The sequence below is a fragment of the Tenrec ecaudatus genome, chromosome 6 (genome assembly GCF_050624435.1).
Source record: "Tenrec ecaudatus isolate mTenEca1 chromosome 6, mTenEca1.hap1, whole genome shotgun sequence".
NCBI lineage: Eukaryota > Metazoa > Chordata > Mammalia > Afrosoricida > Tenrecidae > Tenrec > Tenrec ecaudatus.
This window is the reverse complement of record NC_134535.1, coordinates 36843927-36916015: the sequence shown is the minus strand read 5'-3', so window position 1 is coordinate 36916015 and position 72089 is coordinate 36843927. Positions and strand designations below refer to the sequence as shown.

The following is a 72089-nucleotide window of genomic DNA, read 5'->3' as shown; positions in this document are numbered from 1 at the left end:
TTTTTATTGTAGAAATATGAAGATCATTCATCAATTTGAGAGGATTAAGAGTGAAAGGGTAGAGTCTAGCCTGTCAATCAGGTGATAGCCAATGAGACCTCTGTGTGGGTATGTCGTTCTCCTGAGGATTCTGGGACCCCTGCTATTCCTCCTTGGAGGTGGGAGACTCTCTCAGCTCACTCCATGTGAGACAACCCTGTGGAGAAGACACATGGAGAGAGATTGACCTCTGGAGAGAGCCAGACCTCTGGAGCCAGAGAAACCACATGGAGACCCCTGCCAGTGCTGAGATGCTTACACCACCATTGGAGCCACAAGACTTCACACCCAATGGCTTATGATCTTCTTGCACTCGGTGTCACTGCATGTGTTTTGTGAGCCTGAGGAGGACTTTATAGATTCGTATCGGACATATAGGCTAATATTGAACTTATGGACTTGATTTGGACTGGGCTGGGACATTTTCTGAATATCCAATTGCTCTTGTCTATAAACCTCTTTCTTAAACACATATGAGTGTCTATGAATTTGTTTCTCTAGTCCACCTGGACTAACACAGGAGGAGATTAATCAGCTTTACCATCCTTCTGGTTTTAAAGGAGCCGTCTCAGAAGCAGGAAGCCGGTATCTCAACCTTGAGATGAGAGCCAGGAGTGGAATGTGTCCTTTGGACCCTGAGATACCTGTGGATTGAAAGTCCTTGATTCAGCAACAGAGAGCCCTGGGAGCAGAGAAAGCAGCCCTGGGAGCAGAGAAAGCAGATGAACAACAACCTCGGAGACCGAGCAGGGAACAGAGTCGTGAGCTTCCTGGCCCATGAGTAAGTAAAGCTGTGTCTGTTTGCGCAGGAGGGCCTCCTGTGGGTGCCCACACACTCGGGCAGCTGATGCTGATGCTTCCAGTGCTCCTCCCCTGCCTTCTTGTGATGTCAGAGGCCAGACACCATCCTGATGTCACACTTTTTACAGACACTTCACCTGTTGAGATGTAGCTTGCACACTTAGTATCTTTACTAAATATAAAACACATTAACGCACTGTTCTCTTTTTAATAGCACATTATGATATATGATTATTTGGCTTTCTCTGTAGGTTGATATTATAATGCAAACTTTCCATATACCAAGAAAGCACTCAAGTTTGCCACCTGCAGATGTTAGAAAAACTAGTCTGTTATACAATCAAGGGATATTTACAGGGCTGTTTAGAGATGCATTATTTTTTTAATTGACCCACATTCTCCAAATCCTGCAAAATGAAATATTGTGATCTAACATTAAAATATAACATGTCACGATATTTTAGTGGTTGTGTAACACATTATCACCAACATAGTGATGTAAACCAAAAACACATTAATTATCTCGGAATTTTTAATTTTCAGGAGTCCCAGAAAGTCTAACTAGGTCCTTTGCTCAAGGTCTCACCAGGTTGTAATCAAGTTATCATTCAGATTAAGTTCTGTACTGAAGGTCCAATTTAGGAAAAATCAGAGTAGACATCAACTCGGGGCGAGTGAATTTTGAAGAGTCAGATTGTTCACGTTATTACAGATTCAATGTTGATTGTGCCTCCCAGAGATTTTCTATGGGGTCTCTGAGCCTGTACATCTTCTCAGGAGCTTTCTTTCCCAAAGCCTGATCATTCCCTTGGGTGTTTAAAGTCCTGGTGAGTTTAAAGTCCTTTCTTTGGGGTTGTCTGAAGGAGGGCCTAACCTTTCTATTGTTATTCACTGGAGAATACCTTAAGTCTTCAGGCCATGGAAAGTCTTAAAATCACAGGCTGCTCTTTAGAGATTGACACAATTGCTTAGAAGCTGCCTATTGTTCTTTACCCCATGGTGTCCTCAGTGTGACTGCTTACTTTATCAAACCAGCAAAGAGAATTTAATCTCCTGATTGCATGTTAGAAAGTGTGATATGTGTGCGTGCCTGTGCGCACAAGTGCGTGTGATGTTCAAAACATACATATAAATGTACTGTCATCATGGACTCAACATTCGTGGCAAGCACTCCCTTTCTGTATTTCATTGGCCAGAAGCCAGTCACAGGCACCACCAGAAGGGTTGCCTGTTTCTATTTGCCACAGATATCAGGTGAATTTTATTTAAAAAAACAAAAGTCCATCCCATTAACTAGTTTTGATTGTATTTTAGAATTTTTTTAATGAGACTATTGGGGTTTTGAAATTCCAACAAGGGATAAAATCATGGCATTAAACTCGGTGGTGCCACGTTGTGGGTGTGTACAACATTCTTTTGTTACGTTGAAACACATATTGCACCCCTGGTGGGTTTTTTTGTGGTTTTTCTTCTTGGTGCATTTCTGTGGTTTGAAGAGAATACATTTCAACACTTGATGGCAGTAGTAGTTCATTTAATATTCAGTCAGCAAGACTTCCCATACACAACACACTGAGTAGATATTTCATTTTTGTATTTAATGGAAAAGAACATTTAAAAACTACTAAGGTTACCAATACCTATCCTATACTTTACTGGAGTGAAATTAAGTGTGCTAATAAGAGTTTGGTATTTTACAATTGATCTTCGAACCTCAGCTAATGAATTTTGAGTACAATTTTTCAGAATGAATTTGGATTTATCTGATATATTTGGAAAGAATATGAAATTTATATTTTACCTAATATAATGATATGGGATACAACTTTTTAAATGTACAGAGCATACATGATCATATGCTTTCATGAACTTGACTTTTTCCAAATATGTGTGCAGTGGCCTGATGGGGTAGTTGGCCTGTGAGTCCCATGGTCAGCAGTTCAAAACCACCTGTAATACTTCGGGAGATAGACTGGGCCTCATAGTCTTATACACAATTACTGTCTCAAAACCCACAGGGGATCACTTAAATCAGTGTTGACTCACTGGCAGTGAATTTGAGTGAGACAACAGTTTAAAACAAACAGTAAAAAAAAAAATCTCTGTCACCTGTTGATCAAGGTGACTAAGTACCTGGTATTCAACCTCTGACTTTTCGAAGGTACAAAAAACAAGACTCTCTGGAGTTGACGCAAATGCGTAGTGTCCTGTAAGACAGAGTAGACAACTTCATCTTTCTCCTGAAGCGTGGATGGTGAGTTAAAGCCACTGGTTTTGTGGTTAAGCATTCAATGCCTCGGCCACTAAGTCACCAGGGCTCTTTAGCACTAAGAAAACCAAGGCCAAACTCATTGCCACCCAGTCGATGCTGACTCAAAGTGACCCTAAAGGGCAGAGTAGAACTGTCTCTGTGAGTGTTTGAAAGCCATGGCTGGTGGATTTGAACTGCAGATCTGGCGAATTGCAGCTTTAATGTGTAACCACAACACCACCAGGGCTCCTACATTAATAGAAAGATTTTTTTTAATTCAGATTTTAAAGGCTAGAAGTTTGAGTTCAGGGGGTTAGCTTTCCCATTCTGCTGGCTCTAGGGGTAGGTCCTTCTTCTTAATCTTCTCCTGATCTAGTTTTTCAGTGCAGGGACCCAGAGTCTGCAGGATAGGCTGAGTTCCTATCTTGTCTTTCTTGGTTGCAGTCTGGTCTGTTTATATCTGCTGCTTTTCTCTCCTATCTATTATAAGATAATTGATTATGAGGACACTTCTCATACATAAGATCAAGGCTGTGACCCAGTAAAGGCATTGCATCAAGCTTAACTTCCTTACCACTGAAGAACTGGTGACATCTGAAAACATCAGGGGTGCTGCTTCCATCATTGTATAATGGATAAGCTACTGGGAAACATGTCCCACCCAAGTTGACACCTACTTTGAATGTACCCAACTCAATCCATGACACCAGCTAACACTATGATAAAAGTTTTATGAAATCCGTAAAACATGCAGCTCCGGGAGAGCAGCTCTGGGACTTGTCTGATCAGAGCACACGGGAGCAGATGAAGGGGGAGGAGGAGACAGTGGAGCACAGCCTGGCCACCAGGACATGAGGATGATGTCCCTGATTAGAGCAGCCAGTCCACAGAGAGGACAACATGGCCGGCCCCACTACGAGACATGATGCCCCTCAGTGACCAATGGCGCTACAGGGGACAGCACCGGAGACACTGTGTGGGAATTGCACCTGACCTGATCCCACCACACCAAGGCAAAGCACTGGGGGAGTGCAGCGGAACAGCAAGGGAATGGAGAAGCAAGGTACCCAGGGAATGCTGAAAGTGGACTTTGGGGCCAGGGCATGGTGCCCCAACAGACTGGACTGGAAAACACTCCTAAAGGCCCACAAACGATCCTTGAACTAACTACAAGCTTTTCTTTCTACATATATATATATAAAAAGAAATCCATAAAACAAGTCTTAATAAACTTAAAGACACCAAATACTATATGAGATCATATACAGAGAAACTTCCATAGTTTAAGCAAGAAAATTGCTGGATCTACTTAAAAGATCAAGACATAGTGTTGAATACCTTTACTGCAACAGCGAGAACTCCTGGGAGGAAATAAAGAAAATATCATTATTCAAAATAGCCACATAAAAGATGAAATATCTAGGAAGAAATCTTACCAGAGAAGCAAAGGACTTATACAAAGATAATCTAAAAGACTTACATAAATAGGGGAAAAAACATGCTCATAGATAGGAAGACATGATAGTGTGAAAGTGTCAATATTATTCAAAGGGCTTTGTAAATATAATGTTTCACACCCCAGTTTCTAACACCATTCTTTAAAGAGACACAGATAAAAACAAAAGCAAATTTTATATGGAGAGGAAAGAGACTCCAGATAAGCAAACCATTACTGAAGATTAGTACTAAGAGGGTGGTCTCTCCCTTCCCAATCTCAAAACCTTCTACACAAAGTGCTCAAAAGCAGCCTGTTACTGATGCAACAGTAGACACGAAGTAATGGAACGGAATTGGAACTGAAAGGTAAATCCATCCACCAACAGACAACTGATATTTGACAAAGGGTCAAAATGCATTAAATTGGGAAAAGATCCCCTGTTTAACAAATGGTGCTGGCAAATTACAATATCCACTGGCAGAAAGTGAAGCAGGATGCATACCTCACACCATATACAAAAATGAACTCAAGATGGATCAAAGGCATAAATATAAAACTGAAAGCTATTAATGCCATCAGTGAAAAATAGGGACAAATTTAGGTGCACTAATACATGGCAAACATACATGAAAGCATCAATGAAAACATAGAAATATGAGGAGCCAAGCTAGATCATTCAGACCTTGTAAAGATTAGCTATCCAAGTGCACCATATATTAAGTTCGGTAAGTGGATGGCAAATAATATATAGGTGTTTCTATTACTAAGCCACTAATTGTATGGTAATTAGGCAGTGATAGAAAAATGATATAGCAGTATAATATGAAATGTAATTCCTGTTTTAGTCTCATTCACAATAATATAGATATGAGGCAGTGCACTAAAATATCAGAAGAGAACCCCTTTCACTTTTAAATGACATTAGTTTGTGGCACTGTATAGTTATTTTAAGTTTCTCAAATTTTGAAACATTCTGACTAATATTTCTCTATAGGACTCATGGCTCGAAATCAGGAATGGTGTGTATCAGGGTCTATCTTCTCATCGCCCTAGTTCAAGGTGTATACTGAGCAAAACACAGAGGTTGACTTATATGAAGAAGAATGTAGCATCAAGAGTGGAGGAAGGCATATTAACAACTGGTGATATGTAGAGGACACGTCTTAATTGCTGAAAGTGAGGAGGACTTGAAGCATTTGCTGATGAAGATTAAGAATTGCAGCCTTCAGTATGGATTACAATTTAAAGAAGACTAAAATCCTCACAACTGGCCCAGTAGGTAGCATTGTTATAAATGGAGAAAAGGTTGAAGTTGTCAATGATTTTTTTCTTGGTTGGATCTATAATCAATACTCATGGAACCAGGAGTCAAGAAATCAAAACACATGTCACATTAGGTAAATATGCTGCACAAGACCTCTTTACAGTATTGAAAAGCAAGAATGTTACTTTGAGGATTAAGGTAAATCAAACTAAGCCAAGGAATTTTCAATGGCCTCATATGCATGTGAAAGTTGTATATTTCATAGGGAAGACTGAAGAAAAATGGATGCATTTGAATTATGGTGCAGGAGAAGAGTATTGAAAGTTCCATGGACTGCTAAAAGGACAAACCAATCTGTCTTGGATGAAGTACTGCCAGAGTGCTCCTTAGAGGCAAAGATGACAAGATGTATATTTACATACTCCTGACATATTGTCAGGAGAGACCAGGACCTGGAGAAGGACTTTGTGCTTGGTAAAACGCAGGGGCAGCAAAAAAAAGGAAGGCCCTCGAGGTGATGGATTGACACTGTGCTGCAACGATGTGCTCAGGCATGGGAACAATTGCAAGGATGGTGCAGGACTGTGTGCAGAGTTTCTCTCTTTTGTGCTTAGGATCACCATGTGTTGGACATGATAGCACCTAACAACAATAACAACATACTACTCAAACAAATTAACATGAGTTTTCATCATTAAGATATATCAGTGTGGCCTGCCGACCTCCACCAGGGGATACTGCGCCCAACTTCTTATCGGGGAATTCCTGCCTGTGTGCCTGGGGGCATAAGGCAGCTGGGCCAACACTTGTCAACATTCCAAGCTGCTGCAAGAACCTCTGCCCAAACTCCACAGCACCAAAGCAGGCAACCCCCCAGCCTTCTGGGGCACTTCCCTGAGAGGGGAGCCACAGGAGGATAAAGTGGTAGGTTAATCCCATAGTAAAATTAGCTGTAGGCAGTTTGAAGAAGCATTCCTACAGGTCTCCCAGAGAGAGCCAGTGCTCTTTGACACCCTGCAAAATGGCACATGACTCCTCTAAAACAATGCAATGCATACAGCCATCAGCCCCAACGACCTCAACAAAAACACAGGAGAAACAAAAGGCAATGGCAGAAGATGTCACAAACATAACGACATGCATAGAAGAAGCAGGCATCAAGCTGCCACAGAAAGAAAAAGCTCCATAAGGGGAGTACTGGGAGCTATAGAGTTTTGCAGAGTGGCAGGATATAAGATCAACAAACAAAAGTCCATCAGACTGTTATACAGATCTGATGAGACCACAGAAGAGGAGATCAAAAAGGTGGTACCCTTTATAATAGTCATACACAAATTGAAATATTTAGGGACTTACCTGACTAAAGGAACAAAAGATCTATATGGGGAAAACCACAGAACATTATTACAAAAAACCAAGAGTGACCTCAACAAATGGAAGAATATTTCGTGCTCATGGATTGGAAGACTCAATATACTCAAAATGTCAGTTCTGCCAAAGGCACTATATGAGCTTAATGCAATCCCAATACAATCACCCTCATCTTTCTTCAAAGAAGTAGACAAATTGATTACTAACTTCATATGGAGAGGGAAGAAGCCCAGAATTAGCGAGAGCTCCTCAAGAAGAAGGACACCATGGGAGGGCGTGCTTTACCTGGTTTTAGCACATACTATACAGTCACAGTTGTCAAAAACGCATGGTATTAGTACAATGACAGATACTCAGACCAATGGAAAAGAACTGAAAACCCAGAAATAGAATCATCAGCGTACAGACAACTAATCATTGATAAGGGCCAAAAAAATATCCAATGGGAAGCAGATGCCCTCCTTAACAAGTGGTTCTTGAAAAAATGGATATTTACCTGCAGAAAAATGAAGCAAGACCCTTATCTCACTCCATGCACAAGAATAAACTCAAGGTGGATCATAGACCTTGAAGTTAAACCCCAAACTATTAGGGCCATCAATGAGAGAATTGGGACCAATTTGAGAACTTTGGCACAGGGAATACATAAGCTATCAGAAATAGGGAAGGACACAAACACAGAAGAGGCACAAATTGACAAATGTGATATACTGAAGATAAAATCCCTGTGTACATCAAAAGAATTCACCAAGAGAGTAATAAGTGAGTCCATGGACTGGGAAAACATCTTTTGCAATGACACATCAGACAAAGGCCTTATTACTAAAATCTACAATACTCTGCTAGCTTCCAAAAAGAAAAAAAAAAGTAATTGCCCACTGAGGGGGTGGGCAAAGGACCTGAACAGAAGTTTCACAGGGGCGGAAATCCGAATGGCCAACAAACATATGAGAAAATGTTCCAGATCTTTAGTCATAAGAGAAATGCAAATTAAAACAATAATAAAGTACCACCTAACACCATCAAAGGTAGCCCAATTCAAAAAATCAGAAAGCAACAAGTGTTGGAGGGGCTGTGGGGAGACAGGAACTCTCATCCACTGCTGGTGGACCTGTAAGTATGTACAGCCACTAAGGAAATCAATCTGGCGATACCTAAAACAGATGGAATTCGAGTTACCACACGACCCAGCAACCCCCCTACTGGGCATATACCCATAAGAGGAAAGAAACAAACCAAGTCTAGACATCTGTGCTCCAATGGTCATTGAGGCACAATTCACAATTGCAAGGACTTGGAAGCAACCCACAATTCCATCAACTGACCAGTGAATTAAAAAGCTGTGGTACATACATACAATGGAGTACTACGCATCACTAAAAAGCAGTGATGCACATATGAAACACATTGTTGTATGGGAAGAACTGGAGGAAACCATGCTAAGCGAAGTAAGCCAAGCACAAAAGGACAAGTACAACATGAGTCCACTGAGATAAGCTTTAAAAAAAGTGCAAAAGGGGCATAGGGCCAAAGCTACTGTATACAAACATTCCTGGGGTGAGGACCAGGCAATATGACAGGCACCAGACCAAATACAGGTATACATAAGGTAAACAACTAAAAAGAAAGTGAGGAAAGGAAAAAATATATAATAAAAAATAAATGGGTAGTGGGGCCAAAGGGCACTAACCCACCCAATGGTAGTGATCATATCTCAACAGGGAAAGAGGGACCAGACTTCAACCCAGTGCTCTAAGATGTGAATGCAACATGTTGGCTTGGAGTAGGGAACTAGTGGAGAGGTCTGGGGGCCGGCCCCAATCCCACCTACTACATGGACACCTGCCCCTCCCCCAAAAAGAATTTATTTCAAAGGACGGCATTGAATCTGCAGCTCTGGGAGAGGGACATATCTGATCAGAGCACATGGGGGCAGATGAAAGGGAAGGAAGAGAGAGTGGGGCACACCCTGGCCCACGAGGCCTTGTGGACGATTTTCCTGATTAGAGCAGCCAGTCCACAGAGAGGACCACATGGCCAGCCCCACTATGAGACATGATGCCCCTCACTGACCCATACCCCTACAGGGGACAACACCAGAGACACAGTGTGGCTATTGCGCCCGATCTAATCCCACCACACAGAGGCAAAACTCTAAGGGGGTGTAACAGAACAGCAAGGGAACAGAGTGGCAAGGTCCTCAGGGAATGCTGAAGGTGGACTTTGGGGTCAGGGTATGGTGCCCCAACAGACTAGACTGGAAAACACTCCTAAAGGCCAACAAACAGTCCTTGAACTAACTACAAGCTTTTCTTTCTTGTGTTTTATTTTTATTATTGGTTTGTTGTTGTTGTTTTGTTTTCTTTTGTTGCTTGATTTTTCTCTGTCTTGTTTTTGTACATGTTATTATCTCTGCAGATCTGTCTAAATAAGATAGGCTGGATGAACAATTTTCAGGAAAAAACAACAGGACCAACAGTTCCTGGGGGACACATGAGAGGGGGAGGTGGGGGGAAAGGTAGTAGTGTTAAAAAACCTAGGGACAAGGAAACAACAAGTGATACAAATAGGTGGTGAGAAAGGTGTAGGCGGCCTGGTAGGACGTGATCAAAGGTAATGTAACCAAGAGGAATTACTGAAGCCCTAATGAAGACAGCATGATAATGGGAAAGGAGGAAAGTAAAAGGAAATAGAGGAAAGAGGTAGGAGGCAAAGAGCTTTTATAGAGGTCTAAATAAAGGCATGAAATATGCAAATATATTTATATATGAGGATGGGGAAATAGATCTATGTGTATATATTTAGAGGTTTAGTATTAAGGTAGCAGAAGGACATTGAGCCTCCACTCAAGTACTCCCTCAATGCAAGAATACTTTCTTCTATTAAATTGGCATTCTATGATGCCCACCTTCCTGACACAACAGCTGAAGACAAAGCGGGTGAATAAGCAAATATGTTGAAGAAAGCTGATGGTGTCTGGCTATCAAAAGATATAGTGTCTGGGGTCTTAAAAGCGTGAAGGTAAACAAGCGGCCATCCAGCTCAGAAGAAACAAAGCCCACATTGTAGAAGCACACCAGCCTGTGAGATCATGAGGTGTCGAAGGGATCAGGTATCAGGCTTCATCAGAACAAGAAATCTTATCGTAGTGAATGAGGAGGGGAGTGCGGAGTAGAGACCCAAAGCCCATTCGTAAGCCACTGGACATCCCTTTACAGAAAGATCTCGGGGCGGAGAGGAGACAGTCAGGGTACAATGTAGCAATGATGAAACATAAACTTCCATCTAGTTCCTAATGCTTCCTCCTCCCCCACTATCATGATCCCAATTCTACCTTACAAATCTGGCTAGACCAGAGGACGTGTACACTGGTACAGGCAGGAACTGGAAACACAGGGAATACAGGGTAGATTATCCCTTCAGGACAAGTGGTGTGACTGGTGATACTGGGAGGGTAGTGGGAGGGTGGGTAGGAAAGGGGGAACTGATTACAAGGATCTACAAGTGACCTCCTCCTTGGAGGAATGCCAACAGAAAACTGGGTGAAGGGAGATGTCGGACAGGACAAGGTATGTGCTTTACACAGTTGATGTATATATGTATTGTGATAAGAGTTTTATGGGCCCCTGATAAAATGATCTAAAAAAAGAAAAATGATGATAGCAACATATATATATATAAAATATATCAGTGTTTCTTTTTTCAATTGAAATAGGTAAATGTTCATACAACTAAAGCAAAAATATATTAGAATATTTGCTATAGAACTTCTTCATATAACTGATTTCTTTAAATGATATTTGGAGAATTATATTGAACACTGGTAAAATATAAAATATTAGACAAAAATATATTTGCATCAAAGATAGAGTTGAAAATGAAAAATTAATTTAGTATTTTTTAAAAGTTGGAAGTGTTTTGCGAAATAATTGTCTTCCTTTGAGACTTTATAACAAATGAAGAAATAGACTAGGCAGTGATGAACGTTTCATATCCTACCATGTTAGTGATACAGTCGATAATTAGGCTATTTCCTCCACTTGGGTGAGATGATGAGGTTGAACATATTAAGGGCGAGTTAGTAACATTTATTAAAATTTAAAACAATACACGAAAGGCTCACTAAAGACATGGGTGCTGTAGCAAAATGTGGCGAAGAAATCAGAAGGTGCCCAGCTATCAAAAAGGATAGTATTTGGGGTCTTAAAATTTTGCATTAAAATAAGCAGCCATCTAAGTGAAGTGGTCAGCTAAGCCTACATAGAAGAAGTAGCACAGCTTGTGTAAGCCAATTGTAAATAATAAAATGCAAGAAGAGGAGGGGATTGTAGAAAGCTTAAATTCTGAGTATTAGGTTTGCTGAAGGGGATTGATGACAGTGAATGTTCAAAATCCATTTGCAGAGTTCCCATGGGAATTAAGTCACCATTGGATTCCCTGGGTCCCTGGACCAGAGATGTGGATAGCCTTCTTCTCAGGCAGAGTGCATCAGAGACTGAATTAATGCAGCTATTGTTGGATTAAACTTTAACATTTTATCATTTGTTTTCCATTTTGGCCCATTTTAAATTTGTTTTCTTTTGTATTGAGGTTTTTTTCCTGTATTTTATTTTGTTATTTTGGGGTATGTATTATTTTCTTCATATGAAATCTAGAATAATGGATAAATCTATAGACATGGTAACTAGATTAATAGTTTCTTAGGGTCATGGAAGAGGAGGTTTGGGGGTGGCGCTAATCACAATATATACAAAAATGAAGAAAATGTCCCAGAGTTGATTGTGGTATTGATTGTACAACTCTTTCTATTACATTCAAACCACTGAATTGTATGGTATGTGATTTACATGCCAAGAAAGCAGTTTCATGTCAAAAAGATTAAAAATGATACTATTTGACCTAAAACACCACATATGTAACTTTATCCGTAAGTATTCTCTAACATGTAGAAAATGGCATTTATGTTCACACAGGATGTTCCTTGCAGTTTTCGTGTAAATATAAAATGTTCACCCATATAATGTACAGATGTGTGGTTTCTGGATCAGGAGAGATGTCTATGCAGATATGGAAATACCACCAAGAAATATTTTTAAGTGAAACAAGCATAGCAGACTGTTTCACATTTAAAATATAGATTTACAAGTATAGATGCATCTATAATGGTAAAATGTATAGGCATGAATCTTATACCTACATATTTGTATTAAAAAGGAGAAAATAATTATGTGTATGTTTATATTAGAAACTCCCTGGGACAAGTAGAAATCACTGATCTAGGAAGTATAATAGGGTCTTAAGCTGGAAAGAAAATCACTTTGTATTCTGTACACCATTGTTGCCTTTCAACTTTACCATGTGCCTGCATTATCATCAAATATTTTTAAAGTATAATAATTACTCCTGGGTCTTTCCTCTAGTGTCACTACCATAACTTCTTTATTTTTCACACTGCTATATTTTTTCTTCTTGGATATGGAAATATGCCAAATAAATAGCTTAGGGATGGATTTTTAAAATGAGGAATATTATCATTCAAAAAACTGAAAGGTTATGTGTATTGTTGAATACGGTTATTTATGTATTGTGATTATAATGAATATTTTCCCAAAAAGGCCATTGGAATTTTCAAATACTTTTATTATTCTTGTCCTTACACTCTTAGGCCAATTAAGAAAAGGGGGGAAAAGCATATGCTTTAGTCAAAAAAAAAGCAGAATAGAAAAAAATATTAAAAAACATTTAAAGCGTCAAAATACCTAAGGTGTTTAAATTCGCATCTCTGATAAATTTAATTTAAAATTACTAGGATAGGAATCCCTAGAATATGCAAGTTACACATGACTCCTGGATCATGCCTACACAATTATGAGTTTGTTTTGACCTTTTTGTACATCGGTAGGTACATTCCTAACCCACCTGGTACTTTCTTAAATTACTAAATTGTCAGCATATCTTAAACTTCTTAATTGTATTGTATGTAATCATAGCATCTTTCAGAAGAGAGTTTGGAAGTATTTTGATGAGTTTTGTTTTTAAAAGCACAGCAATATTTTTTATAGCAGACATGACCATTATTACATTTTTTGAACTTAGACAAGGCTTCCAATTGGCAAACGAGGTAGACACATATATGCTTGCGGAGTTTTGCTGAGATTGATTGGATTTCCATCCAATCGAATGTCTTCTAGTGCCTTACGAATATAAGTCAAATTTTTAATATTGCAGAAGGTATCTTCATGCATCTCCAGAATGTTGTTGTTCTAAAATGGATGAAAATAAAGCATGAGATACAGCATCTTATATACATAAGGCTAATTACACAATCCATTTTGCTGAATTTACATTTTATTATTTTGCTTCCTCGCATAAAACTAAACAAAGTTTAAGAAAACACAGTAAGTGGTTATTGTGAGAGCCCTGAAGTTGTGACTTGCTTGTTCGACTGCTCACTTCAAGGTCAGGAGTTCAAAACCACCAGCCTCTCCTTGGGAGAAAAAGAGGAGGCTTTCTACACCTGTGAAGAGTGACAGTTCTCAGATGCCTCTGAGGCAGTCCCACCCTGTCCTGTAGGGTTGCTATAAGTCAAAATCGATTTGATGGCACGGACAGGTGCAATGGGAATCTGTCAGTTAACATAATTGCTATGCTTTGAATATTAAGGACCCTTTATTTCATTTGGGGAAATATAAGGTAAAAGTTGAAAAAAACTAAATTGAAAGAAAGATTATTTCCTTAAACAATGAGTAACTAACAAAAACAAACCAAAAGCACTTTATGTTCAGAGATAGCAGTTGAACTGAGAACTGAATAAAAAGAAACAGATGTGGAAAACAGACAGATAACATTCTAGACAGAGAACAGCAAGTTCAAAGTTTGGACGAAAGAGTATGGGATTGTAGGGGTGATGAACGGAAGGAGTGAGAGGGCAAACATTAAAGCAATTAAATCATTTCTGTGCTCTCTGTTTTTTTTTTAACTAAAATATCCACTTTATCTTATTTCCTTCCATTTTCTTGGTTTCTTGTGGTGGAAGGTTAGGTTTCAGATTTGAGGGGTTTTGTTTTGTTTTATAATATATACATTTAAAGTTGTTCCTTTTCCTCAAAGTACATCTTTAGTTGCCTTCCATGTATTTTTTATTTATTCCCTTTAAAAATTATCGTTCAGTCATAAACAGGGAGAAAGACAAAGCTTTCAACTCCTGTAAAAGGGTCTCAGTCTTATGGGGTCACTCTGAATCTGAATCCAACTCAAAACCAGTGAGTTTGCTGGTTTTGGAATCACAAACAAGGCCAGAAATTTGCATAGGCATAGAAGAGGCGCCAGAGACAGAAAGACTGGGAGAGTCATGCAGAAACCAGATAAGAGCTAAAAAATAAAGACATTAATAAATATAAAAATATTCAGGAAAAAAACTCACAAAAGAGATAGCTATATAAGATTCATAAATATACAGTGAAAATCATTAGAGGATTAGAAAGGGAAATAATTGGGTGAAAAATAACATAGAAATACACATTTGTATGCTTCACAGAGATAAATACAGGAATATAAGACCTATGATACTGTAAACTCATACTATGTAATGGTTTATACTCATTTTATGTGAAACAAATGTTAATATTCTGCTACAATATTATTTACTTTAGTATGTAATAGATTATTATTTATTATTTATTGATGCTACAGAACAGATGAAATTATTGCAAACATAACAGCTATAGGTCTATCTGAAGTAAAAATTCTTTATATTTATTCAACATAACTTTGATGAAAATTGAAGCATATTTAGAATACTTTATCAATATTTTGAAAATTTGTTTTTACTCATAACTTCAAAAACAAAATAAAATTTCATGAGAATTAAAATAACCCAAGCTCTCAAATATGTTAGTTTAGGGGGAATAATTAGAATGTCTCGATCCAAAGGGATGTCTGTTTGTCATTTATTAGCAGATAGGAATGACCTGAAATTGAATTTCACTCACTACTTCAGATTTAAAATTAATATCTGAACATATTTTCTCTGAAAGTTAAAAGTTATAGCTGACTTTTTCCTTCCTTTTCATTTCATGTCTACTCCTCAAAGCTTTATGCAGCAAGTAGGGGTCGTGTTTTTATTGTTTTTGTTTGTTTTTTAAAAAATAATTGCATTATTGTTTGACAAAAAATTAAAATAAAGGCTAGAGCTGTCAGAAATTGATCAGAATGAGTACAGTCATAAGGACAAAGATAACTTAGACTCAGAGATATCTTGGCGACGATTAAGAGAACGAACCAAGAGCCGAATCAGGCAAACATTTCGCAGTGTGTCGAACATGCGAAGCAGTTGTCAGCCTCCTGGCAAGGTTTGGCCTCCCCTGGAGCACATCTTGCTGGGAAAAAGCTTACCTGGAGATGAAGGGCCCGGAGGTTTTCTGGGAGTGGCAGAGGGATATGGTCCAAGTTGTTATCAGTCAGGTAGAGATGATGGAGGTCATACATTTCCTACAAACATTCCAAACACAGAGATTTATTAGAAATTACTAATAATCCAAGGAACCGGGAGTTGCAGTGGGTTGGGTATTCAACTGCCAACCTTAAGGTCAGTGGTTAGAAGCCATTAGTTGCTCCTCAAGGAGAGGATGAAGCTGTCTGCTGCTATAAAGACTTAAAGTCGTTTTGGAAACCCCAAAGGGCTGCTCTACTCTGTCGTGTAGGGTCACTGTGAGTTGGAATTCCTTGTCAGCAATGGGCTTTGTGGGCTTTTCTTTTTCTTTTTGCTCTTAGTAATACATTCTATTCCCTAAAAATACAACCAGTTTCCAAATAACATGTAACCAGCCAGGTGTTAGTTCATAAAAACAAGGAAAATTGATGGTCTTAATTACTAGATGATCCAAATACTTGATAGCTAGTGAAAATAATCTTTCTTCACCCATTATAACCATTTCAATGTAGGCGAGACCATTGCCTCGTATGGAAGACATTGTATGGGATGATTTTGAAGATTTTTGTCAAGTATTAGAATGCTTTTATTGTTAAAATAGTTTTATTGACATATTTTTCACATATTATACAATTTTAACATTCAATTGTATTAAGGATTGTGTAATCATCACCACATCAATGCCAGAAATATTCTTCTCATACCTTTGTTGTTAGCCCCCTCTCTCCCCCCCATTCACCCCTGCCATGCCCCTAGGTAATTATTAACGCAGTTACTGTCTTTATCAGAAACAAGGACGCAAACAAACAAAATCCAGCAATAATGACTAGGCATTACAGGAAAAATTTCAATCAAAAAAGCAGAAAATATTAAAAATGGAAACAACTTTAAGTTTAAAGTAAAAATGATTAGACTGGATTACAGGGGAGATAAGGTACTACATTTTAACTTAACTCTATCTGCCTAAAATCGACTTTACTGTGCTCAGTCTCACAACAAGGCTGCTCATGTCCCTGGATCCTGTTCAGAGGGGATTCACTGGGTGCCTAGTGCATAGAGGCATGAAAAATGAAAACTGGTGTAACTGCCGCAGATGAAGCAGGGACAGACATTTTAGAGGGAATTTACAGGCAAGTTTGTCAGAATTAGGTTTGAAGGAAGATCCTACAACTGTCTTTTCACAAGAATCCCTGATGCAAAAGAGTGTAGAGTTCTAAGGTAAAATGAGGATGTATAAACTATTGGCCTGAACACAGAGAAGACAAACAGAGTGGAAACAGATTTCTGCTTCTGATGGTCACGGCGGTCCATCGCAATGGGCGATTGAGCACAACTACTGAGGTATTACAGCAACTCAGTCGGTCCTGGGAGGGAAACAATGAAACTCTCTGCTTTCCTTAAAAACAAAAACAAAAGCGAAAACTACCAACACACAAAACACTGACATGGACTAGTGATTGCAAGGTCTGGCTCTGGAACAAACCACTGGCGCTCGAACCCTGACTTTGTCCTTGACTGAGGTGCGATGCATTAATTAATCTCTCGGTGAAGAATCATAATGATCATAATGCCAACCCTAAGGGGTGAGAGTACGGGTCAGAGTTCTTAATGAGCATTGCTTCCCTTAATGCTTGGCCCTCCGAGTCAGTTCTCTGTGTGTTTGCCAGTAGAGAGACCCGACGCGCCTAGGCATGACACATACCTATAAGAATAAAGCGAAATGCCCTTCTTCAAAAAGGCCTCCAGGAGTTTGATAGCATTTTCAGATATGCCTCATTTCATGGTACTGCACCGTATTATACTTCATAGATACAGCTGTTTAAATTCTGTTTTAATTGAAACAATGTGGCGAAGTTACGTGAACAAGTCCAAGGATGGCGGTTTCCCAAAACATGTGTTCCCTTCCTGTCTCCGTGTCATCTTTCGGTAGTTCTCACACTGTTTCAAACTCTCTCCCACTGCCATCACACACTGACTAGACTGCATATCGCTCTGCCTCAGAGAGGGGGCAGGCGCTGTTCCAGACCGTGGCAGTACAATAAGCATCGCAGTGCCGTGAGTCACACACTTTTTGGCTTCCAACCACATGGAAAGCTTATGTTGATGCCACACTGCCCTCTGTCAAGTATGTATGTCGTGGCATTATGAACCCATTTGCACTATTGTAAGACTTACCAAAAGGTGACACGGAGTCAAAAAGTGAGGAGCTCCTATTGGACAAACAACCCCATAGACTTCTCAACCTCGTGGCCCAAATCCTCAATGTGGAGAAACTCCATCTCTGTGGGGTACACTAAAGCCAAGTATGCTTGTTTAGTGGAAGCCTAACTTAAAAGCTCTGGGGAATCAAAACATGTCTGACTCCCTTTTGGATGCACCCACCCTGCTGCTGTGATCTAGAGCCAAACCCAAGATCCCTCCGGGCCGTGCCTGCAAAGTCCCACCTGTTGTAATTGGTGTTCTTTGATGGGGATGGTGGATGCGATCTCTGGGGTGTCCTAGGCATTTCCACCCTCGAAGAGCATGGAAAGATACAAGCTCAAACCTTTTCAGCACCAGATGGCTATCATTGCGATTTCTGACTTTTCCTTTCCACCCAAACCAGAGTAAGACAGGTAGCTAGCCTCTAGGGCAGTGGTTTTCAACCTTCCTCATGCCACGACCCTTTCATACAGTTCCTCACGCTGTGGGCACCCCCAACCATAAAATCATTTTCATTGCTACTTCATAACTATAATGTTGCTATTGTTATGAATCGGGCGATCCCTGTGAAAGGGTCATTGGACCCCCAAAGGGGTCACGACCCACAGGTTGAGGACCGCTGCTCTAGGGAATATTGTAGAGTCCCTACAAATAGAATTTTCCCCCTTAATCTATCAAATGTATTTTTAAGAGCAGCTTGAATAGAATCAAAGTGGCTTATGAAGACTATGAGTGATGATTGTCAGACATGTCCTGAAACGTACTTCCTTCCAATCACAAAACAAAATTCTTCCAAGAAGTAATCTCTTTTCCTTACAAATTAGCTGAGAAGCCTGAAAACGCCCCACCCTTTATCATCCATCACCCTTTAAATCATATAAAGTAGATTTTAAAAGCAGACTTCTTGATAAAAATGAATTATCTAGCTTACACCATTTCCAAGGGTTTCTGATGGGTGGTGGTACGGGTGAAGCATTGAGGCCTGCACACACGGTCAACAGTTCAAACCCACCAACTGCTCCTTAGGAGCAAAGGAGGCAGTCTGCTATGATCAGAGATGTCCAGCCTTGGAGACTTCGGACTGACTTATCCTCTGCCCGATAGGGTCACTTGGAGTCGCAAGTGAAAATGGCAGTCCCCCTGGTAGCCTCCCCTTCTGACTGCACTTCTGCTTTCTCTCTGGGGGCCTGGCTAACCTCAGAATGCACCAGAGTGTACTGTTTCTTTTAAAGGATAATAAAAATGATCACATCGTTTATTTTAGAAGTTAAACATCTTACCCACCTGAGAAACAAATTGAAAACAACAACAAAACATTCCATGACAGTGAATGGAATAAGATGAAATCTTACATTCATATTGATGCTTAAAACTTACTTTAAACGCTTCTTGCTTTATCCCCTTTCTGCCAAGCCTGTTGTTGCTCACATCAATAAATGTCAATGTGGTTGGCAATTCTGGGAGCTGCCGTATTTTATTGTCACGCAGAACAAGCTCTCGAAGTTGAGGCAGCTTTCTGAATGCATCGTCATCAATCTCGGATATTAAATTTGACGTCAGATCAATTCTTTTTAAATCATCTAGGGGTAAAAAAAAGAAAGAAATCATTAAATATTCTTGATTATTGTTTGCTCACATGAAAATAAATATCAATATGAATTTTCTCATATAAAAGCAGGTGTCAATATGAATGGACAGTTAATGAAATAATTATTTTAAATGTTAAAAATTCATTGTTTCCTCCAGACAGCATTCACATTTATGCACTTATAAGAAAGTGCCATGCTAGCAAAGACATTCAAGCACCATTTAAAAATAGCTGGTATCTTCCACACATTCTTTAACTATTTATACTGAGTTTAGTATTTAAGATGTTCTGCTCAGTGATGTTAGAGTGTTATGCTTTATAACAGTTAATGATATAAGCATTAACGAATATATTCAAATGAATAAAATAACTTCTGAGCAGGAATATCCAAATTCACCATATAAATGGACAAAAAGCACAATGTAAGCTTACATTACTCATTGTAAAGCAGTAGCACTTTAATGGAAGTTTGTTCAAGAAAACCAGATTGGAATATGAGGGCGATCTGGCTGTGAGATCTGCCATCCCATTGATGACTGACGTTGATTCGGTTGATCTGGTTGGCCAGGAGGATGTCCCCTTCCTCCCTCATCTCTCCATGGACTTCCCTTCCACAGAAGGAGGACATTCTTTGGCCAAGGGCATAGGAGTAGCTGCGCTCCCCTGCTGGAGCCTCCAAATAAGATCTCAAGAAAGCCAAGTCCCACTAAGTCACTGACATTTGGTACTATGCTCATTTGTACTATCATGATGTGATAATAATACTCAGCCATATAAAATATAATGACTGGTAATGATTTCAAGTTAGGTAATTGAAAATGATAATAACAATATACTTAGTTTCAAAATAAACTAGGTGTTATATTTTCTTATCACTGTTAAAGCAAATTTCTAATTAAGGAAGACATGATTTGTGAATGATATTTTGATTTTTAAGTTTCATTCCAGGACTGACATTGCACACTATAAAAATATAATACAGTGTGCAACAAAAAGGGTTATTAATATTTTCATCCATACTTAGGCTTGCAAAGTCATTTTTGTTGATCTTTTTAATTCTGTTAAAGCGGGAATAGAAATAAGCAGTGTTCCTGGGCAGTGGAGGAATCGCATCAAGTTCATGGTCATCACAGTAGACTGTTGTACTTATGCAAGTACACAGAAGGCAGGTGGGAAAGTCTAAAAGATAGAGATAAATGGTTATAAGTATGTAACAAAACAAATGACAAGGCAGAAAGAAGGTGGACAAGTATGTTTGATACATAAGACTAAAAAAAAAACCCCAAACCTGGAATATTTTTTCCTATTATTTCTAAATGAAATATTTAAATCAAGTATATCCATCAAAGCTCTCCGCGGAGTTATCACTGTCTTTTACTGCTTGAGAAACTATTTTAAATGACTACGTAGCTCTAGGAAGCCTGGTGGAACTGTTGACTAAGTGCTGGGTTGCTAACCACAAGGTCAATGGTTCAAGTTCACAAGGGAAAGCCGGGTCCATCTGCTGCGGGAAGACAGCCAGCCTCAGAAACCTCATATAAGGTTGCTAAGAGTCAGAATTGACTTGTTGGCAGTGGGATGCAGCTGTAGTGTTGCTAATTTTGCATTTACTAGAAGATCTCTTTTTAAGATGTAAATATAAAAGTTGTGGATTGTTTAAAGTTAAAGGCATACATGTGACATTTTAATCAGATCTTTGGTTCTGTTTTAGAACATGACATTTAAAATCTGATTCAAGAAAAAGCTAGTGTGTGACAAATTTTCCATAATATTAATTCACTTAATATATTAACTGTTTCTAGGCACCAGGCTACAAATTGAACATGTGGTGAGCATGAAGATTTACAGCTCTATTTCATAACCTGCCATTGAGACAGCTGCTAACTAAATTACCATGCACACTCGTAAAATGTAAGTTATGACTATGTTAAGTGTGATTAGAATGAAATGAGCACAAAATAGGAATTTGACCTTGTCTGGGAATCATGGACTGGTTCTCTGAACCAGAGGTGATTGATCAATAAGCTGAGATCTGCAGAAAGGTAAGGGGTTAATTATGCAAATGAAGGGACTGGTATGCCAGGCTCTTGAAGGGAGAAATATAAAATATTTAACACTTGTTAATTTCTCTGAGCATTGTAAATGAACATTTCTCACGTGTCATGAAAGTTTAAAATGTAAAGCATTTGATAATTTTTCTATATATTCCTAGCCTTGCTCATTTAGCAATAATTGATCTTGGTAGTCACACCAGTTATAATTTAATTCTAATTTGTCACATGATATAGGCCTTCAAAATATGAGCTTAAAGAATTGTGTTATTATTAGAAGTACATCTCTATTTTTAACATATTAAACATTGTCTGTCTACCTAATTTCGATGGGTTGGAGACTTAAATTACATTTCTAAAAATGTCTGTAGATGGTTCTTGTAAGGAAATTTAAATGAGAATGGCATCTCCATTTTGTTATTTACCATCAGGCTAATTTAGAGACACAAATACAATTTTTTATAAATGTCTTAGCTTTTTAATATTGCCTCCAAACCAACATGACTGAATTATTATTTAGACGAATGCTTTACAAAATATATCTCCTTGAAAGGATTGGGCACTGTGTTTCTCTCGTGCTACGAACTCCCAATAAAGGGTATTGATGACAAATCAGCCAGTTTTTCTTTGTGGATCTGACATTTCTTAAAAATAAATCATGTTTTCAGATTGCTTCATTGTCCCACTTTGGAGGTAGTTCGCTGCCTCATGACTTCCTCATCTTTTTGCTGAGCATCCTCCTGCTCTGTGGGTCATTTTCTAGAATTTCACCACACTGTAACTATGAGGAGAGACTATGAGGCACTCATGAAAGAAAGAGACTGCCAGAGGGCTGGAGGCCTCTCTAAGCCAATGCCCTACCACCTCTGTGATCAGGGGTACCTTGTACAGGATGCTAGTACCAGTCTTTTCTCTCTGTACACAGAGACCAGTGTAGCTCGTACGTATTGCTGTTGGGATTATTCAGAACACTGGCCAGCCTCGCACTCACTGCCACTGAGTCTCTGCCGGCTCATAGCGACCCAAGGGGACAAGGTAGAACTGCCCTGGGGGGTTCCGAGACAGTGACTCTGTACAGCAGGAGAAAGCCCTGTTGTCCCCCTCGAAGTGCTAGGGCTCAGTGGAAATGAAGGAACTTCTCAGTTAGAGACGGATGGGAGTGACCTAGTTACCGTTGGAAAGCATGGAGAGATGACTCTAGTAGATTAAAAGCATACATCTGATTTTAGCGGTCCACACCTTGTCACTTGATCTCCCTTCTGATACACTTTGTGCCTGAGATGGTTTTCAATATTTTCTGTGTGAGGGGAATTGTTTTCCCTTTGCATATTGGGGATTGTCTGTCATTGTGTGTCATTGTTGGTGGCCTTTCTCCTTGTGTTTTTCGATGGTTTTCAGTATATGGAACCCAGGACAGGTGACCCTACGCACCCAACACAAAGAATAAGGGTTCCTGGGGGTCCCCGGGGGGGAGGGGTAAAGGCGAGCTGATATCAAGGAATTCAAGAAGGAAGACAATATTTTGAAACTGATTATGGTAGTCGTTGCCCAACACTGCTTACTATAATTGAACTATGATATCTGGATTAGATCCCAATAAAATGGTTTGGAAAACCAAAGCAAAACAGAGTAGAAGAGGATAATATTGAACAGTGACTTTCTATTCATTCAATTAGTCTTACAGCAACTGCATGGTTTAAGTTCTATTATCTTTATTTTAGAAAATTAATTTAGAATGTTCAAGCATCTTGCAGGAGGCTGTGTATGCAGTAAGTGGAGGAGCAGGGGTGGATTACACGGGAGCTTGGGTTGTTTCCCAGGCTCGGTTGGCCTCCAGTGCCTTTCCTCTCAGTTTGCACACCCGGACCCAACCCCCTGCATGGAACCCATTCTGATCAAGAAGACCTTCATGTCCTGAGAGGGTAGAAGTGATCTCCATAGGCTCCCTCCTGCCCGCCCACGGGCTTGCAAGGAACTGTGGGTCACCAAAGATCCCAAGTCCTCTTCAGTTTCACTTCCCCCCTTTATCCGCCACTCACGTTTTTATTTAGATCCAAGAGGTAAGGAATCTGGTGGGATTTTTTTATAAGACTATAAGGGTTCACTCTGTTTTATTTCTTTAGGTTTTTAAGGTAGCAGTTTTTCTTGATGTAATGTACATGGTAGCAGAGAACTAGAACGTTCCTCCACAGAACTGCTGGGTGGATTTGAACTACCAACTTTGCAGTCAAAGGATGCATGTATTCTTGCCCTGTTTCATCTGATGCTTCCTCATTTTGTTCCTGTGGAGCGTTCAGTTCAGACTTTTCTCCTCATCCCTGTAATAAAGACATATCGAGTCCATGCCAACTCATGGCAACCCTGTAGGGGGAATAGAATTGCCCCCGCAGGGTTCAGAGACGGTAACTCTATCTGGGAATAGAAAGCCCTGCCTGTCTGTATAAAACTGCAGACCCTGTGGCAGATCACAGCCCAAGGTATGACCACGACGCCACCGTTTGCCCTGCACATTTATTTCCACGTCGGATTCTCTGTGCTGGAGGGCAGAAGAGAGGACCTGGGGAAGAGGGGGCATTTTAAAATCAGTTTTTTATCTCCAGGATTTGGACTATTGAAAAGAGCATGGCGATAAGGGGAATTGGGGAGTATGGAGAGCCTCAATACAAACAAAACCCCTGCAGTGGGAACCCCACTCATGTCCCCACAGCCTCCAGGATCACTTTCTGCAGGGGGGCAGAAACATTCGTCTCCTCAAGGTCCACACTGACCAATGGTAGCAAGAAACAGAAACATTATAGAATCACATGGAGCACAAATTCCTTCTTTTTAATGGGAAGCTTTTTAATTCATCTGCAGGCCATTGAAAGGCAGACCTCAGTGATGGAATGCTTTCCCCTCCGTCTCTCTGGGCTTCTTCCTGGGGCCCAGTGAGAGGCCTCTTATCTCATAGGCGCACAGATAAGAGTCAGAGAGGGGCTGGCTTCAAATCCAGTTTGTGATTTGAATGGTGATATGATCGCTGTCAACTTACTATCCTCTTGAAGATAAGAGTTTGCTTAGTGATAATGCAAAGAGTAATATCAACTCCCACACAAGGAGGCTGTAATAGGTAATGCTGCTGCGTGCTGAGTCACATGGCCCACAGACAGTAGCTGCTCACTCAACGTAAAATGTTATTCGTTATCATGGTCAGCCCCTTCCCCATTTCCACCATCGTTCTGAGCTGCTTTGGCCTGCTCTCAGAGACATACACTTGTATTTCTAGGATTACATTGCAGCACCTGGCTTTCAAATAGGCATACCAGAAAAAAATACTTTAACATAGATCATCCCCCCCTCCTTTGGTTAAATAAAACCTAAGCCAAACTAACAAAATCCACTTATGTTTGAAGAAAACCATGCACATCCAACTCAAGCCTCAAATCTCATTTCTTCCAAATCTTTTCTCTGCATCAGACCTATTCCTTAGGGAGTTGGATGTCGGCAATATTGAGGGATGTCCAACTGGTCTTAATTGGAATGTATCTTTGAAAAGCCTGACCTTCATTGGTGTGGGGGCCTAAAACTCCAGGGAATTCTGGCTCCTGCGGGGAAGAGCCATCGATCAGCCTGGGGGTGGACTCCTCCTCTTCCTCTTCGCCTTCCTCCTCCTTCAGCAAGGGTGGCGGGGTCAGGAGCTCTCTGTTGCCAGAAGGCATCATTGTTCCTATTTCAATCTGAGAAAGAAGTAGAAGTTCAGCAGGTAACCATTTCCACCAACCCTGTGGGACAGACACAGATTTGAAATGTACCCGTAATGGCCACAAGAGGGCACTCCTGTCCTGAAGTTCAACACACTGGCACTCTTACTTGCCCTGGAAGTGACATATGGTTCTTGTTACTGTTCTTGCTGCTTTCATAACCAGTTCAGTCTTCTCAAACCTTAGCCATCTTTTCCGATGTTTTCTGCCCTTTTCTGTGGTCCTGCTCTTTTTAATCTCTTTATGCCTATTTCCTAGCATACATTTGGTAAAATGCATTTATTGCCTTTCGAAAGCATAACATTGCAAGAATGCTTTCTTTGTTATGAAAAAATCAATTATACACATATGTTCAAAGTAAAATATAAATAAAATTGCCCTTCCCCACACACTCCTCCCATCTTTTCCTTAAAATAATATTTACTGGTCATCTATTCATGTTTATTTCCCAGTTCTTCTACTACTTCGCTTCTTAAATTCACATGGTCTGTTTCTTCAAATTTATCCTTCCACCAATAGGATTATACAGAAAAGTGTCATTTTTGTTTACTAACCTAAGTATAAGAAAAAATATCTACTCTATGATCTTATTAGCATATGTCATTTCTCCCATATTGTAATGTTATTTTGAATAACATACATCACTCACAAACTATTTGGATATTGACATTTTAGACAACTTAGAGAGTAGGAGGCATTTGAAAGATCGATAAAGAGTTCAGTTAGTTTTTGCAGAGATAGTAATTTCAATCACATTTGATTGTTTTAGCTCTTATCCGCATATTCTAAGTAATGAGCTGATGCTTCTAAGAATATTATTGGCGTAGAGCAACCCCTTACTCTCCCCTCCATCCCCTGGCTTCACTGCCTAATCCTTTGCCTTACTTAGCAAAGCCTGCCCAGCTTGGGCACGATGTCTGCCAAGACCCAACGGAGTGCCTACATCCATTGAAGCCCACTACCCTCCTGTCGTCCCCCAAGTCCCATACCTCTGTTTCCTGTCCATCTTCATCTTGATTTATTTTCATTTGAAACTCAAAACTTCCCTAATTTTTAGGTATTTTTTACTTCCAAACAATGCCAAATCATTACTTTCATCTATAAAATGAGTACATAGTTCCAACCCAAACCAAACGCCCTGCCATCAAATCGATGCCAACTCACAGCGACTCCGTAGGACAGGGTAGAACAGCCCCTTCGGGTTTCCAAGACTCGAACACCTTAGCAGGAGCCCTGCTGGCACAGTGGTTAGGAGTTCGCAGCCCCACTGGCCCCTCACGAGGCCAGCTCTTTCCTGGATGCTAAGGGTCATCATAATGTCTGGAAGGTGCGCATGTTCATAATGACGCTTTTGACAGATCGGACTACAGGGCTTCACAAAAGAAAATCACTTCTTAGAAGCACTAAATGCTCTTTTGTGAATTTAACTGTATTCGTTGTGCCGCCTTCTGTGTTTCTGGGGCACCATGCCAGGCCTTCCTGCACTGTACCATCTTAGTTCCAGCCATTTCTGCCTGCCGAGGCCAATTCAGTGTTTACTGTGTCTTGAATTGTTGTAGGATACACCCACACACAAACATTCAACTGGGACTCTCTGAAGCATCGGTATTCTGTTGTTGTTTTTCAAGTCCAAGCCATACCGTATTAGCAAGTTTTCCTGAAGAGGACCAAGGAGTGGGACCCCGCTTCCTGAAATCCATCAAACCAACCCCAATGTCCGTCGTATAGTATTTGGTGCACCCAGAAACTGTACGGGAAGATATTAGAAAGCTTGGCTCGAAGTCTCTGGTGAGAACCTTGGGCCCACTTCTTGAAAGAGAACAAGCATAAGGTCCCCATCTGTGGGGTCAGAAGGAGGTAGATGGAGTGGGTTTGCAGCGAGGCCAAGAGGAGGCGTCAGGAAGAGCGGAAATTGAGACAGATGTTTCATGGAATGGAGGGAGCCTAAAGGGAGAAACACATTCCAGACGCGTTGCTTTGAATCTTTAACTCTGTAGGGGGAAAAAAAAGTTTGCACATATCTTTAAAAAAAAATCAGATAATTGTTTTCCCACTGATTTGATGGGAAACTGCAGGACCTCGCTGTCATCCAACAGAATGAGGGGAACGGCCTCTGTGTCTCCCAGACCTTGCTATAGGCGGTCTTGCTGTAGAAGGTGAACGCTGAGCGTGAGTCGACACCAAGCCAGGGGGATCCTTGACGTCGCGAAGCTGTGGCACCGTAACCTCGGGAGAGGGACCCTGGTGGTACAGCGGTACAGCGGTTCAGCTCTCAGCTACCAACCTCAAGGTTAGGGTTTCAAACCCACGGCAGAGAGGTGTGGCTGTGAGCAGTTCTCTGTCGTGAGAGCGCGAATGGATCCCGAGGTTTTATTGGTAACGTCGACGTGGTGCTGGGCCTGGAGAGGTTTTTTGCATGATGGACACATTTATTCTGACTATAAAACGGACGTGCTTTAGGCTTCTGGTTTTTGTCCTCTTTGAAGTATTTTCATCGTGGCATAAGAAGCTATGAGGCAACGCATGCAAATAAATGAAAGCAGAGACACGGCCTCCAGGCCCCCGAGGAGCAGATTTTTATGCTTATGCTGCAGAAGCAGGCATGTGGATCTAAACACAAATGGCGGCAAATGCTCCCCCCCCCCCCTGCTTTCCCCAAGGCACACCCACTGATAACACCCAAAAGTAAATGTAACCAAGTCTCTGGGGTTGGCCCTACTTCTCCCTGAGTTTCGCCCCCTCCTTTTGACTTGATACTTTCCTTTTTGACTCCGACTTGCTTCCTACTACGTCCATCTTTCGAGCTGTTCTTCCCGTTTCCCTTAAGCTTACAAAGAAAAACAGAAGCGCTGTTCTTGGTGGTTGTCAGCCAGTCAATTCCAACTCTTGGCAAACCTGTGTGCAGAGCTGTCACGGCTGTGATGGTTCGGGAACAGATTGACAAACTTGGGTTTTATCTGCCTACCTTTGTTGACAAACTAGTAAACTATGTCACCTACACACCTTTAAAATACCATAAAAGGTCATTTCTACATCTGACATATGACTACAATCTTGGCCAGCAACACATTTTTTTATATCTTCTTGAAATAAGTTGAGTTGGTTTATAGTGGGTTATCTTTTCCGACTCTCTTGTTTACCTGACCTTGGAGTATAATTTAAGACATTTAAAAAACAATCAACAAAGAACCCAGAGATTGTTTGGGGAAATACAATCTGCGCTCAAGAACGAGATGATCGACATCCACGCGGGAGGGTGCACAGCCCACGGACAGTGATCTGGGGAGAGCGAAGGCCAGCAAATGCCAGTGTCCAGAAATGGAGTCCTCTGACTTTGCTTAGGCCTCCCTCCCCCTCGGCAGTCACACTCCCTTGGAAACAACACAGATCTTTTATATAAAGCCAGAGTAAAGCACACTGAAATGACTGAAGTGTCTCACACTAGGTGTCCTGTCCCTAGGGAAAGGAAGCACAACAGAAAATCATGTAGAGGCATTTATTGCAGCAGATTATGAGAACTGATGCTTTTATCAGCAACAATTGTGTTGTTGTTAAGACTGGCGCAAAAGACTAGAGACAGTCTTTCTCTAATTCAGTAGCAAAGCTGCCCATAGAAGAAGCTCTCTATGAAAGGACTCAGCACTTGTTTAAACACCCATACCTTTCCATTAAAATTAATTCTCACCAAGCGCATCTCTCCCTCGGCCAAAAAAGCACAGCTAAATGGCCTGGATAACCACATTTCTATCTTTAAGCATACTTAATTCATTGCAGATGAAAAAGGGAAAAAATATGGTGTTCAAAAAGAGCCAACACAATTTTTTCCCTGATTTTCTTATTTTCAGTAACTGAGTTCTTTATTTTTAACGGTTTGAATTGCATATAATTCGCGTATCATGCGTTTCAATCATTCAATCATATTCAAATAATTGGGTACCCATCACCATAATGAATTTTAGGCTTCGTCTTCTTCCTAGTACACATTGTTGTGCGCCCCTTATTTTCCACCAATCCCCCCGCCCCGCTGCCCGAGGAAAGGATTAGACCAGCTACTGGCTCTGCAGAGTCCCCTCTCCTGGCCCCATAGAAAGAAAGCCATGCAGTTTGTGAGCATTTCCAGTATTGACTTCTTAAACAAGCTGGTCCTCTATTAGTTATCATGCCTGTCGATCACAAACTACTTGCATGTACACGTGGGTGTTACCAGTAATGACCTGAGCAAAACAGGAGCGGAGGAGTGTTGGTCTGCCATTTGTGTTGGTGCCCTTTTACAGAATCAGAAAGCACTGTGTTTCAATGATCCGAACTCACCGTGTCTTACTTTTTGATATGTAATACCTTTCAGTACTTAATCTGCAGCTACGTTCCAATGAGAAACTTAATGAAGGGTTAACACATGTGGACGGAAAAAAAATGGTACTTGAGAATTTAAAGTATTCTGATTAGATTTCTAACTTCATAAGAGAATCAAAGGATAACGGAATGAATGATTTTGTAAATGGATGGAAGACAAGCCTATAATTATATAGTTGGTCAGACTGAATTTCTCTGCCCAACATCATGCTTCAGTTATAGTCAATTGCCCATTTCTCCTATTAATGTTATCTCTAGACCACAACATTATCACTGTTTTTTCTTTCTAAATCACTCATGTATAAGTTACTATCATGTTTTGTCTAGAATGCAATAACGGTCCACTTACCGATGCCTGAATGTCCTCTACTATGATGGTAAGTCTAAAAGCACAGCCACTAGAGCTTCAGTTCATAAATACATGGGTTTATTCTAAATACAACATGTTTAAAGATAATGAAGTGACTTATGAATTGGGCTGCTGATTGCAAGGTTCGTAGTTTAAAACCACGACTGGCTCTTCTGGAAAATATGAAGCGTTCAACTCCAATAAGGAAGTAGAGTCTCAAAGCCACAAAGGCGGTCCCATAGGGCCCTGTAGGGCCATTCGGAGTCAGAACTGACTAGATGGCACGGGGACGAGAATGCCTCACTGGATAGCTTTAGACTGTCTCTTAGTAACACACGGGCTTAGTCTCATTAGGTAAAGGGAAAGCAAAGCAAAGCAAAATAACTATTCCTGCACCTCCTGCCCTACCCCCCAAACTCCCAAACAGTTTCTATTAAAAAAGTGGCTTCTAAGGGGATCTGATAGGTCATTTAAATTCAGGGCAGAGAGATAAACTCAGAAGGCTATGGAGACTGTTTTTCTTTCTTTCTTCTCCAAATAGATCCTCCTCATAGTTTATTTTGAAGGACATAGAGCAAGCACAGAGGTTTTTTGTTTATTCATTTTTTGTTTTTTAAGATGATGTCTTAAGAAAATGGAAAACTGCAGAGGTTAAAAAAAATCCAGGATATTTTTGGGGGCAGAGAATTTTTTTTAATACCCAAAAATGCAAGGGCCTATTATTTGAGGGTATCCAGGACTATCCTATGAGAATTTTGTTGGAAACCTTACTCTATGACCTCCCAGCATCTGTTTGGCCCCATCAGACTTCTTTTTGTTTCCAAACTCAAAGACTATTTAAAAGAAACACACTTGGAATCCCACCAAAATTCTAAAACAACTATTTTGAAAAGTGCAGAATTCTTCAGGGAAGGGTTAGGGAAGTGGGGACACTGTAGAAGTCTGTAGACTTCGATGCAGGACAGAATGAGAAACAATAGCGTCACCGTGTCATGTGTTTGTGTAATTAAGTTTCTATGATTTGTAACCATATATGTTGACTTACTTTCATTTATGTACTTACCCTCCAGCCAGCTTGATCTCGTCAAAAGATGAAACTGATCATATTGACCCCTGATTTCCATCTTTCAATAGCTTTCCACGTTTTGAGGACCCGCAAGAACAACAGACCTGGTGAGGCACTTTAGCAGATGGTGTTAAGGAAGGATTCCGTCTTGGTGAGTTGATTCAGCTGTACCAGCATCAGTCATTCTGAGCTATCATCACTGTGCCTTTTGTTTGTTCACCTTCATTAGTCCTCCTTGCAATTCCTCCTTCTCCATTCAGTGAACTCTTTATTCATCCTTCTGATCTCGTTAGATAAGTGTCCCTTCATAAAGGTAATTTCTCATCGTCTACCTAGCGTAGATAGCTACGCTTGATGGGCTCTCATAATTGTCTTTGTTTCTTTCAGCCATATCAACTGTTGAATTTGTGATGGATTAAAAAAACAACAACATAAAAACCAATGCTTCACTTTACCCCAACGGCCCTGCATTCTGTCCCCATGCAGTGAGACTTCTCAGTGACCAGGACCAGGTGGAGCCAAGTTGATCATTCATGAACTGAGATTTAACCCTGTAGCTGAATTACTTAATAGAGTATGGTGGAAGTTGTATCAATTTTGAGGGACTCCAGAATCATAAAACATTTCCATGTGCTTTCTAGGAACCTTGCTTGGGTACCATATGACCACTGGGAGGCCATTGGAAGCAATGATCTACTGATCTAACTGAGCAGGTGCATGAGTGAGCCCAGCACAAACCAGAAGTACCACACAGCTCTCACTGGTGAACCACTAAACTGTGAACTAAATAAATGATTGCTTGGAGCCCCTGAAATCTGGGGTTGTTTCTGATAGAATATAGGCTAACTAATATAGGTTGTATGATATCTTGTGGGTGGTGGTAGTTACATAATTGCATGTCAACGTGATATATAAAGGTGTAGGGGTGAAGTCTAGCCTGGCACTCAGGTCATAGCCTGATGGTGACTCCTTGAGGATGTGGTCTTCTCATAAGGAGGGTCCTGGGAACCTGCCCACCTTTCTCTGTTTTCCCCTTCCTGCTGGTGGACCCTGATTTCTACAAGCCCTGTGATGTAGTGGTCACTCCATTGATCCACACCACTTAGCACCCACTAGGCTGCGTCTTCCTGCATGCTGCATCATTGCATGTCACTGTGTGAGTCTGAAGAGGGACTACAATTGCATTATGGACTAGTATCAGACTTAAGGATTTGATCTGGGCTGGGATCTTTTCCTGATGCACAATTACTTGGTATGTAAAGCTCTTTCTTACACATATATGAGTGTCACTGGTTTTGTTTCTCTAGTCCCCGCAGCTGCACACATAGGTATATATATGTATGTATGTATTTTTGTATGTTTTCCTATGAGGACAAATATCATATCTCACTTTTTTTTCTTACACTTATATACCCAGTTCTTACCTCAGGGTGCCTCACATGCCTCATAGGCATCCTGAAATGCTGTTCTTTCAGTGCAGAAAATCAATGGTGATTCTTGGTAATTTAGGTATTATTTTGAGTTGCCAGAGTAGCAGAAATTTAAATCCCAGCTAACATGTATAAAAAATAAGTTGTAAAATATGTGTTATGATTCAAAACACATCTGTTGTCAGGAAACATTCATCGTAGATGCCAACATGAGACAAAAGTAAAGTAAGAGAGGCATGCGTTGACTTCGTTCTACAATGCTGCTTTTATCTCTGCTCCTTAGCAAAGAATGTGGTAAAGTTGGCTGTATGTATATGGCAATGACATCTCTCCATCTATTGGTATTAAGTATTCAGAGATAGAACCACATCACTGTATTACCCTGGAAGGGATGATTCTTGCAGAATCCTAAGTGAATGATCCTCCCTGGAGTAGCAGCCAACGACAGGGCATATCAACTTTAAGCAATTGTTAATCAGTCTGGAATGAAACATTTTTCATATCTTCTTTATCTCAAGCAGATGCCCAATTTTGATTTATTGCCTAATTTAGGCAAAGATGTGGAAATTTTTGTGAATATTTTCTTATGTGTGCATGACCCAGGGCATGATAGTTTCAATTGTCTCATATGCATGTGAAAGTTGAACATGAATAAAGAAAACAGAAAAAAGAATTGAGGGAGTTGAATCATGGCACTTGTGTTCGTCTGGGTATACTAGGGAAACAAACACTCACATGTGTATAGGAAACAGCTTCATATACGAGAGCAATTGAACATTGAGAAAACATCCTAGCCCAGTCCAGATCAAGTTCATAAGTCTAATATTAGCCCATATGTCAAATACTAATCTATAAAGTCTTCTTCAGAACCACAAAACACAATCAATGACACCAAATGCAGGAACATCACAGGCCAGTGGGTGGGTAATCTTGTGGCTCCAATGGTGGCATAAGCATCTCAGAGGTGACACGTGGCTTCTGCTCCAGAGGTCTGGCTCTAACAGCCTCCCTCTGTGCGTCTTCTCCACAGGGATGTCTCACAGAGAGAGAGCCGAGAGAGAGAGACAGACAGACTGGCACACACACACACACACACACACAGAGAGAGAGAGAGAGAGAGAGAGAGAGAGAGAGAGAGAGAGAGAGATTCTTGCCACTAGGGAGAATACAGAGGTTTCCAGAATCCACAGGAGAAGGCCATGCCCACACAGAGGCTTCATTGGCTAACAGACTAGGCTCCACCCCTTCACTAGTAAACCTCAAATTGACACGCGATTATGTAACTACCACAGCAATGGAGAAGAATATTGAAAATGTCGTGGGCTGCTAAAAGGACAAACCAATATATCTCGGAAGAAGTACAGCCAGACAGAATGTTCCTTAGATGCAAGAATGACAAGGCTTCATCTGACATACATTAGAAATGCTGTCAGGAGAGACCAGTCCCTGGAGGAAGACACCCGGAGGGAGAGCAGAGGAGACAAAGGCCCTCCGGGAGCTGGATTGACACCGTGGCTACCACGATGAGCTCACTCAGGAATGCCTGTGAGGATGGTCACGGCCAGGGGAGGGCAATGCTGTGCAGAAGGTGGCTATGGGTCGGAGCCAATTCAATGGCTTCTACCAACCACTGCAACAACATGCGCAACTAAGAAACAGGAAGTCTCCTTAGCTATTTTTGACTTATTAATATTCATGGAAGAAACAGGATATATATTTTATTATAACAGGAAATATAATGCAGATTTTCAATATATATAATCATCATGTTACCAATGTCCACTTTATATACAATCTATAGACAGCAACAAATCCCCTTTAAAGTCTACCTGAGGTAATAACAAGCAGGTACTGCTGTGTAATGCACATCAAACATTATTATTACTGTGTTATTATGTTAAAGATATTGTCATGTATCTGGAAATTTGTTTTAATACTTTTTTATGGTTAGAAAGGTACACTAAATGTTTTGTATGAAGGAAGCCCAGGTGGCTTCCTTGGGCTGCTCACCACAAGGTCAGCAGTTCAATTCCACCAGCCATGCCATGTGAGAAAGAGAGCTGAGGGTGCCTGCTTCCACAAATATTTTCAGCCTCAGAAACCCCGAGGGAAGCTCTTCTCTACCCTAGAGCCTCACTATGAGTGATAACCAAGATAGTCAAAGCAAACATCTGACTACCTTATGTCAAACACCACCTGTCCCTACTGGGTCTGAGTAAGGAAGAAGCATGATTTAAACACTGATTTAGGATGGGAATGTGTTTATAATCTGGGCCTATCTGCTTAAAAGGCTAGGGAGAGTGACAGTGAGACACGTCTCACCACAATTAAAGATATTGATGTTAAGATTATATGATGCAAAACTTATATTAAAAATGCACAATGAGATGAAACAATTCCCCTCAAGTCTTGGGAGCCGCTGCTTGACCCCAGCTCATTGGTGAGTAGAGTGCAGTTGAAGAAAGATAAAAAAAGATCAAAGCCATTGGCCACTTAGAAAAATTGGTTTCAGGGAAGAAAAGTTTATTACTGAAACCAGCAATGTGTAGAAATATTAAATTTGTGTGACAAATTTGTGTGTTATTCAAAGGACCATTCTTGTCACAAAGAAGAGACATTTCAGTGATTCTAATCATTGGCTAGATGAAATATCTTCAACCATATAAATGACTGAAATGACTGGCATTTATTTAGTACTCACAATGTATGAGAAACTATTATGCTATTTTCATTAATTTATTTAATTCTCTGAATAGCCCTATGAAGGAAGTATAATAATTGTGCGCATTTAATAGATTTTAAGCAACAGGATTGAGAAGTTAAGTAGAAGGACACAGATTGTAAATAGTACTACTAGAATTTAAATTGCATCAGTACGAACACGGGACTAAAGTTGTCTGTTTTTGAATCTGCTCTCCACCATGTGCAATTCTGTGGAATATTTTCCTAGGTACCTTCAGTCTGAGAAAGATGGGTACTGAATAGAAATGAGCATTTTAATGACTGGAAAATGCACATTCACAAGGTAAATTCAAAAATGAAATTTCCTTGTTCATATTTCAAGCCTCGTAATTTTTGATTGGCATCCTTCATCACCTAGAATTTGATTTTGACTCATTACGGTGATAAAATATAGCTCCTGAACCTTAAGGCTGAAGACTAATACCAAAGGAATATTGAGAAATGTGAACAAGATCATATAGCGTGGATTAGATGGATTGTAGAATATAATCACCATAGGACTTTCTCTAACTTTGTGAGAAATAACATTATATCTGAATGAAATTTTAGCTTCAACCGGGTGACATAATTTTATGGATTCATTTTCCACATGTGCATTCAGCTAACATACATTTTCTACTTGCCTTGAATTTAGATCAGGCTATGTGGCTAGTTCTACACAGCAAATGTAACAAGAACATGTCACAACTGGTACAAGCCAGGGAAAAGCAGATATGAACTTTCTACATGTGTTCTCATCCTTCAATCTTGTCAACACAATGATCCTAAACAGAAACTCAACTGTTGGTAAAAGTGACCCTACAAAGACCTGTAGAACAGAGCGGAACTTCTGGTGGCTTCTCACACTGTAATTCTCCATTGGAGCACACGGCTCCATCTTTCTCCCTCACAGCACACTGTGGACTTGAACAACCACATTTTCAGATTGTAGCCCAATGCCTAACTCATAACACTATCAGAGAACCTTACAGAATGATATCAATTTGTCCTTGTTGTTTTCAAGTGTTGTGAGTTGGCGCTCACTCATTTTTTATGACTCTATGAAACCTACCCACCCGACAGATGTAATGCATGTGGATCAAATTGGTTACATAGATTGGAAGTAAAAATGGAGAAATACAATTTTATCAGCCCAAACTAGGTGAGGTCAGCCAGTAAATTGCTCATAAGAAAGTTCAAATTGAAGCCAAAGTAATAATATCCACAAGGACAAATATGACCTTGAATATATCCCAACTGAATTTAGAGAATTTAATAACATATTTAATTAAATCAACATGAATCATTAGAGACCTGGTGAATTATGGAATGGCATCAAGACTATCATACATAAAAGACTATTAAAAAGCAAAACAGAATAGACAAGAGTGAATGTCAGAAGAGATCTCAAAACTTGCCCCTAAATATAGAGTGGCTAAAGAAATAGATGGAACGATGAAGTAAAACAGTGAACAGGAAATTTGAAAGGACAACTTGAGAAGATAAAATAAAGTATTATAATGAAATATGCAAAGACCTGGAGTAAGAAAGTGAAACAGAAACATACCCTGTCTCAAGGTGAAAGAACTGAAGCATAGATTCAAGCCCTGAGTTGTAATATTGAAGGATTCCATGGGTAAAATATCCACTGATTAGGAAGCATCAAATAAGCTGAAAGGTTTACATTGAGTCACTGTAACAAAAACAATTGGTTAATGCTGAACAGGTTCAAGAGGTAGCATGTGATCAAAATACATGGCAGGAAAGGAAAAAGTCCACACTAATCTGCATGCATTAGTGAAAAACAAGTCTCAAAGGTTTGATAGAATATCAATTGAGTATATTATTTTAATTTTTAATCCCATCAAAGTGTGTGGTTACTCTTCAAAAATTTTTGACTCTACCAAGTAATATCTCTTTGTACCACATGAAATGATTAAGTAAAACGGTTGGCATGATAGAAACTAGAGCTGTTTGTTTCAATTTCTCATTCCTAGTCTGTGTGTGTTCTGAGATTCAGAGCTTTTTTCTTTGTCCTCATGTTATCTTTATCCTCTTTTATTTTTCTGTACTGCAGAAATAGAGATCTTTCATTTTTAGGTGACAGTGATATTTTCGACTTAGCTTTCTCCCAGCACACCTAGAACATTACTCACTCTCATTCCCTTAGGCTTCAGAAATGTAAGTCTTCCAATGGCTCTCTTGTTGTTAGTGCCATCAAGTCAGCTCCAACAAGTAATGGCCCTACGAACAACCCAACACAATACAAGGGGGTACCCTCCAAAAAACCCAAGCAAACTGAATTTCTTTTCAAAATATTTAATTTTTTTTTACAAAGCAGCCTTATCACCTTGGAGGTTCAGAAAAGATTGTATAACACTATGTAACCAAAAAGACCTGTGTGGTAAGTACATAATCTGTTGTCAATTTGAGACTTAAGAGTGAAGGGGTGGAATTTTGCCTGTCAATCAGGTTACAGTTTGATGAGCTCATTTGGAAGTGCTATGGAGACAAACAGCTCACTGGAAGACAGGCACATGCTCACTACCTGCAAGGCATGCTTGCTGACAAGACACAAGGAGCTACACTAGTCCTGGAGCTGAAGGAGTGAAGTTCCCTGCCAGTGTTGAGATGCTTCCACCACCACTGACTCCACTTGGTGTCATTGCATGTGTTTTGTGAGCCTGAAGAGAAATTTATAGGTTGGTAACCCACATATGAGCTAAGATTGGACTTACGGACTTGATCTGGACTGGGCTGGGATGTTTTCTCAATGTTCAATTGCTCTTGTATATAAAGCTCTTTCTTCTACGCATGAGTGTCTCCCAGGACTTGTTTCTCTAGTCTACCCAGACTAACAGCCTGGTTTGTGGCAGACAGGGGATTGGCTTTGCCACCATGACAATGAACCTGCACACGCAAACATTTCAGTGAGTCCATTTTTGGCAAAAAAGTAGCATGCCTCTCTTGCCCCACTCACCTTATTCACCTGACCTTGCTCCGTGTAACTTCTTTTTGTTTCCACAAATGAAGAGGGACATGAAAAGACAGAGGTTTGACATAGAAGGGGGGGGGGGGATGAGGCAGTGCTCTGCTGTCAGACATCCAAACAGATGAGTTTGAAAATGTTTCCAAGAATGGAATTGCAGATTTGACAAATGTATTAAGTGTAATGGGGAGTACTTTGAAGGTGATAGAATGAATACTACTAAAGCTCCGCCTGCAAGGTTTTTTTCCGTTTTTATTTGAATACCCCCTTGAACTCTGTCCTGTGCCATCTTTACAATCTTTCCTATGTCTGAGCCTATCGATGTCAAACCACCTTGTTAAGGGCCTTCCTCTTTCGGCTGCCGCTCCACTTTACCAACATGATGGCCTCCTCAAGGGACTCATCTCCTGACATACTTATGTCCAAAGTATGTAAAAGAAGCCTGGCCATCTCTGACCCTAAAGACTGTCCTGGCTGTGGTGGTTACATAATCTGTTGTCAGTTTGAGACTTAGAGGGAGGGGGTAGAATTTAGCCCATCAATCAGGCTGCAGCTTGATGACCTCATTTGGAGGCGCTAAGGAGATAAATAGCTGGTTGGAGGCAGGACACACGCTGCTCCCCTCGGAGACATTCCAGCTGAGAAGACCCGTGGGAACTACACTAGAGCTCTGGAGCCTGAGGAGCCAGGTGGAAACCCCCTGCCAGCACTGAGATGCTTACACCGTCACTGGATCCACAAGACCTTCCATCCTCTGGCCTGTGATCTTCCTGCATTTGGCATCATTACATGTTTTTCATGACTCTGAAGAGGACTTTATAGATTGGTAGCAGACATATGGGCTAATCTTGGACTTCTTGGCATGGGCTGGGATGTTTTCTCAATATTCAACTGCTCTTGTTTAGTAAGCTCTTCTACTTATATGAGTGTCTCTAGAGTGTCTTTTGTTTCTCTAGTCTACCCAGACTAACACACTGGCCTTACTTCTTCCAAGACAGACCTGTTTGTCCTTTCAGCAGCCCATGGCACTTTCAGCATTCCTCGCCAGCACCACAGTTCAATGCATCAATTCTTCTTCGGTCTTCATTATTCTGGGTTCAACTTTCGCATGCATGTGGTGCAATGGAGAATACATGGCTTGGATCAGGCATGTCTTAGTCCTCAAAGTAACATCAACATCCTTCATTTTTAACATTCCAAAGAGGTTTTGTGCAGCATATTTACCAAATGCAATTGGAACTCTTGATTGCTACTATCATAAGCATTGATTGTGGATCCAAGTAAGAAAAATCAAAATCCTTGACAACTTTAACCTTTTCTTTATTTATCATGTTGGTCCCATTGTAAGGATTTTGGCCTTCCTTATGCTGATTTGTAATCCATACATAAGACTATAATCTTGCATTTTCATCAAAAGGTGCTTCAATTACTCCTCAGTTTCAGCAAGCAAGGTTGTGTCATCTGCATACCGCAGGATGCTAATAAGCCTTCCTCAAGTCCTGATGTCACACTCTTTGTATAATCCAGCTTTTGCGACAATTTGCTCAGAATACAGAATGAATAAGTGTGGGGAGAGGATACAACCCTTGGCCCCACCTTTCCTGATTTTACACCACACAGTAATCCCTTGTTCTTTTTACAGAACCACCTCTTCAACCATTACACGTTCTGCAAGAGAACGATGAAGTGTTCTGGAATTCCCAATCCTCTCAAGGCTATCCACAGTTTATTATCGTTCACCCAGTCAAATGCCTTTGCATAATCAATGAAACACAATAATCATCTTTCAGGTGTGCTGTACTTTGAACCAAGATCTATAGAATCTCTCTCCATATATTTTATTTTCACTTATGTTAACGATGATGATGATGTGTAAGGGGCTTCCAAAAGTGCAAGGAAAAATTCCACCCTCTTTTAATTCCATTTTCCATGAACGTTTGAAACCTCCTCATAGATATTGTTGTATAGTTATTATAAACATCTGAATAGAAAATATGTGCCAACATAGAAGATGTTCTGGATAGGACCACGTAACAGTCAATGGCCTATTACAGATAAAACTCTTACATTAATTTTCTTCCAGTATCAGATGGAATTCTTGAAAATTTTCACAAGTTTGGAAACATGGCTTTATCTTTTATGGGCAAAATTACTTTTAACAAATTCAAAGATTATTAAACCAGAATGTCAGCATGAATCTTCTTGGGCATCCACAACATTTTCTGTAAGTAGCTCCACTTGGGAAGCCAAATTACTATAAAGAAAGTGTCGACCAAGGCAAAGCATTCTGAGCAAGTGTGTTAGGCAGGGTTCTCTAGAGAAACAAAGCCAGGACACTTAGGAATATATATATATATATTCATATTCATATTTATGTGTGTTTATATATGAGGATAGGTTTATACAGCGAGAAGGAATATAACAGCTAATTAGTCCACACAGCAGTACATAGGGATCAGTTTAACTCACTTTTGTGGAACAGTTAATTTACTATAAGTCCTTCAACTCATGTGGGCTGCTCGGTTCAAGGTCAAGGAAGCAGACAGTAGTATCTTCCCTCTAGAGTCTGCCCACAGGCTGAAAAATCAGTGTGGGTCACCAATAGTCAGTAGCTCATGAGCTTAGCGAAGCAGTCCCAGATGGGATATTGAATTCAAGCAATGTCAGGTGACAGGACCCACCAGACTTAAGATCCAGTGATGTATGTACCAGTAGCATGGAGAAGCAGGTCTCAAAGGAGCCTCAAGCTCTAGTGACAGCATGCACGGGTTGACTTGGCCCACAGGTAGTGTAGCACAAAGGTTAAGGCAGAGAACTAGCTAAAACAGCAGCACGCTGGTCTGTTCACCAGAGAACAAGAGAGCGGGACGGGGGCAGGCCTTGCAAAGCCAATCAATTTGCCCTCCAATCAAACTGCAACCCGATTAATCCCACAGGTTTCTATTGGTCTGGTTGGCACAAGAAACCTAACCTATCACAGCAAGGTAACTCTTAAAGACATAAGACAAAGGAAGGGCTGTTTTCCTTCCTATCAAAATCTTTAAATACCACGAGTGCATTAAGCTGAGATTCTTGAAAAGCCAAACCAGTGACACTTTTACCTATGGCTCACACCGTTGGAGAAGCAGGTAGGTTCACTTTAATTTCAAGTCCCTGGGCCAGACATTACGCTGGAGGGCTCTCCTCACATGTGTAACTTTAGAGTCTGATGAACCTGCCATAGGCAGGAAAGCCTTAGATTGCAAGAGGCAGATGAATCAGTCAGTAGGTCTGGCTTGTGAATGGAGAGACTAATGAAACCTGGTTAGGAAGTCATATTCCAGGCTGCTAACGGCTCCTGGGATGAGTGGGAAATAAATGCAGGCTTTCGGCTCAAGTCCAAAGAAGCATGGCTTGACAAGCCAGATTAGGGTCCAGACACAGCAGAAAAACCTATTCCACAGCATCTACTTATAATAGGAATGCTTTGGAAATGATGATGGTGGCATATGTGCCAATGTGCTTGGCACACTGGAGGAATGTATAGACTGTGATAAGAGATGTAAGAGCCCCAATAAAAGTATTTACAATAAAATAGGAAGTAGGCCACACCCAAGGAAACCTCCCTTCAGTTGCATCAGGGCTGTTACAAGAGTAAGTGGGTTGCACCCCACGGTAATCTTATTACAACTGCTTGGCTGCTCCTAGCTGATCCCACAATGGAATTGGTTATGGTAGATCACACCGGGGGGATTACTAGACCCGAACTGCCAACCACTCAGAATGCTGACGCAGCCAACTTCACCCAAAACCTAACTACCACAGAGAGAGTTATCAGCCATTAAAGTGATAAAAATCACCTGCCAATTGATATGTTAATTTAAAAAGGATGCCGCCTGGTGGTTAATTTGCTGCTCTAATTTTCTCTTAACAATATTACTGATCCGCATCAAGCTGCCATTCTCTCCAAAGACATATTTTGAATTAAATATAGAAGAATCTTATTGTTAAATGCTCTGGGTTAGAAATATTTCATATTTGTTTTTAATCAGTGTAATCAGTGTTTTTAATCAGTGTAATCGGTTTCCTCGCACATTAACTGATATGATTTTCTGACTTGAAGTGGTCAGTACTGTAGCTCCCTGAATTGGGATATTGATCTTTATGTGTTCCATTTCACTTTTTGACAAGTTCCAATTTTCCTAGGTTCACACTTTCAATATTCCAATATGAATAGAGGCTTTCAGCGATTCCTTCCCAGTTTTAGTCATGCCCCGTCAGCAAATGGGGGGTGGGTGGCTTTACGCCGTCTGCAGCATGAGTGTCAACCCTACTCTGAGAAGGTAGTTTCTCCTCTGTCATATTTCGAGGGCCTTCCAGCCCAATGTGCTCATCGTGTGGAACTCTATCTGAGGATGTTCTATTACTAATGTTCGCATGGTGCTCAGGATCTTACCAGGTGTGTTACTGTCTGTAACTTTTTCAGTGGTTAATACCTCAGAAGGGGACAGTCTATCTCTTCTTTGAAGGTCTCTTATTATCCTGGATGCTCTGCGGAGGCTTATTCACTTGGGTGACCCTGCTGACATTCGAAAGCCAGGTGCCTAGCTTCAAGGATCACAGCAGCATCTTATGACAAACTACATTATGACAAACTGAAAGACAAGTGGTGAATGTTAAGGAATAGACTATAATATAGTTTTTTACAAATATTGAATTTTATGTCACATTAAATGTTATGATGTCATTGTGACTACCTTTTATCACACGCCTAAACCCAATATGCAAACATAGTGGGCTAATTGACCTCACAATTGCATAATTGGACAACTTGGTGGATGATGATATTGAGTGCAAAAGCAGTAGTTCTTGAGTTAATTGTACTTCTGAGCCTATGGACGTTAACTGAGTGGACCTTGTTGGTCCCAGAAAACTAAGAGTATTTTTTAAATGAAAAAATAAAGTGACATTTTAAAAATGAGTAAAACTAGGGCTATTAACAGAGAGATGGCTAGAACAATAATAGGTCAGATCCAGCACTGAGTTCAAAATTACTTTGATGGGAAGGTCTGTTTGAGGTCACATTCTCCAATGAAGAAAGACACCGTATGCAAAATATGGGATTTTTTGATATTATTGAAGAACAATATTTTTAGCAAAAGCATCATTTATTGATTTTACTCTCATTATACAAGATATCGTAGGACAAATCTAGAAGAGTAAGAGAACAGTAGCCCTAGGGCAAAATGACTACGTCCAGGGCTAATAACCAAATGTATGATTCCAACCCACCAGTGGGAGTCGGGAGATGGAGGAACCGAGTGAGCTGTTTCTATAAATACTTATGGTCATCACGTTGATTATGACTCAGAGTGACCCTATACGGCAGACTGGAACTGGCTCTGTGGGATTCTGAGATGTACTTGGCAGAATCAAAGCTTTATCCATCTCCCACTGAGAGGCTGGTGTTTCAAACTGTGGGTATTGTGCTTAGCAGCTCAAAGACTCGTCCATTGCCGTGCCAAGGTTCAGGACCTCGGAGACCATGGGGGTCAGTTCCGCTCTCTGACGTGGGGCCAATCTGAATCTGAATCACACACAACAATAATGTGCGAAACAATGAAATCGGGGTCAGAGAGAGAAGATGAAATAACTAAAAGATATGGTACAAAACAGGATGACCCAGTCTGAGAAGTATTGGATTGTTGCTCCAAATGTCAGTGGTCCAAATCTGGGGAGAAAGATGAGGCTGTTTCCATAAAGATATACGTCTTAGACACTCTATAGGGTTGCTATGAGTTGGAATTGATTCAATACCAGTGGTTATGGCGTACTAAAAGACATATTCAGAAGTATTAGAGAAATAAAGGAACCAAATTAAGAAACACTGCCACAAAAATATATTTTTAAAGTAAGAGGAGGCGGACAAGACCTGTGACACACTGAGAAAATAGTGAAAAAAAGGTAAAGTAAAAACAAACAAGTGTTTAACAAAATCTAGATTCTCATCTGCAGAGATTCGGAGTTCAATGCTCAGGTGTAGCCTGGGCATTGAAATTTTTTAAAGCCTCAGAAGTGATACAAATATGTGGGCAAGTGATTGGTTCTAACCTTTATGAAGAGATCACTGAAAATATGGGTGATATATTGAAGCATCACAAAGAAATAAATAGTGCCTGGCTATCAGAGCCATTAGTATCTGGGGTCTTAAGCGCTGGCCTTCAAACAAGCAGCCATCTAAGCTAGGCATCACCTAAGTCTCCATGGTGGAAGCATAGCAGTCTTTGTGATCCAATGAGTATAAATAATAAAATCCAAATCTGAAGGGGGAAATGGTATCAGAGCTTAAATTGCGAACACCTGTTTGCAGAAGGGTAATGGAAACCCAAAATCCAAACACAGGGTTCACACACGGATAAAGTTTCTGACCATAGTGGAGGGGTGTGACTAGTCTTGTTAGCAGACACAGAGCACTGTAGACTCACTTCTGGCAGATGTAGTTTAAAATGTAACATCATTTGATCTCCCTTTTGACACATTTTAAAGTTGGTCTAGTTTTTAATATTTTCTTCTTTCAGATTGAGGTTTTTCTGTTTTACATTGTTATTGTGCTGTTTTGTTGATATGAAATCCAGGTTATATAAATCTACAGGGACAGTAACAGGATTAATGGTTTCTTGGAAGAATGGTAGAGGAAGTTGGGATGAATTAGGGAACTAGTAACAAGGAGTACAAGAAAGAAGAAAAAGTTCTAAGTTGATCGTGGTGATGATGGCACAACTCTTCTGAATGAGATTGAATTATTTGATTGTATGACATGTGAATTATATGCTAATAAAACTGTTAAAATCGTGTGAGAATCCCTGCCTAAATGGATAACTCATTCTGGAAGGACATATTGGAGATGAGAATGTACGAGACGGAATGCTGATTTAGTCCTGAGGAATTCAATTGGTGAGCAGAGTCTTGAAGGGTCTAAGGAAGAGTTGTTTTCACTAGGCCGCCCGGGGCAAAGACTTCAGAAACGTCAACAACCTTTCAGTTCAAGAATCCGCTGAGATTGATTCTTCAGCTGAAATAAAAAAAACATGGGGAAGAGGGAAACTCTCCAGGAGGCAGCTCTTTGGAAATCATAGTAAAAATTAAAAGGGGAAACAGCTGGGGAACACACAGCTTTTGTAGAGAATGTCCTGACTGAAAATACTTGCAAGAATTTACCACCTAACAAAACAGTCAGTGGAGCCTCAGGTGTCAGAAATGTGTAATTTAGGAAAACATAAATCAAAGGCTTTGAGCATGCAGAGAGAGAGAAAGGAACTGTAGGTAAGAACGGATATTTGCCACCAGAGTAAAATGTAGAACTTTTATGAATAGACAGCGTTGCTCTATCTACCATTCTGAGAAAAGACGGATTGGGTTAGGAGCTGCTGCCCATCCAGTAGGGGTATCAGAATCACTGGAGGGCTTATTAAAAGACATACTGCTTCTCCTCCGCGTGTCCCTCCACCTACACCCAAGTTTTCTGAATCAATACATCTGGAGTGGACCCTAAGAAATGGTGTTTCCAAATTCCCAGGCAACCCTGATGCTGCGGCACTCTGAGAAGCGCTGCTCTAGTAACAATATGATAGAGTGCCTTAGATGGTCCCGGAACCATGCTGGCCACAAGGTCATTAGATCACACCTACTAATCTGCTTTTATAAATAGAATCAGCCTTGCATTCTTACGCTCTTGCTGTTAAGTACTGTCAAGTCAGTTCCGGCTCGCAGCAACACCAGGTACAACACAATGAAATGCTGCGCGGTCTGGCACCGTCCTCCCAATTGTTCTTATGTTTGAACCCATTGTTAGCTTCTGTGTCAATCCATCTGGTCAAGGGGCTCCTGTTTTGCATTACCCCTGCACCTTACCAAACAAAATGTTCTTTTCCAGGGACAGGTCTCTTCTGATATTAAGTCCCAAGTATGTGAGATGAAGTGTCATCTGTTTATAAGGAGCATTCTGATTGTGTGTCTTTCAAGACAGCATTGTTTGCTCTTTTGGAAGTCCATGTACTTTCAATATTCTTCGCAAGCACTGAAATTCAAATGTATCGATTTTTCTTCAGTGTTGTTTATTTAATGTCCAGCTTTCACATTCCTATAAGGCAACTGAAAATACTGTGGCTTCTATCAGTCACCTTTCTGCCCTCAAAGTAACAAAACTTCAAAGAGGTTTTGCACAACGTGTCCTTTCATCTGTTGACTGCTCCCTCCCCGAGCGTTGATTGTGGATCCCAAATCCTTGACAACTCCAGTCTTTTCTCCACTGATCACCTATACCTTATGGAGGGTCACTATGCAGTGGAATTTCCTTGATGTCAGTGGGTTTGGTTTTCTGGAGGTTGCTGACAAGTAAAGATTGGCAATTTACATAAACCTGTGCCATGATGATCTCTTTTCTTAATGGTTTCAACCAAGAAAATGATAAAGAGCTCATTTCTACACTGTAATACGTGAGCTCTCTGTGAGATGGAATCAATAGTACTCTAATAGGTTTGGTTATGGGGATTTTTTTTGTTTCTTTCTTTGACATACTGCCCTAGTTGGCTGCCTCATGGAAGATTTCTCTATATTGTGTTTGAGCTCATAGTTTAAAGACTGGAGACAATATTTGACATGTTGATCAGAAACTGATCATTCTATTTAAATATTAGGTACAAAGAGGCTTATAAGCTGATTTAATTGATATGCTATTCTGACCTTGAACCTTGAAGATGAAATCTACATTTCCAGAAGGTTATCTGAGAATGGGGTTGGCATGGAGGGCTGGTGGTATAAAGGTGGAACTGTACTTACACTTGATAGTTTAGAAAGAACAGCATCCAGGGTAGTGGTGCTATCTTCTGTTGGCCTTCTTCTTCTTCCTCCTCCCAAAGGAGGAGGGATGACTAGATTGATTGGTGAACGTGAGTGGAAGAAGGAACTGAGAAAAGTGACTCAGTGGGACTTGCCAAGAATATATCCATTACAATGTAATAGACTCAAAGACTTGTAATTGTCCTGCTTTGACAATAACTGGTGGAATAGTCTATTTCAGAGCTTTTGCCTTGTGAAACCCATTATTGTTTACTATCTAAGCCTTATTGTTAAAACTAGCTTTTTGTTAGTTTTTTTGTGAGTCTCTTTCTCAGTTAATTCTATACTTAAATAGGGAATAAAAGAAGCAGGTGTAGAGGTATCTTAAATCCATACAATAATTGTTTATGTACAAAATCAATGTATGCTCATCTATGTGTGCTATAATATAAAATAAGTTGCATATATATATATGTATATATATATATATTTGACTCCTGTCTGGGTATCATATCCCCAGTGTTTATTTTTGCCTTTTCTACAGGGTCACAATGAGTCAGAATTGACTCAATAGCAGTTGTGTACTTATCTTATAATTATCTTAGAATACAAATGTAACATTTATTAAAATTTGTTTTCTTCTAATTATTATTTTATAATGTAACATGACATGTAAGACAAACTAGTCTAGATATATATCCTATGTTTTATGTATTCATTATAATTTCTCCCATATATTTGGCCTTTACCATTGCTCAGAAAAGGCGATATGTAACCACAAAAATAAAGCAAATATCTAAGATTAGCTGTCAGGCTCAGGAATGCTGACAGCTAGTAGGACATATATGTTTTGGGACTGACTCATGGAAACCCATATCCCAAAAGAAAACTATAGATCTTACATGCATTTTTCATCACTGAGTAATAAGAGTGCGGAGCTCTGCTGTGTTGAAATTGTTTATAAGATGACTAGACAGGAAGGAGCGTGGGAGTCAAAAGGGACGAGGTGTGATTTACCTCTTTTGATCTCTGACTCGCACTGAAAGCTTGGTGAGGTGACTTAAAGTGAACTGAAGCCTAATGGAAAGGTTAGCTCTTACTGTAGCTCAAAATGCTTCCCTTCTGTGAAGCCTTCCCTGGTTACCAATAGATAAGCTATACTGACTGCTGATTGAACTAGTGACTTCATGATAAATGTATTAACCTTTATTGAATTTTGCCACGTAAGAGGATCTCTGTTAAAGAGTTAGTATGTTTAAAGTACCTCACAAGGTATTTCCTACATCGGAAACCTAGGTCAGTTGTCTGAAATGATTCAGTCCAGGTCCTAAATTTGATGTGGCAGCCCTGGAATTCACATCCAGGGAGACTGACCCCAGAGTTTGTGCTGCTCATTATGGGAGACAGGCTGCCTCCCAGTATAGTCCTGAAACAGGAAAACATGAGCAGCACACCGATCCCATGATCTCGCGCCAGCCACCCTTCGTGATGTGAGGACGCCAATGGTCTAGGCGTCCAGACGAAGGTAGAGTGGGACAAATTATTCACTGAGGAAGGAGTCCACATGATACCTGTCATCCCTGACCAGCAAGCCTAGACCCCCAGCAGGTAATATGCAAATGACAGGTTTTTCTTCTGCTTTCATTATTAGTTAAGCTTGAAATATAAGATGTCATTTGGGTTTTCACTTGAGCACACACTAAGGTGTCATTCAACAAAATTGAATTTTAAACTTATTTTTCTTCTAAATTTTCTACCCTGTTGAATAAATCTTGAAGTTATTTTGTCATCACCCTCCTGTCAACTGTTGACTTTCAAAGGTGTCAAAAGACTCTGAGCTTGTCAGCCTGAGTTATTTAAGATGTATTCTGGGTTTCAGATAGTGGCATGTAGATATGCCAAGAGTAATAGAATCCTGCTTTCAACATGAGACTAGGGCTCAAATATATATAAATGATCATCTTAATTATTTAAAACAAGGGGATCATGAACACGTGGCTAATGAGAGCGATATCTCATTTTCTGCTTTATCTTGAAAATGATGAGGAAGAAATGTATTTGGCAGAAGTTTCTCCATCCCCATATTTCTGCCAAAGCAGCTCTCAGTACAGAAGGATCATCTTACCTCTCTCCCTGAATTACTTTGACAGCTAAAAGAGATGTGTAGATAGTGGGCTCATTTTAATCACTTGGTGATTGTTTTTCTAACTTCTAATAATCAAGTTACTGCATTCCAGAGAGATCTCCATGTTGGACACTGTTAAAAGGAAAGGAGTTTAAAGCAGCAGGAAAATGATGGGAGATTTTAGCTCCAAAGTCTCTTTGCTTTGGCATCAAGTTAGCATTCTGTTCTAAAACGTATTCCCAGGAATAACCTTGGGAAAGTATTATTCTCAGTTATGCTTGTTAAATGGGTAGGATAAACACTTCTTTCAAGGGATAGTTGTAATAACTATAGTTTGGATCTCATGATTAATGAATGAAAACAAAGAACCCACTGGTAAAGAGTATCAACATTCTCTTTTCCCTTAATGTATTACCACATATAATTGGATATTTTTTATTTCTCTTATTTAAGCATGTTCTCAAGTAACTTCATTAAGAATACATTGTTTTGGTTATGCTTTAAAAGGCATATGGAGAATATGTTAAAAGATCATCAGCAAATGGCTTTACCTTCTTCCTTTCTCCTATCCCCATATTCTGAAAAGAGTAGTTTGACTGAGTTAAAGTCTCTTTGTGCAGTAAGAGGTGTTTTATGTGAAAAACATCTGGTTAGAATGTGTAAATCGGCCAAGGTGCCTGCCTACAACTTTACATGTCATGTTCAGTCTCAACAAAGGAAGTAAAGGGAATATACATTTAAATATTTTTGTTCAGAAAATATGAACATTTTGAGGTGTATTGTCTTGTAACATTCAAAACGCCTCTGCCAATGGGCTGCAACAGTGGAGTCCAACGTAATAGGGTGCTGAGAGTCAGAAAGCACTCAAGGCCACTAGCGACACTCCAGCAACTTCTCAACTGATTATATTTAGCCGGCATGGCTTTAAGACCTTTTACACACTATTGTCTACGGTGAATTGAGATTTTCCTAAATAGTCCAGAATTATTTAGGTTCTGGTTAAATACTTGCTGGTGTTACAGTGGCAGGGACTTGTATAAGGAAGCTTCAAAACTGTGGCAAAATTTCATTAGCGTTCATTCCATTTTTACAAAAACTAGTTGAAGTCCTCTTATATTCTAAAATTATTCTGCAGAGCACCAAATGACCATGACAACACCTAAAAATAATTAATTTCTCAATTGTTTATCAGTTCAATTGCCTTTATAGGTTCTCCCTCTACTCTTAAATCTCTGCCGAATTTAATTTTTAATTTTGATAAACCTGAGTTATTCTTCATCACAAAACACCTTTCATTTTCTTCCCAAGATGAATTCTTTTATTTCAATGGCAATTTTTGTGAGGATTATTTTAAGCAGGATAGTCACTAATTTTTCTCTCCTTAAAAGAGAATTGCCCTTCATTTTAAGATAATTTGAGGGGCAACAGTAGTGAATACATCTCTAAGAAATGTTCTGTCATCTTTCTATTACTGATATTCTTTTATTAGCTTTTGTTAAATATTTATGCTTTCAGGCCCCATCTTAATACAGAGAGGATGAATATAGGTGATTTTAAAAGCATACGTTAATAAACTTACGTAAGGAATTTTAAGTGCAGGTGGGGAAATAATGCAAGACCCGGGAAGAATGAGCCCAACCTTAGACTCCGGGTTTCTGAGTACCAAGCTCACTGCCACCAAGTCCACTAGGACGCCTCCTGCCAGGCCTCACAGGGAGCGCGATGTGGTGTCTTTGCAAATGGCCACCCCACATCTGCTTGCTCTCAAGGCAATCTAGAGCTCGATTGTGCAACACTTCTTGCAATCTATTGATGACCGTTTCTGCTCAGCTACTGCTCAGCAACGAGATGTAAGGTTGGGCAGACTGCTTTCTGAAGGCTTCAAATCAGAAACAAACTTCTTTGGAATGAATGCTAGCCACCCTCCAGGGAAGATTGGATTTCTCCAGGGGGTTCTGAGACTGAACATCTTGATGAGTATAGAAAGTCCCCTCTTTCTCCCTCAGAGCTGCTGGTGGTTTAGAACTGCTGACCTTGAGGTTGAATAGCCCAACGTGTAATCCACTGTCTGTGGAGTTACCATCAGTAGTAATTAACATGAGGGCAATGGGCTGTTCTTTTTTTTTATTACAGGCATATTATAGGCACAATTATGTAAAAGACTAAATAAAAGATAAAATGTTCGTGCTAGGTATCAGCCTCTCTTAGTCCCTAGAGGCCCTTTAAAAATAAAATTTTAATAAAAGTTTTATATCACCAAAGCCAGAAACAGAATTTTCTCTCATGTTTCAATCTCATCAATACCTCACCGCCCCAATGTAAAGAGCGCATGAGATTAGGCCATGACCAACGGGAGACTCCCCTGTGTTGAAGTAAACTGTGGAATGCAACTTTCCCAACTTACTCATGCTTTCAAAAATTAATTATATGAGGGGCCTTCAACAAGTTCATGGGATAGTGGAGTAAGAAGACAATGGAATCGTTGCATGAACTTCCTGAAGTCTATTCGTACAAGTCATGAGCATATCAGATAAGGGACTTGAAATAGACATCTTAGAATTTTGCTTAGGAGCTATATCAAGACTTTAAAGAATGATCAGTGAAAGACAGATTATACTTTTTTAGTTTATTAGAACAAGCTGATGTGTAATTCCAAAGAATTTTGGGGCTGTCTCATAAATTGGCAATTTTATAATCTAAGATTGCCTTGCCTACAGATGAGTTAAATTTAAGGCTACAAAAGAGAGAACCACACTCTGGCCACTGAAACCAAAAATGTAAAGAATCTTATGTCACCATTGGCCATGTGCTTTAATTGGCAGAAAGTTTTCATAGAGCAAATCTCACCAAAGACAGTGTTATATAGAATTAATAGCATCTGGAACAACTGAATTGAATGAAATAAGTAGGCTTCCTCGGAGTAAACAGAATATGAATTTCAGACTAAATTCAAAACATTCATGTTCTGAATAACCATTTAAGAATCCATTCATATAATTGCACCTGTTGGCTTTATTTTAGGCCTTCCTATATGAAATTACACTCTGCATTATTGATTGAAAGGCATTTTGTGTTAAGAATTTGTCAAGATCTGGGAAAACACTCTTCTGAATTTTGTTTCTTATGTCATGATATTTATAATCTCACATGTTGTTTTTTGTTTAATTTTGGTTCATTTTGTTTGATTGTTGATACTGTACCAACCTTACAAATATTGTTTAATTATGTATATTTTCCAAATGCATTATTTTCTTATTTCATCATTTTAGTGTACCTTCATGTTTTTCCACAGTCCAGGACTGTTCTGTTCTGTCCCCATGCTCACTATGAGTTAGAATTAATTCGATGACACACAGTAACATAATGATAGATTGTTAGCTGAGATGGGCTCATCCAGTGGCCAATAGGATTGTTCTGATCTATAGGATTTCTATTGGATGCTTTGTTTTTATTTTCAGACTTAGACCTCAAGGTTCTTTCTTCCTAAACTAAATTGTCTTGGCTTCAACTGCTGCTGAACTCTACTTAGCATAACATAAATGAAAAGCATAAGTCTTTTTTTCACAGGCTGGGGAGTGACCATACTTCAACCCATTGGCTGGGTCCCCCAACTAGCAAGTGAACATTTTACCATGGAACCAACAGAGCCTTTATTTTTCTCTATCCGTCCATAAACAGATGTCTAAAAAGACACAAGGAGATAAGTCAAAGATGAGCAATAGACTTCTGCCAAGCATAAGTGACTGTTTGAGCCTAATTGGAGCACTGAGCTGTTCAGGATTCTGAGTTTGTTTCTGCAAATGCAAAGGAATTCGGTGGGCAATTAGAGATGGTGGCTCTGTCAGGTGAGCTTTGGACTGCTAACCGCCAGGGTCGGTTGTTCAAAGCCACCCGTGGCTCTTTGGGAGAAAGATGAAGCTGTCTGCTACCACAATGGTTTAAAACCTCAGAAATCCAACTTAGGGTCACGCTGAGCTGCTAACTGCAAGGTCGGCAACTAGAACCCATCAGCAGCTCCATGGGAGAAAGATGAGGCTTTCTACTGGTTAGTCTTGGAAACCCACTGGGGCAGTTCTCTTCTCTCCCATAGGGTTACTGTGAGTAGAGATTAACTCAATGGTAGTGCATTTGGCTTTGACGTTTGGTTCATATGAATTAAGATCAGATGTTATGATAGGATATGATACTATTTATTTCTTTAAAATGTGAGAGGTATAAAGAAGAGTCGAGCAGATGTGTTCAACACTGGTACATGTCCTACTCTACACTGATGTATTAGGCTGATGATTGAGATGTCACAGGGAGTAAGGCTAGCGTTAATAACTGGAAACCCTTGACAGAAAATCCCCTTAACATAATAAAAATCATACAGTGAAGCAACGCAAATGATGAAGATTAACAAAGACTTAGACAATGGAATCACAACTAAATGCTCAGAAGAAAAGTGATTTCTGTTGAATCTGAAAAAACTGCTGAAAAGAGTTAAACAGAGCAGCAGTGAAGGCAATAGAGAGCAAGACACAGGAAGTTCAAGGGGAGAGAGAGAACCTATGACAACATATTGTGGAAATACAACGTTTTATTTCAAAAAGTAGCACACAGTACTGGAAGTATTATCTTACTTCTAATGATTTATGTAAGTTCTATTGGAGGTTTTTTTTAAAGTACATGGGAAAAAAAGAATTAAAAGATAAAGAACAAAAGCTTTCTGAAGCCAACATCTCCCCACCCCCAATACTTGTATCTTTTAGCCTCAAGATTTCATATCCCTGGTTTCCAGAAGTAGTTCTTCTAGTAAGACTTATACTGGATAAGACTGCCCCCAAATCTGTTAGGTGATGTAATGTCCTTTTTGTTTATTTTTAGTTTGTCAATGTTCTCCATTAATTTCATTTCTGTATTTCAAGGTCTGTTTGTTTTTTGATTCAGGAAAATTAGTGTTTCCTTTAGTTATGTATGGAAAAACCTAGCTTCAATTATAGATATGTCATATCAGATTTATATAATGGAATATAAGCTTGCCACGCCCACAGACATAGCTGCAGCCAACACAGCTTGCTGATGCAGGCAATACTGCTGCAAAGACAATTAGCCAGTTTAGGAAGCACATTCACTCTTGGGATACCATAAAGTTTCTGACCATTTTCTTTTCACTATAGTCTTTATAAAGTTTATTTTAATTTCACACTTCCCTTCCAAATTTCTTTATTGAATACTCTTTTAACTCTTTTCTTTCTCTGGTTGCCTTTTTCTCCAACTTTTCTGTTGTATTTCTGCAATGAGGCGATACTAAGGAAATGAAGTATAAGTAATCCAAACACTTTCCAAATAGTAAACTTAATCATAGTGACCATGCTCTTATGAAAAATGTAAGTATGCTATCTGTACTTACAAATACACAAAATATGGGTGAAGAGAAACCATCTAAATCAACTTTCATACAATGGCTCATAAAACTCCAAACAAGAGGGGGGGGGGGAATCCCTTACCTCAGCTTGATCCACAGGGAGGCTTTCAAGCCTGTCGGGAGCATCCGGGTTCTCCAGGGTGACGTCATACGCTTCTGAGTCGTAGTGGATGGGCTCTAGAGTGGGAGCGGCCCAAGCAGCAGCACAGACGAGCAGTCCCAGAATGAGTCCTGCTAACGTTTTCATTGTCTCAAACTTCCTAATGATGACAGTTGAACATGCGTATCAACATTTAATTGATTATAACCTGTGGAGAGCTTACCATAAATGGAAATCGAGAAATCAGTGTCAAGCCTGAGGAACTCTTGACATGGATAACTTATAAGCACAACACATGAAATGACGCAGTTGCTGAGGGCCATTGATACCAGATGTTAACATCAAGTCACAAACCTTCCAAAGTTTGTACAACAAAGACATGGTACAGACACGAAGGAGAAAATGGAAAACAGAAAGTTCATGTTGTGCCCAGTCATAGGAGTATAGGTGTTCGGAGTTTAACGTTTTAAAACTTTTTAAATTTCACTGAATCTTTCAACTCTATGATATGGGGATGGTGACTTTGATGATGATGATGAAAATGACTGTGATTTCAGCCACCACCTCACAGATAAGGACAATTAGGCAGAGTTGGCAAAGGATGCAACTAGGACTTATAAGTTCTTCCTGTCATTTGAAACCAGGTTTTCCAGAACAAAATGTAAGGATTTTGCTTTTTCTGTTACTTCTTTGTTGCTGCTGGGTATAAAAATATATGCATAATTTAATATATCTCAAGCAATATTTCTCAAAATGTTCTTAAATAAATGGAACAGAAAGCATTTTCCACTGCACTTCTTTGTTTTATTTAAATGTTTACGTATTGCTATCTAAGGTTTGCAATCAGAACTATAAATTATAGTTTCAAAAAGTACTATATGCCAAGAATTTCTTAGAGTAGATTTGTAGAAGCATGAGATTAGAAAAAGTATTGGGTTTCATATTTCTTTAATAAGTAAAATTCTTGTTTTGCATTATAGCCTCATGCTTTTGGTTATTATTATTTTTAATATTTTAGATTTGTATGCATTGCTTTGAATGTCTTCAGTTGACAGAAAAAAAATTCTCAAGTCCAATTTGTACAATAAAATTTTTATTTAGCATGGTGGAACTTTGTATCAAGCATTTGTAATTTTAAAATAGCTTGTAATTTGTAATCTCCTTTGGTTTGACTTAAAGAGCAACACATCTGGTAATTTTTAATTATGGACACATACAAGGGGGAATTTATGATAAGTATTCCATGTACACTTGAATATCCTGGCAGACAAATTGAGCGTCAGTTATTTGAAAGAAAGTCTTTATGAAGCAGGTTTAGGCAGAAGGAGATGAAATTCCTCTGAGAGTAAGAAGCAGTACAAGGAGCTCATTTTTATCCCCTCCTATGTGTTCTTCAAATACACTTTGTATTCACACTGGATAAACTAAGCTTCTATTCCACTTGCCTTTTCTGAGTCTGCAGACTTGGGACCGTTTGGGCAATTACCAAGAAAGTCTTACTTAATAAAGCAGCATTATTTGCAAATCTTCCAGGAACCATTCTTCCAAATTCAAGTGGAGAGCATTGACAGTGGGCACCACTAAATTAAATTATTTGTTGTAGGTTTGTGGCAACTTCCATTAGTCAACAAAAATGTAAATGGTTGAATATCAAAGTTTACTTGAATTTTGCAGAGAGCCTAAAGCTGGCAGCAAGAAGGGTGCTGTGGTAATCTTAGCAGTGTGAAGAGTCTTGACCTAGGTTTAACAATCAAAATTATGTTCTTTCTTTTAGGCAATTAAATCATCATTCAATGTAGCTTCTTTCTTGTTTACTCCATTTAATATTTTAAAATATATGTATTTATATAAAACTTTAGAATAGATTTAAAAGAAATTCTGAATACAATATACTAAATAACCAGCAGAGTAATTTTAAACACTTAAACCTCACCCTTTCTCCCTTTGCATAATATTTCAATCAATATAAACCAATAGTCCCAGGTGTGTGCTGGCAAAGAATGCGGTTTACGTCAGTGCACTTGATTTAAAGTACATATTGGAAACTACTATCGTTTTATTGGCATCTGTCATGGTATTAAGATCTGTTACTGTATGTTATAAATTCATAAGCTAATTCAGGCTTTTGGATTTTCCAAGAATAATACCAGTATAAAGTCAATAGCAAAATACAAACAACCTGCTGAATCAAAGCTCACCATGAGAGATTAAAGCAAATTGAATGATTTTTTTAAAGGTTGTTAGAGTTGGGGGAAAATAGTTTCTAACCCAAGAAGAAAACAAGTTCAAAAACTTACCTTTTACCTTTGGCTCCTACTCGGTGCAATAGCACGCAGTGACTGAGAGTGCAGAGCCAGTGGTATTTGCTCTGACCAATGGATGTGAATTCTGGGTCTGTGGGAGGTGGAATTTATCACACTCAATTTTCTGTTTGGAAAAACTAACCTTGAGAAATGTTTCTCAGTTCTTCAAAACCTCAAATAATTTTATAGTCAACCAACCTAAGCAATAGAATCCAAACCCCATAGTATATAAACTTTTACAAATGTGTCACTCTGAATTCTTTAAATAAATTTGGTTTTACCATATTTCACCTATGGAAAACAAATCAATTAAGAATGAGAATTAATGTATGCAGTGACACTCCAGAAAATATTTTACAAGAAATACTTTTCCTGAGTTTTGCATACCTTTAAATTGATTTCTTCACCTTTCATTTATTTTGTTAACCGAGATTTAGTGTTTCAACTGTTCAATGTTGGATAAGTTAAGGAAAAATGATACCTAAATTATTTGGATTTGGGGATGCATTGATAGCAATGAACAATACACAGTTTGCATAAAAATTGAAAAATAATATGATAAAAAATAATGCCTAAGTATGATCCGAGTCTTTTGAGAGACCGGTTCTCATTTTTCTCTTATCTATCACAGCCAAACAAATCAAGTTACAAAATGTTGCTTTAATTTTTTTTTAAATTCTAGAACACAGATCTGTTTTTGCCTCTCATACTGGGTAGTTTGTGAAATTGGGTTTAATTGCTGGTAGGAAGAGAAAATAGTGCAGAACTTCCAGAGAACAATAGACCCTGCATAGAGCATTCTGGCCACTCCCTTCACTCCCCAGGAGGAAAATGAGGCATTCTTCGCCCTGAAGAATTGCAGTCTCGGAAACCCACAGAGGCATGCCTACCCCGTCCTATAGGAAGGGACTCAAGGGCAGTGTTGGGTTTTTTGTGTGTTTTCTTTTGTTTTTAAATTTTCCATCCGTGGAAGCCCCAGAGAGGGTTGATATGAGTTGAAATTGACTGTGGCAGTATTACTTTATATTTTGTTTTTAATACATATCAATCTAGAAGTTGCATTCTCATCGAAGCATAAAAAGCTCTTTCCTCCATAGCCATATATGAATATTGTTATTTTTAGTTGTCCTTAAGTAGATGGCAACTCAGAGCGACCCTGTCGGGGTATGGCAGAAGAGAAGCGCTCCATCTGGTTTGCTGTAAGGTTCACTGTGTTAGACCGGACTCCTTTGTTCCAAACAACAGCCGTTTAGGAAGCAGATGACCAGCTTATTTCTCTCACGGAGCAACTGGTAACCTTTTGCATAGCGCTGGATTCTTCACTTCTGTAAAGCAGACTGGATCCTCTGTCTAAAATGGATTACATGTGATTTTCTTTCATTGTGCATTACTTTTCTTGAGATAAATTTTATTTTGGAAGGAAACAGCAGTCCTACATAAGATATGAAGTTTTTCAAGACCACTCCAAATGTAGAGAAGTCATCTTCTAGGGGGGAGCTCCATTCACTCATCCTTCTAGTCCCGCTGCCTCCCAGCGCATCTTGGGATGTGGCCTAGATCTGACTTGCTATGCTGACTCTTTAGCAAAAAGGCCTCACATTGTATCCTAGGTTATTTCATATCATCATAATTTTCTCACCACAACTCTTAAGCACGGTAGTAATCAGTTTTCAGTAATCTTAGCTGAGAAAAAAAGAGAATAGGACATTAAGTTAGTCGGCATCCCAAAAAGCGCACAAAAAGAGAAAATCAAACTGGAGTAGATTCAGATGTCAATGAGGTATATTTGAGAAAAATGGGATGGTCATAAATTATGGTGCAGCTCTAAGTTCCTTGGATTTTGTTTCAAATCCTATCTATTTGGGGCTGGGTTTTATTCTTTCAGGTATCCTAGTGATGGTTTATATGTTGCTATGCTGAATGTGTTAGCCATTAAAATAATTGCTACATAGACAAATTTAAGTGGAACTCTTGAAATGGTGTTGATGGAATTTGCAGACTGCCAGGGAATATGCGCTCGCTCGCTCGCTCTCTCTCTCTTTCACACACACCTGGGTTCTATACAAAACCAAAAACCAACTCACCACCATCAAGTTGATTGCAACTCGTGGTGACGGTAGAAGAACAACCTCTGTCCATTTCTGAGACCGTAACCCTTTACGGTAGTAGAAATCCCCATCTTTCTCTTAATCCATTGATTGAAAGGACCACACTGACCTCACAGAAGAAACTCACAATTATGGGGCTTATTAGGGACATTAACAGGTGAGCAGATTAGAATTCATGCGTAAAATGCTCAGGTCCTTTGTCCAGCCAGAGCAGGTTTTTCTCTGTGATGCCTTCCAGCAAGCCCCCTGTGGCGCTCCTCCTCTTGCTTGGCCTTTGCCTTACTCAGGCCATGTTCCACAGCAATTTTAGGGCTGACAAAAATACCTAATGGGCATTCCTCTGTGCTGTAAACCTCAACAAGAAGGCACTCAGCTCCAATTTTGTGATTCAGCAAACCCAGTCTCCTAAAATTAAGTGCACCCTACTCTCTAGGGCAGCGTCTTATCCCAAAGCTCTCAGCTCTAGGTGGTAAGTGGGCTGGGACGTCCACCATTCGGTCTCCTGCTCTGGCTCTTGGCTCTGCTGTTGCTGCTCATGGGGCATCAGAGCGGTCTCTGAGATCAAGGAGATCTCAGTCTCCCACAGTCTTTCATCTTGCTGATAGTGAGCTTCTAGCTCCTTCATCTGAGATGGGCTCATTTCAGACCCAGTGCTATAGCAATTGTAATAAATCTTTTAACAAGTACTCACAACTGAATTGTATCAGTATCTCCCATCTTCTCATACCTAGACTATTAAGAATAAGTCACTTGGTGGGAGTTGCAGAGACTATGACTAGGAGACCAAGAATAACTCATTCACAGCACTGTAATTGGCTATCTACTTCTGAAAATTAGCTATTGTAAACATGAGTCAGACTGGATTGCTGACCAGTGTAGTACAGAGAAATGAGATTGCTAGGTTGAACGTCACTGCACAATAACTGTAACGATGAATTCAACATACCAATGATCATGAAGATGGTAGCGCACCAAGTAATATTTTATCCTGGTATACATAAGATTTTCATAACTCAGGATGACAGTATAAGCCAACAGGACTAAGTAAAATAGATTAAATTGGTTTGTTTGAAAATACCTAACGTTTCTTCCTTTTCTGCATTACTTAATCCTGTGCTTTGCACATGGCTAACCAAGAAATTGGTTCAAACTCAGCAGCCACTCTGAGGCAGAAATTTGAGGATATCTGCTCTCATGGAGATGTAGAGGCTCAGAAACCCCAGAGAGGTTTGCTGTGAGTCGGTCACCCCAGCAGGAGTTGTTGCTGTTGTTGGTTGTTTATGCCCCTTAGTATAATCCCTTTTGTGAAATGAGTTGTGCATTATGATAACAAGACATTACTAATGGGGATGAATCACTGTCTTACTAGAGGGTGTTACTAAAATTACCTCCCTTCATTTCATTGTGGGAAAGGAAGCGTGGATGCTCTGCGCTCAATATATAGAAATGCTCTGACAACATTTCCAGTCTTGTTCTGTACCCCTCTTCTGGCTCTGGGTCAGGAGGGGTCTTCCAGCTTGTCCACAGATTTGGACCTTACCAAACTCCACAGCTAAATGAGCCGTTTCTGTGAGATTGGCAAGTACTGTGAAATGTTACAGTAAATTACAGGATCCAAAGATAGGAGGGGAGGAAGAGGAATGGAAATTAGAGGTAATGGATTGGGATGGTCCCACAGTTTGGAAAAGTTGGGTCCACTTGATATCTTTAACCTGTATCTTATAGGCATCTACCTTGTGCTTATCCTTCTAAGAAATTGTTCACACTAAGCCCAATTTTTGTGAGAATTTAATAACTAAAACACCTGACTCATTTTTTGATTGAAAGCAGGAATGGTCCTTTTTGAACCTTCTCTCTCAAGTAAACAGGACCTTACAAAAACTGACAACTTCTTAAACCATTTCTATTGGCCTTACTTGGACCCTCTCCAGTATTTTAAAAACAATCCTTAACTGTGAGAACTCAAATTTGTAACAATATCGTGAGGGCCTAATCTTCACTGCACAGATACAAAGGATTAATTACCTGTCCAAGTCTCTGTTATACCTAGTAAATATCTTCTGGTTTCATGATAATTTTCTTAACAAAGCCTGAGCTTGGTTATCAGAAACCCTCTCGGGATCACTTATTATGACTCGATATGTTGTTTAATAACTGCAACTTTATTCCTTTAATCTCTAAAACATTTTTTCCCAAATCCTTTTAGCTACCGCTCCTTACAAGATTAATTAAACACCACACTGCTAGCGTGAATAGAATTAATTTTAAACAATGGAAAATCTTCTAATGTTTGTCTTACCTACGGTAACAGCACAGAGAGCAACCATAGCTCTGGGAGAAGCCTATTGCTGGCTGTCCTGCTCCCCAAAGAGTCTTCTTCCAAAGCCTCAAGTGGCAATATCATAAAAACTGCAAGAGGTATATTATCCTGCACAACTTATTAGGAGAAATCAAACCATTCCTTGAGTTGATTAGCTACCTTCCTATAAAAAAAAGTTAGGAAAACTACACATGATCTCAAAGACCTTCTCCTCAGCAAGAGAAGCCCATCCAAGGTGTGCCAGGTCTTCCAGCAGCCCAGCTTACGGTGTTGCCTGTACTTCCTCTTAACCAGTTCCCTCATCTCAGACGTCGTCAAGTCTAATCTGAAATCTTCCCATTGATTTCTATCCTCATTTTCCTTTGAGATGTCCCTTTACCTTCTTTACCTTAAAATAAACCAGCTGTCTTCTGACCAAAAGGTTCTACGGGCTTCCTGTACAATGGGCCTGTGTGCTTCTCTTCCCTTCTATAAATCAAGGATGAAGGGCTCCCTTTTGTTCTGCATTTTCTTGTCTAAATGAGTCATTTTACTTTCTCTTCCAGAAAATGCACCCCTTGTAAAATTCATGACATTTGGCTCAGTACTCACGACCTGTTCCCTGTAATTTACAGATCTCCTTGTCACATTCTCTTGTTGACTATTTTGCTCCTGGTTCACTCATACTTTCCAGCTCTATCACCATCCCCAATAATATCAGCATGTATGTGCATCATCCATCGATCACAGTAGCTAGACCATGGCTTTATATTCTAATGCAAAGTTCCCCCATCATGGTCATACCCTCAAATTTTCCACTGTCAGCAATTTCATCATCCAATGGTCATATTAAAAAGCAAAGATGTCATGTTAAAAATCAAATAACTAAGTAGCCCCTGATTCAAGCCATGATACTTTAAATCATCCACTTTGCATGTTAAGTAGGGATGATTCATAGAGGAGATTGAAGAAGAACTTTTGCCTTTATATGGTCATCTTGGTGAAGATTACTAAGTGTACCGTGCACATCATATGCTAGTAGAAGAGCAAACAAATCTGCCTTAACGGAAGTACAGTTCGAATAGTTCATAGCAGGGAGGAGAGTGAGACCTCATTTCACATATGTTGAACATGTAATAAAGAGAGACCAGTAGTAAGTACCTGGAGAAGGCCATCATGATTGTTAAATTATAGCATCAACAAAAAAACAGGCACGGGGGAAGACCCTTATCTTAGGTTGAATTCTTTAGAGTAGCAAAATCAGTGAAGTTTCTATGTGGGTGTGTGTTTATAACAAGGAAATGGTTCACATAGTTGTCGAGGCAGGCTAATTCCAAATACGTGAGTCAGATGTCAACTAAAAGCATCTTCTGATTCACATAACTCCAGGATTGAAAAACTCCAGTTTGTAAGATTATAGGGCAGGCTTGGATGCAGCAACCAATGTGTCAATGTGTCAACGTGATCAATGTGTCATGTTGCTGATGACTCTGAGGATAGACAAGCAATATGGCAGGACACTGACTTGAGTTCAAAGAACTGGATACCAGATGATGATCCAAAGGCAGGATCCAGGTCAGCAAAAAGCATGCAAACTTAACACAGTATCTGTTTATACTGAAAGTAGGACACACTGTGAGGAAACTTTTTTTTTTTCAACTGACTGGCTGCTGTGTAAAACCAGCATGGGGACGAAATCTGACTCTTTCTGGCTTCCCTGTTATCATGAGGCAGGGGTCAGACATGCCATCCTTCTTTACCTATTCTGACACTAACCATTTCGCTCATGCTGTTTGAAAGATATGCTGTGATCAAATTTATGGCAATGGACACAGAGAACTCACAGGAAATAGAATTAAGGGGTTTATTGGGGAAGTTGTCAAGTTACCACAATCAGGACCAGTAAACAATAAGGGTATAATCATTGGTCCACAGAAATAGCTCCCCTCAATCAGCAACCAAGTTCCTCTCTATTCTCAAGTCTTTCACCCTGAGGTCCCTTGGTCTCTTCTGAAGAGGAAGCCCACTTGTCCTTCTGCCTCACTGTCCCACAATCTGAACACTTATACTCTGTTCTGTCTCCTGGGGTCCTTGACTCTGTCTCCAGTCTTGCACTGGCTAATTTACTCTGTACCATGCTCTATCTATGTTGCAGTCTCTGCTGCCTCTGGTCTTGGCCTCCACACTTCAGACAGTCCTTCAAAGCACTCCTCTTCATTGGTCCTGTTTTATTTCTTCCTGTGGACAAGATGACTCTTACATGCAGAATTATAGCTTTGATCAAGGTGTGGTGTTTGTCTTCAAGCAGACCTTACTCCCAGGGAAACGAAGATTGTGACTTGGTTAACATCCTCTACTAAATTATAGATGTAATCTTACTTAAATGTGGTCCATTGGCATACCAAGTCAATACCAGGATTACACCCTCCTGGTATCGCTACTCTCATTATTGGTCCTGAGGGGTTTATCTGGTCTGGATTACTTGTGTTTTGAGCTCTTATCTGTATCAATGTAGTTTAGCTTGATTTGTAAGGTAGAATTTGGGTCATGATAGTGGGAGGAGGAAGCATTAAAGAGTTAGAGCAAAGTTATATATTTCATCAGTGCTATACTACAACTGACTGGCTCGTCTCTTCCTGGAGACCCTTCTGTCAGGGAATGTCCAATTGTCTACAGATGGAATTTGGGTCTCCATGCCACCCTCCCCCTCATTCCCACTGACATGATTTTTGTTCTGGGTTTTTGATACCTAATACCTAATCTCATCGACACCTCATGCTCACACAGACTGGCGTGCTTCTTCCATGTGGGATTTGTTGTTCCTAAGCAAGATGACCACTTTTTTATCTTCAAGCCTATAAGACTTTAGATGCTATAACTTTTGATGGCTGGGCATCATCAGCTTTCTTTATCACATTTGCTATGCATCCATTTTGTTGTCAGCAATCATGTCAGGAAGATGAGCATCATGGAATACCAGATTATTATAACAGGTGTTCTTGAATGAGGGAGTACCTGAGTAGAGGCCCAATGTTGGTCTGCTACCTTAATACTTAACATATAAATGTATGTACACAGATCTATTTCCCTATCATTATGTATAAATATACATATGTACATGCCTGTATGTAGACCACTATAAATGTCCTTTACCTCTTGCTCCTTTCCTCTATTTCCTTTTACTTTCCTCTTGTCCCACTATCATGTCTGACCTTCATCGGTTTTCAGTAATTCCTTTTGGTTACATTGCCCTTGATCAAACCCCACCAGGTACCTTACACCCTCCTCGCATTGATTTTAGATCACTTGCTATTCCCTTATCCTTGTGTTTGTTGGCACCCCCTCTTCCTATCCCCCACCTTCCCCTCTCCTGTGTCCACCTAGAACCGTTGGTCCCATTGTTTTCTCCTCCAGGCAATAACTGACTCTTAATCAGCATGCTCAGTGAGTTCCTTTATTTCTTTTTCTTTTTTTTACTTGTTTCTGCCCTAGAGAAATTACCAAGCTCCAGTAGTACTTTCAAGTTGCTTCCCATGTGTACATTGGCAGCAGCCAGGTTTAAGTTTAACTCGCTATTAATTTGTTCTTGTATCACATATAAAAATATGTGTATGTTTGTGAAAAGAATCTGAGTGTCTCACGACTTACTATTCCTTCAGAATGGAAGTGTGAAGAATAAAAATAAAAATGACTTTGGGTAAAGGAAATCCAAAAGCCCAAGTATCTGCTTAAAACTGCAAATTTCTCATATGGGATTCTAAAAAGAGTATGTGGTCACACAGCTTACATCTTTTTAGGGAATCCAGAAAGGAAAAGGGAATTCTTCATTCTAAAAGATCTGAGTAAACTTTACCTTTTGTGTCATTGGTTCGGATCAAGTCACATGCTAATCTCTCAAAAGAACAATAAATACAAACACACAACAAATAGAAAAACACACAAAAATGGAATTTAGAGGAAACAGTCCTACAATTGACTGAGTCCTTCACTTTATTCAGGTCTCTAATAAAATACCATCCCTTTGGTGACAGTCTTCCTAACCTTTCCATATAAAATAATACCAACTTCCTCATAATATTTGCAACTGTCCTACATCATTTCACAAGATTATTCCTTCTAACAATATGTTAGTGCCAAAATTATGTGGTTTATCTCTTTTATTGATTGCTCTATTTCTACTCTGCAGGGACAGTGAATTATTTAAGGTGACTCTTGTTGCCAAAGTCTTTGTAATTTCCACTAAATGACTTTTTACCACAGACGTCTGGTAAGAAGATAGGTGGTAACATTGATAGGATTTACCAGTGAGTAATTGTTAGCAAGGTTTATTGGATTGCTATCCTGACGGGGTAAAATGACTCCTTTGAGAAGAAAGAGTGGGGAACCTTATGGCCAGCAAGATGCAGGATTGCAATGTGTCCTCTGGTTCCTGAGATCCATTGACAGTGAACGACCTTGATCCGGAAGACACCTTTGACCTCTGAGAAGTGGCAGAGAAGGAGGAACAGCAGCAGAATCAGGAGCCAGAGCATGAGGCAGAGTTTGAATTTAGCACACAGAACCAGTAACGTTGAGTGCTTTTGAACAGGAGGCTGGTTTGTGGGGTGAGGTGCCTTTGGATATTTCATTGAGAGACCTGGGATTATTGATTCGTGGAAGTGGAACTGAGTGCCTTCAGACTGAGGTTTATTGGAAATGGGGTGGCTCTGGTCACTTAATTTGGGGAACTGGGTGTGCTGACTCATTGAGCTTGGACTGAATGCTTTTGGGTTAAGACTTATATTGGAATGGCATGTCCTTTGGGCATTTATTAACAGCCATGAAATAGCGTTGTAACGTGCCCTGCCTGAGCAACTGTATCCCAAGCACTCTTCCCTGCATTGCAACCTATTAATTATGTTCACAAACCTGAAAATTGTGAGCATTGTCAGGAATTTCTGTGTGGACCTTGCAATGAATTATGGAACTTGAGAGTTGAAAGAGTAGAAAGCAGTATCAATGACAGAACACGGTCTCTGTGGTGCTGTTGGTTTAGTGTGGGTTACGTGTACAGCTGCTAATTGCAAGGACAATTGTTCAAACTCCACAGCCAATTCAGAGGAGAAATGAGGCTATCTCTTGTAGTACAGTTTTACAATCCTTGGAATTATATTCAGAATTTTTATGAGTTTAGTCGATTAGATGGCACAGTGGAATTGGTTAGTAGCACATAGTAGGCATTCAATAAATATTTGTTGAATAAGTTAAATGAAAAGCACTTAATTAAAATGTTGCCTTTGTTAAAAAAGAGTCACCTGCAAAGAGAATGGAGAGTGGTTCCTCATCAGAAACTATGAAGAAAGTATAAATGTATTACAAGTAGCAAAAAAAATGAAGATTAGCGCATGACCATTCTGAAACTTTTTTTTAAATTTTGGCTATGGTTGCAACATAGCCTAAGTGCGACAAAAGGGAATAGAACACCCAAGGAGTTTGATATAATTGCAAAAGATATAAGATATGCATAATAGAAAGACCATAGGATAAGAAATAGTAAAAGGACCTGAAGGAATATACAAAATATCCAAATCAAGAATTTCCCAAAGTTTATCATAGACAAATCCACGAATCTTGGAGAACACCATGTAGGTTAAAACTTTTAAAAGATTACATTCAGATGTATGATATGAAGCAAAAAAACAAACAAAAGGGAAATCTTGAAGGAAACCAAGGGTACAAAGAAAATGACAACACCAGCAAAAACCAAATAACCTCATTTATAAAGTAGAACCATGGTGGAGGAGAAACCATAAAAATTAGGCCACAAACCCTAATGAAAACTATAAAGTTTGGTTCATAATAATTTACCAATATTGGTTACTATCAGTAACAAATGTACTTCAGCAATCACAGCAAACTCCTAAGAAGGGATAGAGTGTCCACTGCTGAGGAGTTAGCTGCAGCAACTTTCTGAATTGCACAAACAATTGAAGTCAAATGGACGATGCCTCTGGGAAGAGACTCATATCAATCCACAGAGCAGGGTAAAACTGACCATGAGTCTAACTCACCTTAATTTCAAGAACATCTAAAGAACAGATTTGGTGCATTGAACACTAACAAGAAAATACCTGATGAGCTGTGGATGACATCAAGAACATCGTATGTGGAAAAAAAAATTGTATGACCAAAGAGACTTTGGAATTTGCTCTTAATTGTTGGGTAGCTAAGACAAGTGAAAGAAATGATGAAACAGATGACCTGAGGAGAGAATTTCAAAGGACAACTCCAGCAGACCAACTGAAGTATTATAATGAAATGTCCAAAGAACTAACGTTAGAAAACCAAAAAGAAAGAATACTCTCAGCATACCTAAAACTGAAAGATTAAGGGGAAAAAATTCAAGCCTCAAGTTGTAATATTGAAGGATTCCCTGGGAAAACATTGGGCAATGCAGGAAGCAGCAAAAGGATATAGAAAGGATGCACAGAATCACTGAACCAAAAAGAGAGTCAACATTCCACCTTTCCAAGAGGTGGCAGGTGAGCAAGAACCAATGATGCTGAGTGAAGCATCCCAGCTGCACCTGAGGCATTAGGCATAAACAAGTCTCCCGGGATCGACACAACAGTGAGTGAAATGCTTCAGAAGGTTAATGAAGCACTAGAAGTGCTCATTAGTCTATAATAAAAAATTTAGAAGACAGCTACTTGGTCAACTGACTGGAAAAAAAAGAGCTCTATTTGTACCAATTCCAAAGAAAGGTGACTCAACAGAATATTCAGATTAAAGAACCATGTCAGTAATGTTACATGAAAGTACTTTTTGCTGAAGATTATTCAATGATAGTTGTAGCAGTATATGGACAGGGAGTTTCTAGAAATGGATATGGAACGAGGGATGTGATTTCTGATGTCAGGTTGATCGTGAATACCAGGAAGATGTGTGTTTATTGACTATGTAAAGGTATTTGGCTGCCCACATGTGTGGATAACAACAATGGGTAGCTATGAGGAAATGAACATCCTAGGATACTTCCCTGTCCTCCTGTGTAGCCTGGAAAGGGATCAACAGGCAGTTGTATGAACAGGACAAGAGAACACTGCATTTAAAATCAGGAAAATTATGCAGCATGGCCGTATCCTCCCACCACGCTTATTCAGTCTGTACGCTGAGAAAATTATCCAAGAAGCTGGGCTATATGAAGAGAATGTGTGTTGTGTTAATTAATATTCTTCTTACCTCTAGGTTGTAATATCCATTGCAAATGCTACACAGAACTCATAGTCAATATTCATGATTAAATAATTTATTAAGAAAGTTAACATTTTGTGATGCATGTGAGAAATGCTCAGGATGCAGATGTTCATCAAAACGTGTTCCCAAGTTCTTTCATGTGTGCTAACATGCTTAAAGGGCATACCACATGGTCAGCCTCGGTCCAAATACATTCAGCTTACCCTCTGTGGGCCAGCAAACTCAGCTCCCTGAATTAAGGGACCAGTCATATCCACTCCAGTAAGCCTCAAACTGAGTACACTCAGCTCCACTTTCATGGGTCACAAATTCAGATTCTCCAACTAAGTGCCCACAGGCACCCCACCCTGCAAGGCAGCTTCCTGCACAAAAGTACTCAGCGTTTCTTTGCTCCATAGGCTGGGCTGTGCACCACTTTGTTTTGTGCTCTGGTTCTGCTGCTGCTCCTACGATGATCCACTGTTTCCTGGATAGAGGAGGTTCACTGTGCAAGGAGCTCGGGTGCTTAGGATGTACTCCTGGCTCTTGCTGGTAATGTGACCCCCTTCCTTCTTCTAAGAGGCTCATTTGACACACAGCAGAATGACATTCCAATGAATCCTGCTCACCGATGATTCCTCTCGGTATCTTCCCCCATCATCTTACCAGACCCATGCCAGGAAACGCCATTTAGTGGAGTTAGAGATGTGGGTTAGATGAGCCACATGAAACAGTGTCAGGATCGGAGGAAGGCTTTTTAGCAACTTTACTGGCCGAAAGGGAGGAGGACTTGAAGCACTTCCTGATGATGACTGAGGATTGTAGCCGTCAGTATGGATTATAACTCCATGCAAATTCATCAAAACTCCTCCTCACTATTGCACACACATGGACCATCATGATCAATGAAAAGATTGAAGTTGTCAAGGATTTCATCTTGCTGGAATCCATTATCAATGCTCCAGAGATTAAAGAACCCATTGCATTTGGTAAGTATGCTGCACAAGACGTCTTTAAAGTGTTGAAAAGCACAGATTTCACTTTGAAGACTAAGTTGAACCTGACCCGAGCCATGGTATTTTCATTTGTCTCATATGCGGTGAAAGTTGGACATTGAATAAAGACGATCAAAGAGGAATCAATGCATTTGAATTATGGTGCTGGCAAAGAATATTGGAAGTACCACGAACTGCCAAAAAGCAAACCCATCTGTCTTGAAACAAGTACTGCCAGAAGTCTGGTTAGAGGCTAGGACAGTGAGACTTTGTCCATGCACATGGGCCATGTTGTTCGGAAAGACTGGTCCTGTGAGGAGGACAGCATGCGTGCAGGGGCCAACGAAAGGAGGAAGGCCTTCTAAGGGATGGATTGACACCGTGGCTGCAGCACCGGACTCGGACAGAATAGCAATTGTGAGCATGGGGCTGGGTGGGATGGTGATTTGTTCTGTTGTACCCAGGGTCGCTATGAATTGGAACTGACTTAATGGCACTGAACAACAGTGGTAGCACATAAACCTCCACATGAAATACGTGTCCAACAGAAGAACCAGTGCCCAGCGAAAGAAGCAGGCTGTGAAGTGACTCTCTACTTTATCTACCCATTTTCTGTAAACTGAAAACGCCTATAAACTTTTGATAATCAAAATAAGTGCAATTAGGGGAAGCTATAAGATAATGAGAAATAAAATATAGCAGCAATTTATAAAACGGATTGAATGCTATTTTCAGGTGAAAATTCCAGACAAAAACTAATAGTTGAGGCATAAAGCAAGTGAAGGTAAATGTTTGAGATCAGAGTGAACTCCCAGACAGAGAGCCCATTCACCTGTGCCAGTTGGGAAAGCCCCAAAGGGAATTATATCCTCTGGTACACAAGTCTGTGAATAGCTCATTTAATTCAAAGCAATGATTAACCACCTTTGACAACATAAAGAAACTTTAGCCAAGAGAAGACTGGACATTAATCATAGCAGAACCAATAAATGTTACAGGTTAGAAAACATGAGGAGAAAAGTGTTAAGACTACTTGCATTTATATGCATACCTAGACCTTACCAGAAGTCAGGAAGTACCAGAAGTGCACAGTCTGATGCTGTGTCCTGCTCTGAGATAAAAGCATTTTTTTATTCCAAATGTTTTCCTTTAGCAATAATATTTTTAAAGGAGACAAAATCCAGTATATATATTCTTTGATATATATCACAATATGTGGTGTCTTTGTAGATTAATGCGAGAATACATCAGTAATGAGAATCATAGCAGGGGCTGTGATAGTACCTACAATAATATTCTTGTATGAAAATGTGGCATATCTTTAATCTGGTATGCATTCTATAAGTAGCCTATGTCCTCATTGCCACATATGAACTTCATAGAGAATTGTTCCCCAGCTGTAATGTGTGGGATATGATAGGTACAAGACTAAGAATTTAATTTTCCTATTAGTGTTAGCTTTTTATTTGTTTATTTTTAAATCATTTTATGGGGGCTTCTACAAATCTTTTTTTAACAAATATTTTTATTGGGGGGTTTTACATCTCCTATCACAATCCATAGATTCATCCAGTGTGTCAAGCACATTTGCACACATGCTGCCATTACCATTCTCAAAGCATTCTCTACCCACTTGAGCTCCTGATATCAGCTCCCCATTTCTTCTTCCTCCCTCCCCTCCCCTCCCTCATGAACTCGATAAATTATAGATTATTTTTTCCATATCTTTCATCTTCCCCCATTGCCCCTCATCCACTTTTACATTTTTTGTCCCCCTGGGAGGGGGTTCTAATTTGATCCTAGTGATTAATTCCCCCTTTCCCCTCACCCACCCTCCCCAAATCCTCCTGGTATCTCTCCTTGTTTTCCCAGAGGGGTTTATCTATCCTGGATTCCCTTTGTTGCAGGTTCTCATCTGTAGCTGTGTGCATGCTCTGGTTTAATCTGACTTGTAAATTAGTATTGAGGTCATGATTGTGGGGCAAAAGAACCATCAAAGATTTAGAGGAAAGTTGTGTGTTTCATTGGTGCTATATTGCACCCTCACTGGCTCATCTCTTCCCTATGATCCTACTGTAAGGGGATGTCCAATTGTCTACAGATGGGCATTGAGTCTCCACTCCATGTCCCTCCCTCGTTCACATTGGGTATGGTTTTATTCTGGGTCTTAGATGCCTGATACCTGCTCCCATCGACACTTCATAATCATGCAAGCTGGTGTGCTTCTTCCATGTGGGCTTTGTTGCTTCTCAGCTAAATGGCCACTTGTTTATCTTCAAGCCTTTAAGACCCCAGATGTTATATCTTTTGAAAGCCAGGCACCATCATCTTTGTTCACTACATTTGCTTATGCACACATTTTGTCTTCAGCAATTGTGTTGGGAAGGTGAGCATCACAGAATGCCGGATTGTTAGAACAAAGTATTCTTATGTTAAGGTAGTACTTGAGTTGAGGCCCAACGTCCATCTACAACCTTAATTCTTAACATATAGATATGAGTACATAGTTTTATTCCTCTCTCAGTGTATATACATACACTCACATATGTACATGTCTATACATGCTATACACGTCTATATTTAGGCCTCTATAAATGTTCTTTCCTCTATTTCCTGGTTCTTTCCTCTATTTCCTT

General features: G+C 39.8%; 1 protein-coding gene across 1 annotated transcript; it reads right to left on the bottom strand.

Annotated features, from left to right (window-relative positions):
- Nucleotides 1-13014: 13014 nt before the first annotated feature.
- EPYC (epiphycan) lies at nucleotides 13015-54680 on the bottom strand. The gene is made up of 6 exons (XM_075552731.1): nucleotides 54516-54680; nucleotides 24978-25152; nucleotides 20406-20564; nucleotides 19175-19377; nucleotides 15559-15654; nucleotides 13015-13427 (listed from the first exon to the last, which is right to left on the bottom strand). Exons 1-6 carry the CDS (start codon nucleotides 54678-54680, stop codon nucleotides 13257-13259), a joined length of 969 nt encoding a protein of 322 aa, XP_075408846.1. The 3' UTR covers nucleotides 13015-13256.
- Nucleotides 54681-72089: the final 17409 nt, after the last annotated feature.

What these genes read in the sequence shown, in the direction of transcription:
- EPYC (XM_075552731.1), bottom strand. Translation starts at nt 54,680, where the DNA reads ATGAAAACGTTAGCAGGACTCATTCTGGGACTGCTCGTCTGTGCTGCT. An exon ending in AAATGACTTTGCAAGCCTAA is followed by an intron (nt 19,378 to 20,405) that starts GTATGGATGAAA and finishes TTTTACCCCTAG; the next exon opens with ATGATTTAAAAAGAATTGAT. An exon ending in TCCGGGCCCTTCATCTCCAG is followed by an intron (nt 13,428 to 15,558) that starts GTAAGCTTTTTC and finishes CATCCATTTTAG; the next exon opens with AACAACAACATTCTGGAGAT.